The sequence below is a fragment of the Neophocaena asiaeorientalis genome, unplaced genomic scaffold (assembly GCF_003031525.2).
Source record: "Neophocaena asiaeorientalis asiaeorientalis breed wild unplaced genomic scaffold, Neophocaena_asiaeorientalis_V1.1 scaffold65, whole genome shotgun sequence".
NCBI lineage: Eukaryota > Metazoa > Chordata > Mammalia > Artiodactyla > Phocoenidae > Neophocaena > Neophocaena asiaeorientalis.
The window spans coordinates 17,400,470-17,471,331 of NW_020173215.1; the positions used below are offsets into that span (position 1 = coordinate 17,400,470).

The 70,862-nt window shown below is 52.8% G+C and overlaps 1 protein-coding gene and 1 non-coding gene across 2 annotated transcripts in view; one reads left to right on the forward strand and one right to left on the reverse strand.

The window, feature by feature from the left end:
- The window catches only part of CPZ (carboxypeptidase Z), a 22,803-nt gene extending 14,828 nt beyond the window's left edge, over positions 1-7,975 (forward strand). The window contains exons 8-11 of the mRNA XM_024745130.1: positions 1,758-1,893; positions 3,594-3,733; positions 6,805-6,904; positions 7,579-7,975. Coding sequence (XP_024600898.1) covers positions 1,758-1,893; positions 3,594-3,733; positions 6,805-6,904; positions 7,579-7,928 — 726 coding nt within the window. The 3' untranslated portion in view covers positions 7,929-7,975. The remainder of the gene's footprint in view (positions 1-1,757; positions 1,894-3,593; positions 3,734-6,804; positions 6,905-7,578) is intronic.
- A 24,069-nt stretch (positions 7,976-32,044) lies between these two features.
- TRNAG-CCC (transfer RNA glycine (anticodon CCC)) lies at positions 32,045-32,117 on the reverse strand. The gene has a single exon. It is a non-coding gene; the product is annotated as a tRNA-Gly (tRNA).
- Positions 32,118-70,862: the final 38,745 nt, after the last annotated feature.

Consider the following 70,862-nt stretch of genomic DNA (forward strand, 5'->3'; position numbering starts at 1 on the left):
CAACGTCCAGGCCGGCCAGGGCTGCCTGCCTCGTCCCCCTCTGTCCCCCTCACACCTGCCCTTTCTGCCCAAATCCTACTCCCCAGCTGGGTTCAAGCTCCGTCCTGCCGACCAAGCCCTCCCTGACGCAACCCACCCCCAGTGGGAAGTAGCTGCAGCGCATCCAGGTCCCGGGCAGGCCGGTCCTTCTCCGTGGCCCTGACCTGTGATCCTAGGCCCCTCGTCAGCCCATATCTGCCCCTCCTAGCAGCCCACCGCACCCCACCTTGTTTCATCTGGGGGGGGTCATTGTCTCTGTGTCCTTCCGCCACCGACCCACCACCCCGCCTGGACTCTGGGTGGAGATCCTACCCCCAGATCGGGCCTGTTCCCAGCCGGGCCTGGGGCTCCAGCGCCCTGGGGTTGTAGGGACTGGTGGTGACTTCCCCTGCTCTCCTGAGGGGGCTGACTGACAGGTGACAGGAGGAGGCCCCAGGGCAGGATGGAGAGAGAGACCTTCGAGAGGGGCTGGCCCAACCTACGCCCACCAGCCTAGGTCCCGCTCTGCAGACAGGCGGTGGAGGCCCGGCCACTGTTCCAGAAACAGCCCCATCACCACCTGGACGCCTGGCTGAAGATGGTTGACCACAGCCCGCGGGTGACAGGGGCTGCTGGCAGGATGGAGGTCCCTGACCGCCCACCTCGGTGACTGAAGGACGTGCGTGGGCTTGTGTTTTGGGTGCTTGGTTTGCGTCTGTGGGACCGAGTTGAAACTGCAGTCTTATCCCTGAGAAAGTGGACTCATCCTTCCCCAAACCCAAGGTCCCGGGGTCTGAGTCGCCAGGAGAGACTCTTACTCTGGCCTGGAGCGGCCCCCCATTTCTGACCCCACCTGCCCACCTCCCCTTTTCTTAAAGAGGGATGCCCAGCCCAGGACAGACCTCTCTCAGGGCCGCAGGGCCTGAACAGGCCCAGCACAGGTGGGCCCTCCTCCATCTGACCTCTACTTGGAGCCTCCGTCCTGGGTCAGACCCGTGTCCGGTCCTGGGACGTACAGGTGGCTGAGTCCAGCCTGGGGGAAGGACCTGGCGGCCCTGTGGGGTGGGGAGTGTAACGGGGGAGCTCTGGGCTGGGGGAGGTTAGTGGGGGAGGGGCTCCGCACCACCCAGGAATCAGGGTCGCACCCAGACGGGCCCTGCCCCCGAGGCTCCCCAACAGGGGGTGGCAGGCCCCCTGAGCTGCATCCCAACCGTGGTGGGCACTGCGCGTGGTTATGGCAGCGAGCCGGTGGGCGCCCGCAGGGGCTACTTGTCTCCTAGGGAAATGAAGTGACAGTCGTCATAGCCATTCGCGTGGGGGATGAAGTTAGTGAAAATGAGCCCCATGCCAGCCTCCCGCCTCTCCCGAGGCCTGCCCTCTGCACAGCGGCAGGAAACGCTTTATAAATTGCAAAGCTGACCTCCAGGTGCCCTGCCAGTGTCCCCACAGGGTGACCCCTTCTCGAGAGGAAGCCCATGCTCCCTAGCCAGGCGCGTAGGGGCTCCATGATGCGCCCACGTACCCACCACCGGCGCCCCGAGCTCTGGCCGTCCTGCCTCCGGGCCTTTGCACGTGCTGTGCCCTCTGCGTGGACCCTGGTCCCCCTCCCACCCGAGCTGCAGGCGTTCCCTACGGTGGCCCTTCCTCAGCCCACTGCCCCCAGCTCGGAGGGCGTCCTGCAGAGCGCTCACCTTCTGGTCTTGCCCTCGAGGGGACCTCTGTCTCCATCTCCTTTCCAGATGTTCCAGTTGCTGGCCAAAGCCTATGCCGATGTGCATCCCGGGATGATGGACAGGTCGGAGAACAGGTGTGGGGGGAACTTCCTGAAAAGTGGCAGCATCATCAACGGGGCAGACTGGTACAGCTTCACGGGAGGGGCGCCCTGGACCGGCGGGGGCGGGGCTGGATGGGGCGGGGGCGGGCTGGCGCCTCCTCCCAACAGCCTCTCCTGGGAACCCGATTCCGGAGCTTCCGGCACAGGGAGAGCAGCAGGGATGCCTCACGTGTGGGGAGACTCACGCTCTGGGGTGGGAAGATTAGGGCGTGGCTGACCTTAGTTCTCTCGCGGCCTTGGTGAAGTTCACGTGCTCCTGTCGTGGAAGGGCTAGACTGTGACTTCCCCATTGCCAGTTTTGTGGTTTATTTAGTGGTCACTTAACATCTCACGGTTCCACCCGTGACCAGTTCTTTTTTGCCTTTTGGGGTTTAGTAGGGTTGCCCGATGGAATATGGGATTCCCCAGTTAAATGTGAATTTCAGAGAAGTAAGGAAGAGTTTTCAGTTCTGTCTAAATACTGTGCAAGTCCCAGATATTGCATGGGATATACTTACACTAAAACCATATTCGTTGTTTCTCTGAAATGTGGGAGCAGGTGACACCCCTGTGTCATGGGGACACTGGAGGCTGGGCCCACATGCTTCCAGGTGCTGCCGGCCACCCCTCCACACCAGCATGACCCTTATTATTCATGTCACTTGGCAGATGAGGAAACTGGGCTCAGACAAGAGTAGGACCAGCTCGAGGGCCACGGCACGTGGTAGAGCTGGGACCCACCCTGCCCGTGCCCCCCCTTCTCCTGTGGAGGTGGAGAGGGAGGCCCCTCAGCTCCCGTTCCAGAGCCACTTTCACCCCCTGCTCAGCTCAGCACCCCTGCTGCCCACGATGGCACGTGTGGTCCTTCCCGGGGGTCAGGGAGGCTCCTCTCCCTCCCGGATCCAGACGGACGGGCTCCATGACCCTCGGGTGGTGGGCTCCGAGTCTCAGGCATGACCTGTTTCTGGGGTCTGCAAAGGCCCCACTGGGGGGCTGAGCCTGGGAGAGGCCAGCTGGGCTCCCCTCCCTCGGGACACGGACCCAGGGAGGGCACGGGGCTAGTGACCAGGGACAGAAGGGCCATCTGCAGGGAAGTGTGGCCTCTCTGTGGACGTGACTATTAAGTCGGGAAGGTGGCCGCTGGGTACCGGGGTTCGGAGTAGGCTCTGAAGCTCTGAAGGCTGGGGCTCCCGCTGCCCCATCAGGGCCCAGGGCTGCCACAGAGCCCAGCTGCAGCTCCTGCTGGAGAAGACCTCCCAGAGCAGACGGGGTGGAAGGCAGACACGGGGGAGAGGGACGGTCAGCCCCACTTGCTCCGACGCCTCTGCCGTCTCCCTGGCTGGCCATCGGCTTCGCTGGGCCAGGCTCACCCGGAGATGAAGGTAGTAGGACCTTCTTCCCTGGGCTGTTCTCGGGACCGTCCAGGTAAATGGACGTTATCACTGGGGGTTCAAGCCAGGGGAGGGCCAGCAGCTTGGGCCCCAGGGGCACGGATGGCCCCCACAAGCTCCCAGCTTCTCTGCGGGAAGTGGGCTTGCTCCTTACCCCCCAAGGGGCCGCAGGGATGCTGCGTGAGCCCGCGGACGTGGGCGCCAGACCACTTGGTCCGCAGTGCGGCTGCCCACTCCCTGGACCTTGGGTGGGAGCTGTGACGTTCCCGGTCTGCTCGTCTGGGAGGCGCGGGTAGGACCACAGCCCCTGCCAGCTGCCCGGCCCAGGGCCCTGCGGGGGCCGGCGTTGAGAGCCACCCGCTGTGCTGCAGGCATGTCCGACTTCAACTACCTGCACAGCAACTGCTTTGAGATCACGGTGGAGCTGGGCTGCGTGAAGTTCCCGCCCGGGGAGGCCCTCTATACCATCTGGCAACACAACAAGGAACCGCTCCTCAACTTCGTGGAGATGGTGAGCTCTGGGCGGCCCCCGGGGCCCGGCATGGGGAGGGCCAGACCCAGGCCGTGCGTCGGGGCTCAGCGCCCGTGCTGTCACACAATTACGCTGTACTTGCTTATTCGTTAACCACCTGTGTTCACGAGTGAAGGTTCACCGGCCACCCTGGGGCGGCTGGGGACACCACGGGGCGTACAACAGGGCCCCCGGTACAGGAAAGGTCTCAACAAGGGGAGCGCAGGGACCAGGGCAGCCCAGGAGAGGCGCCTGACCCAGCCTCAGAGGCCACGGGGGTCTTCCTGGAGGAGATGGCACCTGGGCTGCATCTTGAAGAAGGACGGAGATCAGGTGACAGGACAGGGACCCCTCCGGCAGGGGGGACAGCACATGTTAGAATTCAGTGGGGCGTTTAGGCCTGCAGGGGCGCCGTGGCCAGAGGAATGGGGCAGGCCCTGGTCGGGGGCGGGCCCAGAGGTGATGGCTGGGCAGCATGGTGTCTGTGCCGTCCAGGCAGGGCCTTGCGCAATCTGTCCCTGGGACTCAGAGGGGAGGTCACGGGCTGCTGGGGCAGCAGTGAGGCACCCGGACTGAGGGGTAGCCCCCCCACCAGTTATGGGGCTGAGGTCACCCAGAGGTGGGCAGGCTGTGAGCGGGGGCCTCGGAGAACGTGTCTACGATCACCTGTCACTGGACCCCGAGAGCCGGGTCTCCCAGTGGCCTGGTGGGGACCACTGGTGGGGACCACGTGCCGCAGGTCCCACTGCCTCTCCCAGCCCTGCCCCACCCCTCAGTCTCCCCAGCATGGCCTGCCACCAGGGGATGTGGTTCTGAATAGGAAAACGCTCATGAAAGGGACACAGGAATTCAAAATGGAACGACAGTGCTTTTGTATTATAGAAGCCTCTACATTTTGCTTATCCCTGAGCATTTTTAAGAATCATAAAAATGGCATGTTACTGCAACGTCCCGGTAAGAAGCAGGTCCTAAGAGGAAGACAGGATTGCCCGAGGGAGACAACGAGGGGCTGTGAGCGCACAGAGCTTTCAGTTGGTGTCCACGTGTCATCGAATCCTGACACCAGCCCTGGCCAGGGGATGGGGCTGCCCCACTTTTTAGATGGAGGAACAGGGGTGCTGGGGGAAGGATCGTGCCGGTCAGGGGTCGCTGGGCTCCCATCCTGGCTCACAGAGTCTGTGATACAGCCAGAGGAGGAGACAGAGGGTCAGAGAGTGACCGGGCGGGTCCAGTGTCACCAGCCACTGTGCAGAGCTCGAACTCAGATGTGCCTGCCCCAAACGCCAGTTCTGTTGTCGAGCCCCCTGCTTTCTAGAAAGATCAGGAACCTTTCTCCAGGCAGGAAGCAAGCCGAGCCTCCGGACCAGCAGCTGTAGCAATAGGAAGGAAGCAAGGCCGCGGATAATAACTGGGCGTTCTTAGCACTGTTCCTTCTCTGCAGCTGTGCCAGTGACCTCGCTGCGGGGCCTGGTCATCATCGATAATGGCTCGAGGCCAGGCCTCTTGGCTCGTTTCGTTTTACGGCTGTCTGGTGAAAATGAGTTTTAAGGAGTCTTAAATGGAGCTGGGATTGCTCCGTGGATATTGTATGTGAAGGCTCGGGGTATAAAGATTTAATAGCAAGCGCGATACCGTGGAAGGCTGGGCAGCACATGGCCAGGCGTGGCCGGCCTCCCAGGATGGCCCCCAGGACAGCTGCCCGGGCCTCCTGATAAGGATCCGTCTGTCGTGTCCACTGAGGCCTTTTGCACAGTGATCCTGACCAGGCCTGGGAGGGGGGCGTCTACATCCCCCTGGACAGGAGGGGAGGGGCAGGCGCACCATCTCTCCTTCTCTGCCTGAGAGCTCCACGTCCCTGGTTCTGCATGAAGGTGACTCCTCAGCCCGAGAACGAGGTCGGACCAAAATCTCGCCGGTGCGTGCTGGGATTACATGAGGCCCTACTGTGTGCTGGCCTCTGTTCTCAGGCCGCGGGGGAGGGGAAAGGGCAGATGACATCGCAGTGAGGTCAGGGCTGGGAGAGTGGAAATCAAGACTGTGGGACCCCAGAAGAGGCCCCTGATGTGGCCAGTCACGGAGGGCTTCCTTGAGGAAGAGGAGTGTGAACTGTGTCTCTAAGGGGGAGAGGAATAGGCCAGGTGAGGGAGCTGGTCAGGTGCTCTGAGCAAAGGAAGGGCCGGGATGCAGGCTGGGGGTCCGGGGGCAGCCTCCGGGGATAGGGCAGCGCCCATGCGCTGTCTCCCCTCCCCCCAGGGCGTCCCGGCCGCCTTTGATGTGAGCTTCAACCTCTGGCTGTTTGCGGCCCCGACAGAGTAAAGGGAGTTCAGCGTGTTTGTTGCTGATTGTTTCAGGAGAACTGTGCATGGGCTCAGGGCTCCAGGAGGTGATTTCTTCGGAAAGTGCGGCCTCCTAGTCTTACTGTGATGTGTGCAGGAGCTGCAGGGCGTGTGCCCGGGAAAGGCTGTGCTTAGGACCCACCAGGAGGGTGGGCCGTCCTGCCTCCAGCTCGGCTGGCTGCTGCGGATCACGTGTATTAATTCTTATTTCCTGAGGTGGGCACGGTGACCCTGTGTTACAGATGGGGAGAGTGGCCCGAGATGCCGGGTAGCTTTCCAAGGTCAAGGAGCGGGTTGGTGCCCGGCCAGGACTGACACCAGGGTCCAAACCCTCGGGCCCGTGTCCTCCCGCTGCCCCACGCAGCCTTGGGACCTCGGCTCAGAGAGAAGCTGCCACACCGGCTCTACCTGGGAAGGCAGGGGGCTCAGCGCTCATGGCCCAGGAGATGATGTCAGCCAGACCCCCGAGCTGGACTGTGGGCCGTTCACAAACCCAGGACGGGGTTGATTGCCGCAGGGGGACCCCAGAGGTGGGCTCACTGGTCACCCTCGCTTCACAGATGAGGAGACCAAGGCCCAGAGGGGGTGTGGCTTACTCAAGATGGCGAGGCGAGTGGTGCAGAGCTGGGATTAGCCAGGCCGTTTCCCTGGAGACGGGTGGGGACTGGCTGGGAGGGCTGCCGGGCGCTCAGCAGGGTACGTGCCGTACCCATGCCCTGTCCTTGGTCTCCTCAGGTGCACCGGGGCATCAAAGGCGTGGTGATGGACAAATTTGGCAAGCCGGTCAAAAACGCCCGGATCTTAGTCAAGGGCATCCGCCATGACATCACCACCGGTGAGCACTTCCTGGGGCCACGTGGTGCCGGCACCTGCAGTGCTCAGAGCATGCCCGCCGCTCCCTCTATCCTGCGCCGGCCTGGGGGGGTGAGGGTGGGGAGCCCTGGGGTCTGCGTCCACCACGAGCTGTGTCTCCCGCAGCACTGGGTCCAGCGGGGGGGTAGGGGTTGCGCTCACGTCCTGGCTGCCAGTGACCATCGATGCGGATTCCATGTTCCTCAAGAAGTGACTGCTGGGCAAACCTTCTCAAAGACTACAGGAGGGACCCTGCTGTTTCCTATCCTAGAGCTTACATCCCACTGATAAGCTGGGGTGCCCATGTGGGCTCCGGGTGCCCTCAGGGATTTCACAGCTGATTTGAAAAATACCGTACATTGTGATGTGAGTTCCTTGTGGAAACACAGTCCAGAAGAGGGAGGGATAGCTAACTGTGTGGGGGATGGAATGGTCTGTGAAGGCTTCAGAGAGGAGGTGCTGCCTAAGCAGGGTTTTGAGGGATGAATAGGAGTTTGACAGAGGGAGCAGGTGGGAAGGACATTCCAGGCCAATGCAGAGGTAGACCTTTGGGGTCTGCTGCCCTCCAGGCTGACGCCCCCCTGACCCCCATTACCCATCATCAAAAAGCTATCTGAGCCCAGGTCTGAGAGTCATTTTCATTCCATTTGTCCACAGCCCCAGATGGTGACTACTGGAGGCTGCTGCCCCCAGGGTCCCACATCGTTATCGCTCAAGCCCCTGGCTACTCCAAGGTCATCAAGAAAGTCATCATCCCTGCCCGGATGAAGAGGGCCGGCCGTGTGGACTTCATTCTCCAGCCGCTGAGGATCAGACCCAAAACGTTCCTTCTCGGGCCACGGAGAAGTGGGCCTGGAGGTGCCGGCCCACACAGGGAGCCCGAGGAGTCCAGCCAGGAGCCCCTGGGGGCCCGGAGACAGCCTGCGGCCGGCGGCAGCAAGCCCTGGTGGTGGTCCTACTTCACGTCGCTTGGCCAGCACCAGCCACGCTGGCTGCTCAAGTACTAGGCACCCCCGCCCCCCCATGCGCTCTCTTGCTCTTGAGTCCATCTTCCAAAGACATCCCACGAAGTCGTTTTTGTTTTATTAAAGTGTTTCTATTCATCTCCCGCCTTGATGAGACGCTCTGTGTGTGAGGCCCTGCAGGGGAAGACATGGTCGCTGGAGGAGAGAGGGTTGCTTGGGCAAGGGCTCCTCTGTCCCACAGGCAGCCAGTAGCGGGGTTGCCCTTCAAACCCTTCTGTGTGTGGCCCATTCCCAGAAAGTGAGGTCTTAAATCCAGAGGGGCCTCTACTTTACAGACCGGAAACCGAGGCTCAGTGGGGGCCGTGACACCCCAAGGTCACACATGGAGAGGGTGGTGCCGGGCTGGGAGCCGAGACTCTGGGTCCTACAGGTGAAGGTTGTGTGTCTGGGAATATGTGGAGGTTGGAGGCCACGGAGAAAGGTGGGGGGAACCTGGCTGGGGGAGTGGCAGGTGAGCAGCAGGTGACCCCCTCAGAGTCACAGCCTCAAGGGCAGGAGAGCTGGCAAGAAGCATCACCCAGGGCTTCCCTGGTGGCGCAGTGGTTGAGAGTCCGCCTGCCAATGCAGGGGACACGGGTTCGTGCCCCGGTCCGGGAAGATCCCAAAAGCATCACCCAATGGTCACACTCAGAGACTCCTGACTCCAGGAGGGAGGGTCTACCTCGGCCCCATCCTCATCCTATGTTGCCACCAACTCAGGTCCAGGGGTACCTGAGGCCCCAAACTCCCCACAGGACCTCCTTCTGGTCTGCTTCTGAAGTTAGGTGGGTCTGTTGTTCCTGGGATCTATCAGGCAGGGAGTGAAGTAGCCTATCAGAGAAGGCTCATAGAGAGGGTGCATTAGTCAGCTAGGGCTGCGTAACAAAGCACCGCAGACCAGGCCTCAGACCACAGACACTTGTCTCCTGGTCTTGGAGGCTGGGGATCTGAGTCAGGGTGTCAGCAGGCTGGTTCCATCTGAGGCCGTGAGGGAGGATCTGCTCTAAGCCTGTGTCCTTGGCTTCTAGATGGCTGTCTTCATCCCATCTCTTCACATCCTCTTCCCTCCATGCCTGTCTGTCTCTCTATCCAAATGCCCTCTTTTTATGTCTTATTGGATCAGGGTCCACCCTGATGGCCTCATTTTAATTTGATCACCTCTGTAAAGACTCTGTCTCCAAATACAGTCACATTCACAGGTATTGGAGCTTAGGACTTTGACATATAAATTCCGGGTGGGAGGGGGCACGCAATTCAACCCATAAGAGAAGTGGGATCCTTGCTTGCTCCTGGCTGTGTTCTTGGGGTCCTTTGCCTCCTAGTGTCCCTGGCCTGGGCAGGGTTGACCCCACACACAAGTGTGTTATCCCTCTGGAGCAGTGCCTTCACCCCAGCTGGATACCAGCCTGACCCTTACTAGCACCATCAGCATTGTGGGATTGCTTCCTGTCAGCCTGGGCCAAAGCCAACAGGAACAGGCATGCTTCCGATGGTGGGTTGTGTTGCCTTTCGGGGGGAAGGTGCAGGAGGGGGCGAGGGCATCCTCTAGTCACACAACCCGGCCCCCATACAGCGGTTCACAGTTTGCAAAGCGAGGCACGTGTGTGCATCCAGGGATGATCCGGAGCTTTGGTCAAACATCACGGCTTTCGGAGCCCCTCTACCTCACATTCCCCCACTCATGTGTCAGTGGTCCCGAAGGCCAGCAGTTATTTGGCCCTACTGTGTACTGGGCACTCTATCCCTGCTGCATGGATATGGGTACCGCCCAGAGAGCTTGTGGGATGAGCCCAGGACCTCGCAGCATGTGGGCAGCAGCTGGACCCCTCCTGCATGACCCTTGTGTGGGGCTCCTGCTCTCCCGGCATTTCTCACTTTCTCTGCTGATCACAGCCACCTCCCAGAGTCGGTGTGAGAGGCAGAGACAGCTCTGTCCGGCGCCTGGTTCATGCCAGGTGCTGAGGTCAGGGCCCCAGAAACGGGGATGAGGACGGAGAGATGGAAGACCAGGAGGCCACCCCCAGCCCCTCACTCGTGCTCACATCACCTGTCTGTGGCCAGCAGAAACACTGTGGGGGCTCCTATGTCCTTTCGATAGAAGCCAGGAGTCCTTGGCAACACCCTTGCCCTCTGATGGCGCCCTGATCCAGGGCCCTCTGGCTCCACCCTGTCTTTTCAAGTCTCCTGGTTTCTATTGTAGGAGATGACGTTTAAAAATGTAACCTGCACGCCTGGCTCCTCGTTTTCCCCCGGGGGTTGGCCATGGCTTCCAGGCCCTGCAGAGGACATGTTACTGAGTCTAAGCTCATACGGCTTGCAGCGCGACAGGCCAGTAATTGAGAGACGAGTTGTTGGGACGAGGAATAACGACCTTATTCAGAAAGCCAGCAGACAGAGAAGATGGTGGACTCATGTCCCAAAGAACCGTCTCACCTGAGTTAGAATTCAGACTCCTTTTATACTAAAAGGGGAGGGAGCTAAGTCAAACACTTCTTGGTTCCTGTGTTAATTTCTTCCCCCTGCAGTCATTCAGAGGTGGGCCGGATCAGGATGTTTCCTGTGAGCTGAACGAAGGTATTTTAGCTTAATGCTCATTACCTGGGAGTCAGGGTTCCCAGAGATGGGCAATGATGTATAATTTAAGCTTATAGACAACATCCCTTTAGTGATGAACTTGTAACAGAATACAAAGGTTCTTCCCTGTTACAGACAGCTGGAAATAGGTTTCCTTTGAAGGGGGAACATAGATGAGTTCACATTCATGGTTCCAATCCAAATTCAGAATTACTTACCCCTCCATGCTACTCTGAGAAACCCGGTTTTCAACAGTGATGGGGAAGATAGAGTGTTTGTTATAATTGCTTATTTGCTTTATCCTGAATACACACACACCAGCCTCAGGTGACACCACCACCCCACCACCCATGGTGTGATGACTGAAAACAGCTCAAGATTTTCCTTTTTTTTTTCTTTTGTCCTGGGAAACAACCCATTAAAGATACAAGGTCAAGTTATTAGATTTAACTAGTCCTGGCAGTTGAGGGCACAAAACTGAGGGGCAGCAAAAATCACAGGCACTCGGTAGCACTGGCTGCAGGAGCTGGTCCTTGCTCTCCTGCACGGGGTGGGGCACTGGGGAGGAACGGGTTCAAAAGGGAGCAGAGCTCTCAGCAGCTGGGGGTGGGGTCACTGGTTGTGGGGAGGGGTCTTGATTTCGACACAGAACTGGGAGTTTGATGTAGAAGCAGGAAAGGGAAGGTGACCCTTGGCGTAAAGAGAGAGCCCAGATGACTCACAGATGCTGATGAGGAGAAAGGGGGTGGGGGTAAATAGCAGCAAAAAGGAGGAAAAGGAAAAGATCACGCAGCGTGCACGGGCTGAATTCCCTGTGAAAAAGCAGAGACCACCAATTTGGGTTTTTAAAAAAAAGCCTATATGTATTTTACTTTATGTTTTATACTCTTTTTTTAAAAAACATTTATTGAAATATAGTTGATTTAAAATGTGCTAGTTTCAGGTGTACAGCAAAGTGGTTCAGGTGTACAACAAATGTGTTAGTTTCAGAGTACAGCAAAGTGTTTATATATACACACATATATATTTATAGTCTTTTTTTCCATTCTCTTAAAGAAGCAGCCTTCAAGGCAAGTGCTAAAGAATGCTTGAGAATAAAGGGATGTTGAAAGGATGGCGAGAAATGCAGACAAAATGAAAGCAAGGGCATCATTTTTAGTCCAGAGAAGGTGGAACTGAAAATCAAAAACATTAAATGGGAGAGAGGCATTCTGAAGGATTAAAAGGACAATTTATGAGTAAGATAAAATAATAAATCTGTATTATACACTAATCAACTTAGCAGCTAACTATATAAAACCAAGTTATTTAAAAATACGAGGAGAACGTGATAAAAGCAGAATTTCAACAGGAATTGCAATGTACCATTTTCAGAATCAGACCAATCTGGTAGATGATAAATCAATCAATCAAGTTTTAGAGAAATGGAATCACCAGCAAACTCAATTTAATAGATGTATACAAAATATTTCATACTTCAAATACAGATTACACATTCTTTCCAAGAGCCACTGACCATTTATGAAAATCGATAATGTACTTAGTCACAAAGTAAACCTTTAGAAAAAATTTAAAAGGTTGAGATTTTCTCTAGCCATTTGCTAGAAAAATTAGAAATAATAAATAAAATTTCAATCTCTCCCCCCCCAGAAAAACCCAACCCTTTACCAGTTGGAAAGTAACATGCACACTCTCTTAAATTATGCTTTATCTTAGAGAATAGATTTAGCTGCATGGCAGAGAACCAACAGAAGAGTGAATTAACACGATGGAAGTTTCAAAGTCTGGCCTGGGTTGTGGTCAGACAGCGGGATGCTGCACGAGAGCCCAGGTCCCATCATCCTACTGCTCCACCATCGCTGGGCTGCCCTCCTCTACATGGTCCCCAACTTGCCCCCGTCACTTCTGCTCACATCCCATTGGCCAGAACTCAGTCACATGGTCATGCCTAGCTTAAGGAATGCTGGGATTTGTAGTTTTTATCCTGGGTAGAACTAAGTCCAATAAAAACTGAGGGCTCTGTTACTATAGAAAAGAGGAGAATGGATTTCATAAGACAATTAGACCCTGTACTATATCCTCGGAGTAAAAGGAAATGAAAACTGAAATTTGAAATTAATCTGAGAGCAGTGACAAGGAAATCTTCTCAATGGGACACAATGAAAGCTGGTACACTGGTTAGATACATTCATCATTGAAGAAGAAAGACTAAAAATATAGGAGTTAATTTATCACCTGAAGAAAGTATTTTTTTAAACTCAGAATATAAGAAGAGGAAAATGATAAAGAAAAAAACATAGAGAGAGCAAAGAAACCAAAAGAGTAGAAAGTGTTCACAAGCCCCAGAACTGGCTCTTTAAAAAGACCAGCAAAACAGATCAGTCTCTCACAAACCTGATTAAGAAATAGAGTAAAAGAGACATGATCAAAAATGAGAAAAAAAGACAATAACTAAAAAAATTGGAAGAGATTTTAAAATATCTTTTTACAGAAAGTTTTATATAACTCAATGGCATTAAAACTGAAGACCTGGAGAAAAAGAGATGGTTTCCTGGAAAAATGTGAATTAAATATATAAAATATATTTTAAAAATAAGTATAAATTTTAAGACTTAACCTAAGAAGAAGTAGGTAACTTGAACCGATCATTTATTAGAGAGCAGATGAAAACATGGGTGCTGAGAGCTGCGGGAGGCGGGAGTGGGGAGTGCCTACTAATATAATGGGTGTGGGTTTTGGGGGGTGATGAGAATATTCTGGAATTAGGTAGTGGAGATGGTTGTACAGCTCTATGAATATACTAAAATCCACGGCACACTTTAAAGTGGTTAAAATGATGAATGTTATGTTTTATGAATTTTATCTTTTTTTAATTTTATTTATTTATTTTTCTTTTTTGCGGTATGCGGGCCTCTCACTGCTGTGGCCTCTCCCGTTGCGGAGCACAGGCTCCGGACGCGCAGGCTCAGCGGCCATGGCTCACGGGCCCAGCCGCTCCGCGGCACGTGGGATCTTCCCGGACCGGGGCACGAACCCGTGTCCCCTGCATCGGCAGGCGGACTCTCAACCACTGCGCCACCAGGGAAGCCCTATCTGCTTTTTAAAGAAGGTAGAGAGAAGGCTCGTTGGAAGGAGCACCCAGAGATGAAGAATTGAGTGACACTGAGTGACATCCAGGTGACACTGCTCGCTGATGGGATGTCAAGGACTGAGGGGACGTACCGACTGTGGGAGTGGGTCTGGGGCACATCTGTCCTCGCATGGGATGCTCATCACACACGCATCCTCCCATCCCTGGGCACTGTGAGGTCCTCGGGGGAGGGAAGGTGTCACCGCGTCCCAGGTCCTGTGAGAGGCTAGTGCACCTCTGACGTTCATTGAACAAGGAATGAATGAGTGAGAAGCAGGAGGAAAGCTGGACGCGCCTGGGGAGTGGTGAGGTAGGGCAGGGCTGAGGGTGCCCTGGGGGTGCTGGCCACGCTTTCCCGGGCCGCCTGGGAAGAAAATGGGTGTCGGCTCTCGCCAGAAGATGGAAGGGGTCAACCGAGGGTTCTCATCGTCCCAGGGTGGGGGCGATGTGGCCTGATTGTAGACCAAGCGTTTCCTGAGCCCCCTTTGCTTGCTGGTCGTTGCTTTAGGGACTGGGAGAGACAAAGGGCCGGAGCGGGGGTGGTGAGGGTTCTTGGCCGCTGCCAAGGCTGAGGTGGGGTGGCCGCAGGCATGGGAAAGGCAGGGCCTCTCTTCTCCCTGTGAAGCAGGAGAAGAAACTGTTGGGTGAGAGTGAAGGGGGGTGGGAGGGTAATGGTATGGGGAGTCACCCTGGGAAATCGGAGGGGGCCGCTGAACAAGACTCGGGGGCTGTGAGGGAGGGGCTTCACCTGCGCCAAGGGTGTGCACGTTCAAGGTCCCTTCCAGGGCACCCACAACTTAGGTTTGGGGCATTCTCTAGAACCCTAGACTCTTGATTGGACGTGACCTTGAGGGTCTTCTAGAGACATTTCTGCCCAAGCAGAGTCTCCTCTCCGACATCTCGGACAGCTAGTCTTACAATCTTTGCTTACATACCTTGAGGGGTGGGAAGATTACCCCCTTACAGGGAAGCCGTCGCTGTGTAGGTGTTTCATACTGTGAGAAATCACTTCCTTAAAGGGGGCCCGTTTCTTACGTCAGATCCTCTCTCTTCCCGTGACCGCTCTTCCACCATCCCGGCAGCTCCCGTGGACTCACCGTGCTCCCCTCTGCTAAACGTCCAGGTCCCTCCTTCCCAGGTGGACAGTCCACAGGGAGAGGAGAGAGCAATCTGGGACCAGTCTCCACGCTCCACTCTGCATTAAACCATAAACCACTCTCAAATGATTTTATGAGAGTCATTTTTTTCCCTTCCATTTTCGTATACAAATCTAATCTTTTGAGAACCTACTTTCTTCTAACTCGCATATTACGGGCTTTCATCAATAATAATATACGATCAATTACTCAAATGTAATTGATTAGTCTAGAGAACCCTATTTTCCCCTCTTAGCTTGCGTCTGATTGGACATAAAGCACAGTGATTGCCATGTGATGGTGGCCTTGCCCTTTGGCTGTGGACTATCTTTACCTTTTAGCTGAGATTAAATTTATACACAATTTTCTAATGTTAGCTTAAGAAAAATCCAAAAGGGCACTTTATATCCCAACCCTGCAGATGACACCATCCCCTGACGCGATAAGCAGCCCATGAGTGGGGTTAGCGGACCAAATTGCCTTTGGAGCTGGCTCTGAGCTTCGTTCATCTTTATTTGGCCACACAGATAATTTTTTTGTCATCGGAAAGTTGAGTTTCATAAATTCAATAGCACCCAATTCAATAAAGAGAATCGGAGTCTGTTTCAGCCAGTCTGCGTCTCTCCCAGCTGAACCGAAACCATGACGTCTTACCAAGATGGCAGCGGTGTCCAGAGGATCGGCCGCCGGTGCACAGGGACAGTCTGGGCCACCATCACCAGCCTGGGCTACACCTCTCTCCACCAGCGGAGCGGATCACTGAGAACCGTGATTCCGCTGGGCCACCGGGTTGGAGGTGATGAAGAGAACGGCGGGCGTGAAGGATGGGCTCTGGGAGGCTGGAGTTCAGCCTCCTTGGCTGTGTCGCTTACTGTGTGCCCCGATTTCCTGGGGCGGAGGATTCGTGGAGGAGGACGATGTAGACAAGGGGCCAGGAGCTCAGGAGGTGTCTGAGGCTGGCCACATTCACCACCCGGTCAGGGCTCCCAAAGAATATTCAATAGAAAAAGCGGGGTGGGGAAGCCCTTCGAAACCCTGACCCCAGTGCAGATCCTGCTTTCTCCGTGCAGGCTTCACCATCACCGTCATCCTAGCCAGAATGGCCTTGTCCTTCCCCACTGATTCCACAGAAGGCAGCCAATACCTCTTTAAATAATATGGGTCCTGGGAGGGACTGGGGCCAGGTGTGGCTTCTCGTCTAGAGCCAGGAGGGGGACCTCCTCGTCAGCTGTCTCCAGCCTCAGAAGGAAGCTTCGCGGGGGCTCCGAGGACGCGTGGAGGGGGCCCTACAGTGAAGCAACTGGAAACTACTACTATGCAGTGTCAGAGTGGAGTGGCCGGCGGGGGTTCCCAAGGTCCCACCAAACGAGAGACTCCGTGGCCAGCGGAAGAGGCCTCTGGGCCTCACATTTGAAGCATCCCAGTCCGACTCAGAGGCTGGAGTCAGACCAGCTCTGTCACCTCCCAGCCCAGCGCCCTGGGGCAAGTGACTTAAACTTAACCTTGATGAAATTATTCATCAGGAAATGGGATGATACTGACACGGTCCTCATGGGCTGTTTCGGGATCAAATGGAGAAAAGCATGGACACCCCGGTCCCCACTGCTTTCAACAACGAGTGGACTGACGGCCGCGGGGCAGCGGCCCTCTGCAGGCAGGAGCGGGGTGCTTGTGGAGGGGGACGCATCATTTCCGCTAGAACTTGGGGCAGAGCCTGCCGTCAGGTGGATGGAGTCCTCACCAGCTGGATGCCTCCAGGTGCCCTGATTCTGGAGGGAGACAGGGTTGAGCCCCTTCCCGGAGCTGGAGGCTCCCGAGGTGGAGATGGCAGGAGGACTTGAACCCTGCTTCTCCCCATCCCTCAGGCTGTAGGAGGGGAAACTGAGGCCTGGGCTTCAGTCGCACAGCCTGTTGGTGGCCAGTCGGGCATCATGCCCGATGCGTCTTCTGGGATCGACCTGTGCTATAGGCAGCCCCCACGCGTCGGGCTCCCAGCCAGGAGCTGTGCGCCAGCTGCCAGGCCTTAAGGCCCCCTGTGCAGTGATGGCAGCGGGGACAGCAGGTCTCGCTGTGAACCTGTGTGCCCGGCCTGGCTGCGAGGCCGAGGCCTGCCCCCCCGGTCACATGCTCCCTCCTGGGGAGACCAGGTGGGACGATGCCTAGGAGGCCTTGGCGTGTGCCTCGCTCCCCGGGCCTCCCTCGCCGGTGGGTCCACAGGTTGGAGGATGGTGGGTGGATCCTGCTGGGTGTTGGACTGTGTGCCCACAGAAGCTATGCTGACGTCCAAGCCCCAGGTACTCACTTGGAAATGCGATCTTTCCAGGTGTAGTCAGGTTAATACAGGGTCACGCTGGACTGGCTGGGTCCCACTCCAATGACTGGTGTCCTTCTAAGAAGAGAAGAGACACAGGCATACAGGGAGATGCCACGTGACGACAGAGGCAGAGACAGGAGTGACGCAGCCGTGAACCAAAGGATGCAAGGACTGCGGTGGCCCCCGTGCTGGGGCAGCCTGGGAGGATCTACCCTGACAGCCTCAGGTGAGCCCACACCTGGGTCTCAGGCTCTTGGCCTCCAGACTGTGAGAGAGGAATTTCTGTGGCCTTTAAAAATTTTTTTTAATATTTTCTTAAAGTCTTTATTGAATTTGTTACAGTATCGCTTCTGTTCTATGTTTTGGTTTCTTGGCTGCAAGGCATGTGGGAATCTCGCTCCCCGACCAGGGATTGAACCCGTACCCCCCGCACTGAAAGGTGAAGTTTAACCACTGGACCTCCAGGGAAGTCCCTCTGTTGTTTTAAGATGTCCAGTTTGCGGTGCTCCTTTAAGGCCTCCCCGGGAAACGATACAGACCCTTTTCAAGCGATGGCTGGCCCTCTCTTCACATCTGGTGATGGGCTCATTCAGGGGAAAAGGAATTGGGCAGTTATTCCTCAGGGGCTGGGGAGCACCACGTTTCTCCCCAGGGCGGTCACTCTGTGAGAGTGAAGGAAGCAAATCCCTCCGGAGCTGTGGCCCGCGTGCCCCAAGTGCAGCGGGATGCGCATAATCGGTTGCCTTTGCAATTCTCTCCCCTCAGTGGAGACAAATTGATTTGTACATGGACGCGGGCTGTCACTGGCAGGGGTGGCCGTCTCGTTAGAGGATGAGATTTGCTGGGTGAAGGAAGGGCCGGCTCTGGCAGGGCTGGCGGTGGCAGCAGGTAAGCCCTCTGGGGGCAGCAGGTGCGTGGGACCTGCGGCCGCATCCGCAGGCCCTGGGTCTGTGCTTCGCCAAGCACGTGCGCGCCGAGACCTGCAGGCGAGGCCCCGGGGCCGCAGGAGCACACACACGTGCTGGCCTGACCTGGGCTCTGGGCCCCTGACACACAGATACCGTTACGGGAAGTGTTACAGGAAGAGAGAGGATGCTGCCTCGGGCCAGGACCAGGCGCTGTTCACAAAGAACAGAAATGATTTAGAAACCCCCAGGGCGCCACGTCCGACAAGAGAAGACAGGACCGTGAATGGCTGCTGGAGGTCCAATCAGCGCCCTCCCCCTCCCGGCTGCCGTCAGGCTCTTCCGCGAGTCTCATCCGACCTCACCTCCACGCCAGCCGCTACGCCCGTCAAACGCGGGCTCCTCCATTTCCTAGAAGGGACACGTAAGGGGAAACTTAATGCGGTGCCTCTTCATTGGTTCTGTGGGCAGATAACAGAGTGTGACGGAGCCACGTGGAAAGCGCAGACAGAAGCTAGAAGATCCACGGCAGCATGGCCTTGGCACTTGTTTCAGAATCGTCACCGGAGGCTTGACGTTCATTTTGTGTCTCTCTGCTTCCAGCATTTTTCCAGTTTTCTATGGTGAACATGTATACTAGGTCACATCCGGAGACATGACTGCTTAGGTGAACTCAGAGTTCCTGTGCGAGATGGGACCCGAGCTGGAGACCCGCTTGGGGGTGGGGGGCTTCCCCTCTGCTGGCTCGATCGCTCCACACGTGACGCCGGGACTGGGTGGGAGGGTGGCTGTGAGCCAGACGGTGGGACAGTCTGTCTCCTGCGAGGCTGGAGACTCACGCTCGTTTCAGGCTTTCTCGGAGGCATTTATGACGCGGGAGAAGACTTCAGGCGTGGGCGAGGTCCGGTTCAAATCCCAACCCCTCCACTCGCTTTTGGGGTCACCCAGAGAAGGTGCTCGAGATCTCTGGATCTCAGCTTCTTCATCCATCGGACTGGCATCTGTCCACTAAATCAAATGAAGTCACTAAGAGTGTGACACACAGTAGACCCTCCAAACCTGTCAACTGCTGTTTGCCGGACCCCCGGGAGCATCGTGGCAAGTGTGGGGCTGAGAGAGTGGCTCCCCTCTGTTACTTTTATTTTTCCTTTACACAAGCTGATAACTGAGACCTAGTTGCCCATGGAGGATTTATCTGTGTGATTAAAAAAAGAAATTCTAGTGAGGAATAAATTAGGAGTTTGGGATTAATATATACACACTACTATGTATAAAATAGATAATCAACAAGGACCGACTGTAGAGCACAGGGAACTCTACTCCATATTCTATGATAATCGGTATGGGAAAAGAATCTGAAAAAGAAGGAATACGTGTATATGTATAACTGAATCACTTTGCTGTACACCTGAAACTAACACAACATTGTAAATCAGCTATACTCCAACATGAAATAGAAATTCAATTAAAAAGAAAAAAGAAAAAGAAGTAGAAAAAAAATTTTTTTAATTCTATTGCATGTCCCCAAACATCTGAGAGTTTATAGAAATACTATCGTAAAGGAAAGAACTAATAAATGAAGGAATCTGGACGAAGGGAAAATAGGAACAGAAAAATAAGTCAGAGGTAAGGATCACACACAAAACGCCACCAGAAGCCCCTGTGTGCTGGTGAGGAATGGTGGAAGTTCAAGCCTGGACTTCAGACCAAAGATGAGAACAGGATCATTGCATGGTCCACAGTGTCCACAAGATTTAAAATGTCAGTTATTCAGAGGAAAGACAGGGTGTTCTCAGGTCGGGGCCTGAGAGAAACAGGCAAAAGAGAAAGTGGGTGATAAATGACTGCATTAGACAAATGTTTATTGAAGACCTACTATGTGCCTGGTGTTGGAGATACAGCCATGAGCTAATGGAACACGGTCTGTGGATGGGAGGAGCCCTGTGACCCATGTGTTGTTCACATCACATCTGCCGTTCTAACCCACACGGCCATCCTACCTGGCAGGGATCACCAGTCTCACCTTACAGGTGACGTGTGACCTGCTCCAAGCCTCATGGCAGGTGGGAGAACTGGGGGTAGCTCCGTCCTGCCCATGGTTCCAACCGCTGCGTGAGGTCCCAGCCCCCATGACCCAGGCGAGAGGCTCCTCATGCAGCTTTCCGGTTCTGTCTGGTCCGACTGCATCTGACTCGAAGAGTTCAGAGGAGTTTCCTGGAGGGGCTCAGACCTGACCTGATTGAATCACTCAGCTCTGAGCCGGCACAATTCAGGGATAAAATGTGAGGACAGAGAGGATGGGCTTTGGAGGCTCTGGTCCACTGCCTCCGTGTGCAGAATCTCTTACGCAAGCTGTCAGCACAGGCGGGCCCCGAGCGGGCATCCCCCAGACACGTGATGAGTGGCGGAAAGAAGGAACAGTACTGCTGGTTCTGACCCGTCTGGCTTGGCCGGCGAGGCTCCCGTGCCGAGGGACGGTGAAAGCGCGGTGGCTGCCATCCCCCCCAGAATCGGGGGTCAGGTGGTCTCCGGGCCGAGCCCACGTGGCCAGAATAAATGCGTAAGATAAACAGACCCTAGAGGTGCTGATCGAGTTCTGCAGGCCCAGGTCAGAGGTCTGCTCTTTAGGTGTGAGAAAAGGTTTAGGGAGGACCAGGGTCGAATGTGTGCAGACAGACAGGCTGACCACGGGCAGGCTGCGGGCCTCTCCTGCACAGGCCAGCTCCCTGACTGTTCCGGGAAGCGGTGTGGTCAGACTGGACTCATTACTCAGAAAGGCCGAGAGAGTTGTCTGCAGCTGCTCTCGGCTGCCTGAGCACATCAGTGTCAGCCCCTCACCCACCGCGGTTCCTGGGAAGGGGAGGGGGACGCCAGTGGGCGGAGGGGTCAGGCGGTGGGGCAGCAGCCGTCCTCGGGGGCCGCGTCCTGACTGGTGACCCGCCTCCCGCCCCGTGACAGAGAGCTCACTACTTCACAGGGCTTTTTGGCGAATGCCGATCCCCTGTGACCCCCCTGGGTTTGACCCCCTTCCCGCTTTGAGAAAGCCCTTCCCACGTGGAGTTAGAGCCTCGGGCCTCAGCTGTCGCCAGGGGGGGCCGGGCTAGGGGGGTCTGGCCCCGTTTAATAGCTGAGGGTCTTGGGCAAGCCACTTAGCCTCGGGGTCCCGCTTGCTTGCCTGTGAACACAGGAGGGTGGCAGGAAGGGACTCCCCTCACCATTCGACCTGAAGCCCCACTGGAATTCCCAGGCCTCTCCTTTGAACCTTCAATTTGTATAAAAATTTAAATGAATCAGATTCCTCACCTTTCCGTCTCAGTTGTAGGGATCATTGATAGAATAGCCACTGTTTATAAAAATCATCACTGGATTTGCTACTCTCGCTCAGATCATTCTTGAAACGCCTCAGAGACAGAAGTCAGCACCCAGGTCTGCGCGCTGACCGAGAGATGCGGGCTAAACTAGAACAGAAATGAGCAAAACAAAGGAAGGCTTTTAAATCATAAATTCGTTCCAATAATTTCACAAAGAAATGTGCACCCATGTCTCGTGCCGAAGAAAAGCCCGTGAGCTAGAGAGCGCCTGACCGCGGTCCTTCTTGGTCACCTTGGGTGGACCTTCCATGCTGTGCACCTATTGCCTTCCTGTAATCCCCCGGCTGTGCGTCCATCACGCGCCTGCTCGCCGAACACGCACTGCGGTTTCCGACGCCACTGGATATAAGAGGCAGTTTGGGGTGAGGGGGAATATTCCAGGAGGGCTTCCCAGAGGAAGAGGCATGAGTGGATCTTCCACACAATCAGAGCTCTCAGGGAGGGGAGGTGGGCTGGCTAGTAGAGAGGGCATTGGTGGGGAAGTTGCCGAGGTATGAAGTGCCCTCGGCCCTGGCTGTGTCAGCTGGAGCCCAGGCTGGGAGGATGGGGCAGAGAAAAGGGCAGTATCTCCCGGATGTGATGGCTTGGTCAGCTTGCAGGTCTCAGTCTTCATTCCGGAGCATGTACCATGGAGGGGAAGGCCTTTGGGGTGTCCCCCAGGGCAAAGGGGTCCCTTGGCCCAATAAATTTGGGGGATTATCTTGGAAATATCCAGTGCACATTATCATGTTAAAGGCTCTGAGAAGCCCTGGGTAAGGAAACTGGTTCACTCCAGCCCGGCGGTGCCCCAACGTATTTGACCATGGGACCCCTTTTGCACATGACCCAGGAAAACCCCAGGAGATTGACACTGGGTGGGTCGCCCCCCCAGCAATGGGGTTCACGGACACACTGGTGATCGGCTTCGTGACTGTCATCCACAATTTCCACACCTCCTACTCTTCTCCTCCGAAGAAGGAGGCGTGAGCCCGGGGGTTTGAACGTTGGCTGGGGCGCTCTCCAGCTGGGCTGTCCCAGCCCTTGCTCCTCTGACCGAGTCTCATGGGGTGGAGAGAGGAAAGGAGGTGATGGATGGAACCCGGAGCCCGGAACTGAGTGCCTGGGATGCGCTGAGACCTCAGCCAGGTGCTATCAGTCTTGGGGGCCGGGAGGAGAGGGGCCAGGCCCGGGGAGGAGGGCGTTCCAAGGCCGGGAATACTGGTTTCTCTCACCCTGATGCTCCGTCTTCCCACCCACCCAGCATACATCAAAGCCATCTGCCTACCCGGCCGTGAGCGGCTAAGCATGGATGCCTCCTGACCACTGACCCAACGCATTGGCTCGCTCCAGCGCCGCCAAAATAAGAAGCAGACTTCCTCTGCACGCCCAGGTCTACAGGATGCAAACCCGAAGGGGCAACTCTTACGAAAAGAGACAACAAAACCCAGCCTCCCTAAGCAGGTGGAGGCGCCTAATTCTTTCCAGGGCACCCAGCAGGGAGGATGTTGGTCTGCCGGGAGGCCCGTGGGAGGGGCTGCTAAGCAGAGGACGTGGACCCGAGGTTCGCTTGGTTCACGGGGCTGCAGACCCCCGGAGCGTCAGCTCAGCCCGGAGCCGTGCTGGGGGTCTCAGCCCCTGCCAGCGCAGGGCAGACTTTCCCGGGAGCCAGGCATGCAGCTTAACCTTCAGGTGGTCAATGTAATCCCCACAGACAGGGGGAGCAAGGTGGAAAGGTGAGCTCACTTTCTGCAGGTCACGCGGTGGGGAAGAGACAGGATCCGGGTTTTGAATCCCACAGTGCTCTCCACAGCCTTGGAGTTTTGCAGTCAAGGAGACAGGCCTGAGTCAGGACTGGGGAGCTGGGTCCCACGGACCAGCCTTCCAGAATCATCCCACTTGCTCTGTGTCTGCCGAGGGGCACCTGCACACAGGCCAGCCCTCCCGCCCTTTCACTTCCGTCCTGTCTGCCTTCAGACCTCAAGTAACGTGAGCTGAGCCCCTGCCGGGCAGTCTTGGCCAGGACGTGGGCTAGAACCCCTGGGGTGAGCGGCCGTGCTCCCCCGCTGTCTCAGGGGTCCCCAGGCCGCCTTGAAGAGCCGGCGGGTGGTGGTTGAGAGCACGCCCTCCCCCATCAGACCGCCAGGCCCAGCTCTGGGTTGTGCCGTGTCCACTGGCTGCAGGGTCACTTACCCTCTCTGTAAAGTGGGCTGGGTGATGCAGGTATACATCAGAAAGGGATGATGTAAGGACAAGTGGTTCCAAACACGCAAAGCCCCCAGGAGGGCACCTGGCCGTGGAAGCCCCGTCGGCTGGGCTGTCTGTGTGTGCTAGTGTGCTGGGAATGTTAACGACCGGCTCTCCAGAGAGGAAAAGCCAACCAAGCAGCCCTGACTTGTAGTGTTTGCAGATTTCCACGGAGTAAACGCTGTCACGACGAGCACTGCAGTAATTTAACATGTGACCCCAAAACTTCTGGACTGGAAAGGTCAGCCCCAGCAGCTGTTGCAGCCCCTCACCCCCGGGGCACTCTTCCTTACTGCTGGAAATAGAAAATCAGGGCTGGAGCCAGGGTGCCTGGGCGGCCCCTCGGGCTGGGGCTCCGAATCCAAAGCTGCTGATAGTTTGGAAAACAAGACACACAAGTTACATTTCCTGTCCCAGGCAGACCACCACACTATAAACCACTCCGGGGGAGATGTAGACAGGCCCCACTGGAGAACGGGCTGCCCTTCAGTGGGTCTGGAGACAGAGGTGTACATAATCCACTGCAGTGCCCGGGCACTTGTACGGAAAAAGGGACTTTACAGATATGATTGAGGACCTTGAGATTTGGAGACGGTTCTAGATTATCCAGGTGAACCCTACATGTAATCACAGGGGTCCTTATAAGGGAGGGGGAGGCAGAGCGGGACTCGACTACAGAAGTACGACATATGACGATGGAAAACGAGATCAGAGGGATGCAACCAGGAGCCAGGGAATGCCGGCAGCCTCTACAAGTTGGAAGAGACAAGGAATGGTTCCTCCCCTGCAGCCTCTAGAAGGAACCAGCCCAGCTGACACTTCGATTTTAGGCCTGTAGGACCCATTTCAGACTTCTCACCTCCAGAACTCTCAGAAGAAATTTAAGCCACTAAGTTTGTGGTAGTTTGTTACAGCAGCTGGAGAGAATTAATGCAAAGTGCGATACATTTTCCTGCCATTCCTCATGTGGTTTCTTGTTCCTAGGACTCTCTTCCTCTAACAAACTCCTGTACATCCTTCAAAGCCCCACTGAAACAGCACCACCTCTGACCAGGCTTTTGGTGTGGAATTGATGGCTATTTGCTCATTGCACACACCTCGTTCAGAGCATGATTCATGGTGCTGTGGTCAGCTCTGTAAACAGGTAGCATCCTCTCCATACACGTCCACACACAGGAGAAGGTAGAGGAAGCTTCATTCCTGTGTCCTCTCGCCTCCCTGGGACAGACCAGCTGCTTAATGAACTGTGTGAGTGCTGAATGAACCCTGGCCAAAGTGATTGATCAAAGGAATGTGTCCCTCCAAGTGGAGACCCCCGAGTGGGCCTGCTCTTGGTAAGAAGCGTTATGGAGGAGAGATGTATGGGGGCTCGGGGAAGATTTACTGATGATCCAGCGACTGGCACAGACTGGAGTCCTCCATGTAAGCGCAGCGCTGGGAAACGCAGTCGTTCTCTGCGGGGGTGGGGCAGGTCTGATGTGGGAGCGGAGGTGGGGGCCACAGGAGTCGAGGGAGGTGGGAGGGGGGGAAGCGGGCTGGCAGAGGCCGTGCAGACGCACAGGGCTCCGGAGCCCCGCCCTGGTTCCAATCTGCACATGGGGAGGCTGGTCCTGAGGGTGCTGTGGGCTGTCCAACGAGGAGTGATGCTAGCGTGACGAGGAGTCCCACCTGCAGAGGCTGGGAGGGCCCCCCGGGCAGCTGCTTCTCCACCTGGGACGTCCTTGCATGTTGCAGGGAAGGCGGGCTCTGCAGGTGCTACGGCTGACTTGATTCTGTCCTGATTCAGGCTTCAAGGGGGAGACATTCCAGAATCAAATCCATCCTCAGCCCCATACAGTACCCTACACACACACACACACACACACACACACACACACACACACACACACACACACACACACATACACACACACACTGGAGCCACGGCAGGATCTCGGCAAGCCAGCCTGTCCAGGTGATGGCCCGTGAACATACCCTTCTTGCACTCCAGACGTAGCCTGGTGGCTAGAGAAAGCCCTGGGCAGGGGTCGGGGCAGGATGAGCCCAAGATGAGGGAACCCGGGCTCGGGGACCACGAGATCCGCCACGGGTCTCCCAGGGTAAGCCACAGCGCCGGGCCGCCCTCCCCCAGAGGGATCTCTCGCCACAGGGCTCCCAGCGCTTTTCCTGGCACCTGCCAAAAATAGCTGGTTTTCAGGTAGCATGGGGAGGGCTCCCACTGCATCAGGAGGATAAATGCTTCACCACCTAAATCACCTGACTGTGTCCGTGGGCCTTCCTGAGCCCTGCTCCCTCCCACCCACCACGGGGGAAACCAGAGACCATCCTGGATCTTTACCCTGAAGTTTTATATATCAGGAGACCTGGCCTAGAGGGTCCCTGGTTGGTTGGGAGGTGAGAGAAGAACAGTTTCATTACAACGGTTTACAATAGAAAGGGTCTCAAGACTCTTCGCCTTATTGCATATCAGGTGGGAGCATCTTACAGAGAGTGGGAGTCAGAATTCTTGCTCTGAGGCCACCTGAGCCCTGGAGGCGTGTGTTCTGGTGTCTGGGGGCAGGCAGAGTGGTGGCTTCAGTAAACCGCAGCTCTGGCCCTGCCTCTCACAGCACGGGTGGGAGGTAACCCCGTCTACGCCACATTCCATCTTGGGAAATGTCCTTCAGCCGCGTGTTCCCATGGGTCGCTCCACGTGGCTGCCACAGATGCCGTTCACTCTTCTAATCCCCAGTGTCCCCCTGGACCCCAGTGTGAAGTCTAGCCCCACTCAGGCAGTGCCAGGGTCGTCCTGACTGCTGCCCCCTCTCTCCAGCCTCGCCGCCCCCTCTCTCCAGCCTGCTGCCCCCTCTCTCCAGCCTCGCACATCTTGGCCAGCACCATCCCCGGCAGACAGGTCGATGTGCGGGCTCTCTCTGACTGCCCCCATCTCCCATGCTGCCCTCCCTCCTCCGGTGGGTCAGAAGGGGTGGGCCAGGGAGGGCAGAACTCACCCACTGGCTGGATGACCAGGGGCGGATGCTGAACCCCTCTGGCCTTTCTCATGCAGTCATTCATGCACCAAACCTGCAGAGTCAGTCAACAAATGTTTATCACGTGTTGGCGTGCGTCAGACACTGTGCTCCACCTGGGCCTGGGGAACAAACTGGCACAGCCCTGACCTCCTGAGCCCACGCTGGTCCATTTTCCTGGTTCTCCACTGGATAGAGCCTTTGTCCAAAAAATGTAGATTGAACTCACATATCATAAAATTCACCTATTAAAAATGTATGCAATTCAACATATGACATTTTAGAATCAGTTCATTAAGACACGCACACACGCACACACACGCAGAAATGTGGGTGGAATTGTACTGAATCTATAGACTGATTTGGGGAGAACTGACATCTTTCAATTCACGAGGATTTGTCTCCATGAATATGGTATATTTCTCCATTTATTAGGTCTCCTAAAATGTCTGTCAATAATATTTAATTACGTTCTCCACAGAGCTCTTTTCTATCCTCTTTTAGATTTATTGCTAGGTGTTCTTTAATTGATGTTACTTTTTTTTTTTTTTTTTTCGGCATATGTTACTTTTTTTTTTTTTTTTGCGGCACGCGGGCCTCTCACTGTTGTGGTCTCTCTCGTTGCGGAGCACAGGCTCCGGACGCGCAGGCTCAGCGGCCACGGCTCACGGGCCCAGCTGCTCCGCGGCACGTGGGATCTTCCCGAACCGGGGCACGATCCCGTGTCCCCTGCATCGGCGGGCGGACTCTCGACCACTGCGCCACCAGGGAAGCCCTGGCGTTACTATTTTAAAATTTTGATTTTCTACCTGTTACCTGTTGCTAACTTAAAGTAATATATTTTTTAAATGTACTGATCTAGTTTTTAGAAATCTTGCTAATCTCTTAGTAATTCTGATAATTTGTGTATAGATTATTTTGGGTTTCTGCAGAGAACCATGTCATGTGAAAATAATGACAACCTGGTTTCTTTTCCTACAATCGTTCTTTTCTAGCTTCTTCTTGCCTTGCTGAGCTGGCTGGCACCTCCTGATCGTGTTGTCTTGAGGTGGATACACTTGCCTGGTTCCTGATGTGTGAGAGAATGTTTCTAATAGTTCACCTTTAAGCAGGCTGTTTGCATAGATTTGGTGGGTATTCAATATTGGTCAAGGAAATCCTCTTCTAGTCTTAGTTTTTGCCAAGTTGGTTTTTCAACGTGAAAAGAGTACTTACAACTCGTTATGTGTATCGCCTTATTAATTTTTTCACAACAACCCGTGAACTGGGTCCTCTTCTCTTCTCTTTATAGATGAGTGGCACAGCAAGTGGGGTAACTCGCCTGACGTCAAACAGGTAACGCAGCAGCTGATTCAGTCCAGGGTCCAGGTTATCAGTCACCGCCCTACTCTGCTTTCAACAGCAAGAATAAGACAGTTAAAAACCTAAGGTAGGATAAATAGCGACAAACTCCAAAATTTGGTTCTTTGAAATATTTACCAAGACTGCCTAAGAGTAAAAGACAGGGCAAAAGTAAAGAATATGGAAAGCAGAAGAAGACACAGCTACAAGCACGGTAGGGCGCTGTAAAATCCTCAGAAACTATTATAAACAACTTTACATGAATATTGCGGCTTTTTGTTTTTTGGGTTTTTTTTTTGGCTGCGTTGGGTCTTCGTTGCTGCGCGTGGGCTTTCTCTAGTTGCGGCGAGCGAGGGCTACTCTTCGTTGCGGTGCGCGGGCTTCTCATTGCAGTGGCTTCTCTTGTTGCAGAGCACGGGCTCTAGGCACGCGGGCTTCAGTAGTTGCGGCACACGGGCCCTAGAGTGCATGGGCTTCCGTAGTTGCAGCGTGTGGGCTCAGTAGTTGCAGTGCGAGGGCTTAGTTGCTCCGAGGTATGTGAGATCTTCCTGGACCAGGGTTCGAGACCCTGTCCCCTGCACTGGCAGGCAGATTCTTAACCACTGTGCCACCAGGGAAGTCCTAAATGAATATTTTGAAAAGTTAGAAGGAGTAGACTTTTTTCCAGAAAAATGTTATCAAATTTTACTTAAGGAGAAATAGAAAACCTACAATGATGAAAATAACTGAGCAGCCCCAGGCCATTTCAAAGGTGAGTTTTAACACATCTGCAATTAGCAGACGATATCTATCTCATTCAAACTTTCAGAAAAGAAAACTAAAAGCAACTTGAAGAGGTGGTGCACCCTGGCCTTGGACCTGTCTTTAAAAGAAGAGACAAATGTGGGCCAAATCTATACACACACATATAAAACCTTAAGTGAAGAATTAGCAAGTTCAGTCCAACAGATTATTTAAAAAATCCGTCATGAAAAAGCAAGCTTTATCCTAGACGTGTAAAGTTGTTTCAGCAAAAATTAGATCCACGCCTTCCATAAAACTTCTAGCTGGATCTAAAATCTTAGTGTGGAAAACAAAACTATTAGAAGAAAATACACAAGATGAGCTCAGAATCTCAGGGCAGCAAAATTCTGAGTCAAGAAACAAAGATCATAACTCGTAAAGGAAAGAGCGATCGATTTGATTACCTCAAAATTTAAATGGTCTGTAGGAAAAAAGACAAAAACAAAGATAAACATTGAGCAACAGAAGACATCTGTGGCCTATTCATCGGAAGGAAAATTAATGCCCTGGATTATCCATCGCTGCCGTGACCCGGTGAGGAAGAGGCAGACAATCTCGTGGAAATGGACAAAAGATATAAACAGAGGGGAAATCTGCATGTCCAACGAGCATAGAAACAGACAGATGTCCAGGCGTTGGTTAGGTGGGCTCATCCAGGGACGGGAGAAGGAGTAGAGTCCAGCACTTTCCTTCCAGAAATTCACCCTCAGAGGCCATGACACACGCCCGGGAGGCACACACAGGGGCTGGTGGCAGCTTTGCTGGTCGTGGCCAAAAAGACTGGAAACGGCCTGTATGGCCATCGTGTGGAACGGTTAAATAACATGGAGGTACACTCATATGGGGAAATACTACAGCACAGTTGAAACGAAATCTGAACATTTTGCATACATTTTAAAACATGCAACGCAATGCCATCCATTGTTTCCAGACGGCCATCCATGTAGAAGAGAAGGTGAACCCCAGGAGAAACCACATTCAGAACAGTGTGGCCTTGGGAGGGCGACGGGGAGGGGGTGGGGGGAGGCAGAGCAGAATGGGCAGGAGACGTGCAAACTGCATCTGTGACTCGCGTTTCCTTTGTTCCCACAGATCTAAATAAAAACAATACGATGTGGCTATTTGTGGATTCTGGGGGCTGGGAACAAGGGTGGAACTTTTCCTCGATGCTTTTCTGTGTTTTTAGAATGTTTGGAAAGACACACCGGAGGACGAAGGACATGAGGAATGACAGCAGAGAGGGGGAGAGGAGAAGGGGCTTCCCTCACTTCCTGCAGTCATGACTCACACAAGCCGCCAGCCGGTGGCTCCGTGAGGCTCCTGGCTATTGATCGGAAATTCACTCTCTGGCCACGAGCTCCCTGGCTGGTGTCGGCGGCAGCAGTCTGGATCATGAGAATTGCCACCCCTGGGGTAAGCTGGGCAGGGTGTACAGAGAACATGGTGGAAGAGGGGTCAGGCCAGAAGCTGGAGAGCCCACTCTCAGGCCCAGCCGCCCCTCAGGCTTGCTGGGTGGCCTTGGGCAGGTCACACCCTTTCCCACCCACATTCTGACAAGGAGGGTCTGGCTGACCTCGTACAATTCTGAGGCCCCTGGGTGTCCACATCACCACATCACCGCATGCGCCATTGGGAAGCAAAGGAGGACCTGCTGAGAAGGGAGCATATGCTTGGGGTCTTGAGGAGTGAGTAGGAGTTTACAAGATGGAGGAAAGAAGGGTGCTCATGTCTGAGGGAACAGCACAGACAAAGGTACGAAGGCATGACAGGGCTTGGCAAGCCCAGGAGGCTGCAGACAAGCTGAGTTGATTTCACCTTCCCTTGAAGCGCCCACACCATCCCACCTGTGATTTTGGCACCTGTGACCTCCAGCGAGAACAGGCTTGCACCTGCCAGGAAACCTCACCCAGGGCTGTACCTTCAACCCCTGTGTGGAACCATCTCCCTGCCCCAAAAAGTTGGGGAGCCATTTGGGAGGATGCAACCTCTTCCAAACCCTGTGTGGGTTTCGCTTTGGGTTCCAACATGGGAAAATCAAAAAGTAATCCACTTAACTGAGATATATGGCTACTGCCACTGACAGCAAAACAAATGCTGTCTTTCTCCTCCATTACCATTCTGGACCAAATCAATATTGAAACAACCAAAGTCTAGACACATAAATGTCAAACTATTTAACAAGAAGCAGTTAGCACAGAAAAAACACTTAAATGGCAATTGAGGGGTCTGATGAGCCTTAAAGTAGCTTACGAGGATTTATGGGAGATAAAAACAGTTTAACTAAGCCTGGAGCCTGGACCCGAGGCCCAGCACGGGGGCCAGCAGGGCTTTGTCTTCCCTGTCAGGCTGCCAAGTGGGGCTGCCTTGTCCAAGGAGAGAGAGCCCTTTTTCTTCTGGGTCATTTCCGTCTCATTCAGCAGCACGCTGCATTTGTATTAATAATAATATAACATGATTTCCATCGTGGGATGTTGGGTCGCAGCCCTGTAACTGCAGCTTGCTTTCCAGTTACCCCAGGTCCCACTCGTGACCTGTTTCAACATAGCGTGACCGCCATATCCCAGGCACACACATTATGGCATATAGTCAAAAACCACCAGTGAGGTGGGGACTTTCGCCTTCGTGTGGACGGGGAAGAAGTAGAGGCGCAGGCTTCGCTCAAGGTCACTGCTGGGTGTGCACCTGAATCCCTCCCCTGGAGCCTGTGCTCTGCCCACCCACCATGCTGCCACACCAGCATCCACTGTGGACTCAGTACGGGTGGTCCACGCAGGTCCCCAGGGAGGAAGAAGATGACCTCCCTTGAGGACACATCTCAAGTGGCCTTCAACTGCCCATTTGCTGGTTAGTGGAATCGACGGCGGCTTCTTAATTGTTGGTAATGACTCAGGCCCATCCAATGATTGCCGCACTTAACGAGGGTCCATAAATCACCTTAAGTTTTCGGAGGGTAAACGAGAATAAGATTGCAATTTGAAAACTACTCAGATGGCCGTGGACTGCATCACCACCCCTCCTTCCATCAGCTCCTATGGCAGGTCAGTGTTTTCCTACAGGGAGACCTCACCGTAAGCAACCGCTATCATTCCCGGGATATATTGGTAAATTTCACGGTTGTGACCCAGAGTCATCTTTCCATGCGCCAAGGCGAAGGTTGGCAGTTCTTCACACAGTTCAGATAAGGGCCACCTACTGCGACAAGCTTGCTGAGTCTTTTTTTTTTTTTTTTTAGTATTTATTTATTTATTTTGATTGCACTGGGGCTTAGTTGGGGCACACGGGATCTTCGTTGCAACATGTAGACTCTTAGTTGCAGCATGCATGTGGGATCTAGTTCCCTGACCAGGGATCGAACCTGGGTCCCCTGCATTGGGAGTGCAGAGTCTTACCCACTGGACCACCAGGGAGGTCCCTAGCTGAGTCTCCTTGAGGTGGGCATAACCATGGTTCACGTCTCTCTGCTTCCATAGCCTCCAATTAAAGTGAAAGTTACAGCCTGGTTGACACTTGGCCACCCTTTTAAGTTTGTCATGACTCTGCCTGTCCCTTCACTGGAAGGGGAGCCCTCCAAGGCAGGCAGAGCATCAGCTACAGTGCCCAGGATACAGTATGTGCTCAACGATGCACATACGGGTCAAAGAATAAGTGGACTTTTCTTTCTTTGAAATTAAAGGACCCTCCTTCTGGCAATGTAGTGATCTAGATGTCTGGAGAAATCAACCCAGCTCAGAACAACTTAAAATGCTGGATGACATAAATAGGCACTATACACACATTTTATACATTTCAAGTAAAATCTTTTAAGATGCATATCTGAGCTAGTAAAAAAGAAAGGGAAACCCTCGACGGCTAGAAATGATGAGAACCATGAACCCAGGGCAACGAGCCAGCACAAAGGCGGGGTTCATTGGGACACCTCTGCCTATTTTGGGTGTCTTAGAGATAAGCCTTGAAGGGTCCCACGTAACTGGGGACGAGAAACAAAACCAGGGCCCCAGCAGGGTCGTAAGTTGGGACGGAGACCCCTACCTAAGCCAGTACTTCTGAAACTGGATGAAAAAAACACCACTTCACAGAGGGAAATGGTGAGTTCTGAGTAGAGCAGAGAAAGCTCCCGTGAGACTTCCTCCCACGAGGGCCTGGAGTCACACCGCTGTGCATCCCCTCAGCCAACAAAAGTAAGGTGGGAGTGAGGCTTAGAGTGGTCCTAGGACGCTGGAGACTCCAGGTAGCAGGCAGGAGGGAGTGCAGATCTGCCCAGGGGGTGCATTCAACCCAGGCCTCGAGACATTTTCTACAAAGTAAGTTACAATTAATATAAAATACTAGTGAAAAAATAATACCCGAGGAAAAGTCACAACATTTAAAATCTGTGGAATTAGATCCACAGAGACTGCAACAGTGGAATCATCAATGAATATATTTAGAGAATTAAAAGTTGGTGTTGAAAATTTGACCCAGGAGAAGAAATCATCAACCATTTGAAAGAAGCAAAAAAAAAAAAAATTCTAGAAGCTGAAAATGTAAAGACTGCAATTAGAAAAACCATTAACCAACAGAGTCGATACAGCTACAGAGAGAATTACTGAAAGGCAAAAGAGACATGAAGAAATCACCCAGGATGTAACCCAAAGAGACAGTGACATAGAAAATACGGAAAAGAAGTCAAGAAGAGATCTTATAAGCATTAAAGAAACAGAATCAGTAGTTTAAAAATCTTCCCAGAAACACACACACACACACACCACACACACACACACACACACGCACAATCCTAGATGTTTTACAGGTCAGTACAACCAAATATTCAAGGAACAAATAACCCCAATCACTCCAAAATTCTTTGAGAGAATAGAAAAATAGGAAACATATTCTAGTTCATTTAAAAAAAATAGACTATTTTAAAGAGCATTTTAAAGGTGCACAGCAAAATTTAGAGGAAGGTTTGTCATATAACTCCTGCCACCCCCATAGAGCCTCCCCCATTATCAACATCCCCTACGGGATGGCACATTTGTTACAATCTGCTACAGTAGATGAGCCTATACGGACACGTCATAATCACCGAAGTCCGTAGTTTACATTAGGGTTCGCTCTTAGTGTTGTACATTCTGTGTGCTCTGACAAGGGTACAGTGACATGTAGCCACTATTATAGTATCATAAAAAATAATTTCAATGCCCCCAAATCCTCTGCACTCCACCCATTCATCCCACCCTCCTTCCGCTCCCACAACCTCCAACTCCTGGCAACCACTGACCTTTTTACTGTCTCCACATTGCCTTTTCCAAAATGTCATAGAGTTGAAATCACACAGTATGTAGCCTTTTCAGATTGGCTTCTATCACTTAGTCGTATGCACTTAAGTTTCCATGTCCTTTCATGGCTTGATAGCTTGTTTCTTTTTAGCACTGAATAATATTCCACAGTCTGGATGCACCACAGTTTAAATTGCTGAAGGACATCTTGGTTGCTTCCAAGTTTTGGAGATTATGAATAAAATTACTATAAACATTTGTGTGCAGGTTTCTGTGTGGACACAAAGTTCTTTAGCCATTCTAATAGGTGTGGAGTGGTATCTCACTGTTGTTTTAATTTGCATTTCCCTGATGACGTATGTCATGGAACATCTTTTCCAGCTCATTTTTGATACAAAAATTAGATTAATTAGAAAAAGTCACGCATGAAGTTAGGTGTAAAAATCCAACAAAAAATACTACCACATCAAATTCTACAGTGCATAAAAGGTAATAAGTCATGATTAATTGGGGTTCATTCCAAGAATGCAAAATTGTTACAACGTTAGAAACATTAATATCATTCATTACATGAGCAGATAAAAGGAGAAATTATATCATAATCATTTTTCTTTTTGTTTTTCTTACATGATCATCTTAATAGATATTGAAAATATTTTACAAAATTGATCAGTAAAATCCATTTGAGTCCTTTAAGAACTTACTATATTAGCAACTAGGGTTGGACTGGAGCTTCTATAACCTGATGAAGAATATCTAAAAAACAAAAATGCGAAGAAAAGCAAAACAAAAAAATCTTACTGTAAATGTCATACTCAGTAATGAAACAAAAAAACCCCAATTCCTTTAAAGTCTAACACAAAATCCATTAATCACACTTCTATCCACCTTGTATTGGTAATAACAGGCAGTAAATACAAGAAAAAGAACTAAGCTACATAACAATTATAAAAGAAGAAATGGAACTGTCATTATTATTCTACAGTATGGTTTTTCTACATAGAAAACCCAAAATAATAACACAGAATCTATTAGAAGTAATAAGAGAATTTAGTAAAGTTTCTATTTAGAACAGGAATAAATTAAAGTCAATTGCATTTGTATGACAACAGCAGTTAGAAAATGCTAATTTTTAATAGCAGCAAGAAATGAGGCATTAAGAAATACACCTGAGAAAATATGTACAGAAGGTTAGGTAGAAAATTATAAAATATTTACTGGAAGACAACAGATAAGCCCTAATGGTGAGTTCTCTTGTGGATAAAACTCAATGGTCAGTTTCTCCCCTAGTGAATCTATAGATTCAATACAATTCCAATCAAATACCCAACAGATTTCTTGTCAATAAAACTTGGTAAACCAATTGTAAAATTTAAGCGGAACAGCAAAAAAGCCACAATTAGCCAGACACGGATGAAGAAGGTGGTGAGGCTAGGAGGAGTTCTCCTTACTAGACACCGTGAGTGTTGCAAAGTTATAGTCACAAGGGTGGTGTGATATTGGTGCATGACTAGGCTATCCAGGCAGACCTCGGAGATGCTACGGGTCAGTTACAGACCACCACAATAAAACAAGACGCTTGGCTTCCCAGCGTACGTAAAAGTTACGTTGACGCTATACTGTAGCCTATAGAATTATATCTAGAGAAACAATGTGCACACCTTAATAGAAAATACTTTATTGCTAAAAAGTGCTAACCGTCTTCTCAGCCTTCAGCAAGTAGTAACTTTTTTGTTGTTGTTTTGTTTTTTGTGTGTGTGGTACGCGGGCTTCTCACCGTTGTGACCTCTCCCGTTGCGGAGCACAGGCTCCGGACGCGCAGGCTCAGCGGCCATGGCTCACGGCCCAGCCGCTCCGCGGCACGTGGGATCTTCCCGGACCGGGGCACGAACCCGCGGACTCTCAACCACTGCGCCACCAGGGAAGCCCAGTAGTAACTTTTTGGAATAGTGACAGCAAAGATCACTGATCACAGATCCCCATCACAAATATAGTAATAACGAAAAAATTTGAAATATTGAGAGAATTATCAAAACGCGACACAGGGACATGAAGCGAGGAGATGCTTTTGGAAAAATGGCACGGTTAGATTTGTTCAACGCAGGGATGCCACCGACCTTCAATTTGTAAAACACACTGTGTCTGTGAAGTACAGTAAAGCAAAGCACAATGAAACAAGGTGTGTCTACAGGTAGTTAAATGGGATATTTAGACACAGACCTATGTGTATGTGGACACTTGACTTACGGTCCTATACTGATGGGATACAGATCGATGGGACTACTTTGTAAAGCAATTTCTAGTACAGCTGAAGACGCGCATACCCTACGTCCCAGAAATTCCACTGTTCTATAGAGATGCATTATCAGAATCAATCAGGAGGACTTAGAGATGCAAATTCTCAGCGCTAACCCGGTTTTACTGCATCAGAAATTGGGGAGGTGGTGCCCAGCAGCCCGTTTTAAGAAGCCCCACGGGTCATTCTGATGCGCGCCCAGGTTTAGCACCAGCCTTAGAGAAACACCAGCCCCTGTTCATCAGAGACATGCGTGTCCTGAGAAGCTGTGGGGAGCAGAGCTGCTGAGTGCCGGGCGTGGGCTGACTTTGGGTGGGAAGAGCACCCCCTTGCTTCCACCTACCTCCCTGCTGCTCTTCTCGGACCTCTTTGCATCTGCTTCTCCTCTATGCAGTCATCTCCAGAGGTTGGAGCACCCGAGTCTACTATGTCGTAGGTGCTGGGGATTCATCCGTGAAAAACAACACGAACAAACCTCCCTGCCTGCAACAGAGCTTACAGCTTAGTGGGGAGAGCAATTTCAATAGTGTAACAGAAGGTTTTACGTGTTTACAGTAGGGTAGAGGAGCTTGGGGGTGGGCGTGGAGCTGGGGGTTGCAATTTTGAACACCATGGCCAGGGCAGGCCTCACTGAGAAGGGCTGTTTGAACATAGACTTCAGGGAGTGTGCTGGGCAGCTGACTGGAGAAGAGTGCTCTGAATGGAAAGGGCAGACCGTGCAAAGGTCCTGGGGTGAGCTGTGTCTGGACGCTCCAGGAGCAGAGTGGCCGATCCAGAGTGAGTGACGGGGAGGTGACGGGGGCCAGATGGGGTAACCATTTAAAGCATTGGGAGGGCTTTGGCTTTTACTCTGAGTGAGATGAGGAATCGCTGGGGGCTTTGGAGCAGAGAAAAGAAGTGAGGTGAGAAAAAAGATCATGCTGGCTGCTGCTTCAAGAACAGTCTCTGGGGGGAATAGTAAAGCAGGGAGACCAGTAAAGAGACTGGAATGATGGTGGCTTAGGCAGTGAGGAGCAGAAGAGGGAGAAATGGTCTGAGTCTGGGTGTATTTTGAAGGCTGAGTCAGCAGGACTTACTGGCAGCTTGGATATGGGTGGGAGGACTGTGCAGACACCCAAGATGACTCGGGATTTATGTCCCCTCTAACTATGAGGCTGCAGGTGTAACAGGTCAGGGGCCCTAGGTTGACAATGTCTATTGGCACCAGGTGGAGAGGCCGAGTTGGCAGCTGACCTTGTGGGTCTGGAGTTCAAGGCCAGGCTGGAGCTGTGAACTTGGAGGGGGTGGGGGTGGGCTCTTAGCTATAGATGGATGAGATCACCTGGAATGTTCATGGCCAGAGACGAGAACAGAGGGCAGAACCCTGGAGCCCTCCAGAGCTTGGAAGTCAAGGGGAAAAGGCAGAGCCAGCGAGGAGACTGAGGCAGGAGGGAGGCGATTGCCATGGAGAGCATGTAAGGAAGGCGTTTCCTGGAGGAGAGATGGTCCAGCCGAATCAGTGCCAGGAGCGGCCACGTCACGCGGACACAGAGGCAGCCACTGGGCTGCAACGCGGAGGCCAGTGGTGGTCTCCTTTGGGACACGTTGGGGAGTGGCTGGTGGGGCTGTCTGGAGGGGTTTTAGCAGCAGCAGGAGGTGATGAGAGGCAGTGACTCAGGCGCCTCTCCCGATGCGCTGCCGTGAAGAGAAGCAGGGGCCAAAGAGCTGCGGGCAGAGGGGGGAGGGGCTGAGCGATGCGGGGAGTGGCAGCTGGGCTACGTGCCCTGGGAGGGTCCCATCCAGATTCAGGGAGACCTGGGGGACCTTCCGCAGTGGTACTTGGGACACCCCGATGGCCAGGCACCTTCTCACATCTGTGCCCCCGACCCACTGCAAGACACAGGACAGTTCTGCGGCCTTGAAGCCATGGTGACCCTCTCAAGGGGCATGTCCCCTCCAGCACCAGCCCCGTCCTCTCCCTCCGGGGTCTGCCCAGTGCTCTGGAGGCAAAGAGCAGTTACTAAGGGCGCCTGGGGCTACCTGTCCAGACTCCCGGCCTCTCCCTCTCAGGCCCACCAGTCACACGGGCCTGATTCCTCCAGCTCACGCCTGCCTCCTGGCCTTTGCACGTGCTGTTCCCTCTGCCTGGACTGCCCTTCTCTCTGCGCTTCACCGGTTCATTCCCGCTCATTCTTCAGACCCCTGCTAGCCCTTCCCAGGAACTGTGGACTGGCTGTAGCAGATAAGATTTCATGTTCTTTACACCTGAAACTAACACAACATTGTAAATCAACTATATTTCAATAAAATAAAATTTCAAAAAAGAGTTCACGTTCTGTGGGGCTGTTTCTGTGATTATCTGAATACCCCCTGAGGGCAGGACCTCCTTGGTCTTCTCTCTTGCTGACCCACACAGCTCACTATTTGTTGGATGGGTGGGTGGATTTGTATTCAATATTATATCAGTTCCCTGGAAGCAGAGCCTGAGTCAGGGATTCTATGCAAGTGGCTTATTGGGGGCACACTCTCAGGAGAAACTGCAGGATGGCAGCATGTCTCTGGGCCCCTCGAGGCTGTAGGGCTGGGCGTTTGTCTCAGCATCAGACAGGCAATGGCCACAGGCCACCTGGTGAGGAAGGGTGGGCTCAGCCCTGGCATCGCCAGGCCAGGTGGCTCAGGCTGGCTGGGGGCTGTTCCCCAGAGAGGAGGGGGTCTGGGAGCCATTAGCACCAACATCCCCAGAAGCTGGGGGGCCAGTGGGGGAAGAAGGGAGGTGCACCACCAGGTTAAGGGGCTTGGAATGGGGGGTCCCTGGAGCTGCAGCATCAGGATCCCTGACACTTGCTGGAGAGGCCAATTCTCGAGCCCCAGACCTGTGGAATCAGATGTTCCGGGGCCGGGCTGTCTGTGTTTCATGAGCTGATTCTCCTCAGGCTTGAGAACTCAACGTTGCGGGGCTGCACAGGACTCCCTTACATCTCCACCTCTGTCATTTCATGGGCGAGTGACAGAGGCCCAGGGGTCTCCTCCCTGTGGGAGCACAGAACCTGCTGGCTTGACCCACTCCGGTCCCAGGGGGTGAGACTCCTAGCGTCCCTGTAAGAAACTACCACAAACTTGGGCCTTGAAACTACAGATACTGATTCTCTCACGGCTCTGGAGGCCAGCAATCTAAATCAAGATGTCGGCAGGACCAGGCTCCCTCGAGGCTTCTAGCAGGGGATGCTTCCTGCCTCTTCCTCTTGCTGAAGGCCCAGGCATCCCTGGGCGTGTGGCCTCATCCCTCCAGTCTCTGTTCCATCTTCACGTGGCCTCCCCTCTGTGTGTTTTCTCCTCTTCCTATAAGGATACTTGTCCTTGGATTTAAGGCCCAGCCTAATCCAGGATGACCTCCTGCAAAACACCCCACCTCCAAATATAGCCACACCCTGAGGTTCCAGGTGGACCTGGATTTGGAGGGTGTTATTCACCCCGCCACACAGCTTCTTTCTTGGGTATCGATCTTGTTAACATTCGTCAGTACCAAGCTTTCCCTCTGTTCCGTGGGCCCTTGAGGCAGGGGCTGTTTCTGACTTGTCTCCACATCTCCGACACCATCCCGGGGCCTGTTACCTGCTATGAGCTGACTAAAGAGCTCGGGAGGAGTCTGGGGAAAGGAAGATTTTTGGAGTCAAACAGGCCTGGGTTTGGTTCCTGCTCTGCCCTGTCCCCTGTGACCGGGCACGTTGGTGACCTCTCTGAGCCGCAGCTGGCTTGTCTGTCAGATGGCAGTAATGACATCTACTCTCAGGGTTTGTTGTGAGTTTGAAAATAAAGTAAATCACCAGGCACGGGCTGCATACCTCTAATGACAGCTGTCCTTTAAATCATACACGTTTCTGAATTGACCCCCCACACACACCAGGGAGGTGGAGAAACTTGGGATACTGGACACCTGAGCAGGAAAGGACATCACACATCAACCGGCGCATGTCCCAGTGTGGACAGATGGGCCTCCAGGGGTCCCCGAATCCCACATCTGCGGCCTTCCCACCAAATTCTCAGCAAGAAGGGGACACTTCCTGTGTGGGAAGGGGCAGAGACCTGCATCCTGCCTGTGGCCGACACTCTCAGAGGAAAGGGAGGTGGCGACCTCGTTTTAAAAAGCACGGTTCCAGAAATAATTTGTCAGAGATTGATCTGAGGAGGACGCTGGGAAACTGCTCCCGTTTGGGTCCTACCTGGGCCACTCCCGCCCCACTCTGAGCTATTCTGGTTCCCAGCAGTGCCTTTCTCATCCGAGGAAAAGACGTTTGCCTAAATTTAGAAGCTTTTCTGGAAGAGAGGGCACAGCTTGACAGTCAGGAGACCAGGAAAGGAACACAGCTCAGGCCACAGCCTCATCTGCCCACCGACACTCAGACGGGGTCCCGCCACTGCGGGGAGGGCAAGGGGGGCAGGGGCTGCTTTCTTTGCCGGGTCCTCTGCGCAGCGTGGGACCCGTGAGCGTGAAGCACGAGACCACCAGCTCGTGTCTCCCTCGTGGGTGTGACTGTGCCCGTTTGTAATTGAATAACCCCGAGGTCTCAGAGCTGGTGAGAGGCTGGGCCTGATCCCACCCACCTCCTTGCTCAAGCCCGTTTTAGGCTTCCTTTCTCTCCACCAAGACAGAAGGTTTATTTCCCCCGGCGACCGTCTCAGAGTCGAGGGTCAAAGCCTCGGTCTGCCTCTAGAGGTGGGTGGTCGGAAGGGAGAGACAAGTCCCCTACACCACAGCTCAAGAGGGTGCGGGAGTGCCCACCTCCAGACCCACCAGTGAAACTTTGGTTCTGCAGACGTGATGTGACTTCGTAAGGTCCGGTCCGAGATCAAACCTCCTGCCCCCAGACCAGTGTTCTTCTCATGATGGAGGAGCCCCTGCCTGGAGCAGGGTCTGGCCCCGCAGTCCTCAGTTACCAGGTGAGTAAAACGTAAAACCCTCACCGGCCCCTCTGCACTGCCCTTCTTAGCCATTAAGCGTCTCCTGTTCCATTTCCCCACCCAACCAGCCAGAATTCACCAGCTGAATCCACATCCTCCGAGGAAAGGGTGTGCCACTGTCTGATGCGTCCTGGGACCCCAGGAGACGCGACACAGGGAACCAACCGCAGGAGGGGCCTTCCCCATCCGAGCCCTCAGGCCCAGGGTATCCACACAGAGATGGGGATGATGGGAGAGCCCTGGGCGGTGGTGCTGGGAGCTGTCCCTGGTGCTGACCGCAGGCGTGGGCTCCTCCCCCTCTCCAAAAGTCAGCCCAGTCTCTGTCCTAGCCCCGTCCTTTCGGCCTTTCCAGGCCCCTTGACTCACCCAAATCCCGTTTATAACTGTCCACTCACCAACACTCAGTGTTGCCAGGTATATCGTTATATATTTGGAGAATAAACAGATTAGATTTATCGCCACCTTCACGGAGCTTAGGGTCACATGGGCGAGACAAGCAGGTGTGTAAACAGATGTCCTATAAGGCATAAGGGGATACAGAGGAAGTGACATATCCAGTACCCTGACCCTCGTCATTCTTCTACTCAAAAATATCGCCAGGCACCTTCTGCACACAGGCTAGTTCCACTCACAGAGGCTGCGGAAGAAAGGATAAACAAAGTGTGATCTTTTCATACAACAAAATAATATTCCACCTTAAAAAATGAAGGAGATTCAGACACATGCTACAGCATAGGTGAACCTTGAGGACACCATGCTAAGCGAAACAAGGCAGTCACAAAAAGACATATATTATATAATTCCATTTATATGAGGTATCTAGAGGAGTCAAATTTATAGGGAAAGTAGAATGATGGGTGCAGGGGCTGGGGGAGAAGGGAAGGAGGAATTCGTGTTTTACAAAGATAGAGTTTCTATTTGGAAAAGATGATGGAAATTTTCTGTGGATGGATAGTGGTGAGATGGTGGTACAACAGTGTGAATGTACTTAATGTCACTGAACTGTGGTTAAAATCCAACAAGGACCTCCTCAGAGAACCATACTCTATGTTTTATAATAACCCATAAGTCTGAACAACTTTGCTGTACACCTGAAACTAACACAACATTGTAAATCAACTAAACTTCAATAAAAAGGATTAAAATGGTACATTTTATATTGTGTATATTTCACCACATTCTTAAAAAAAGACCTTCTTAAAAAACGACTCATAAGTCAAAGAGATGAGGCCACCACTGGCCAAACCTGCAAAATTTGAACTTCACTAAGAAGAATGCAGATATTAACTGCAGTGCTCTAAGATGCATTAAATACGTTTAAATTCATGAGTTCATAAGGATTAAAAAACATAACCCCCCCAATTGGCCCCCAGTGGAGGACACTGCTCTGAACATTTGTGTACAGGTCTTTGTGTGAACATGTGATTTTATTACTCATGTGTAAATAAACAGGAGCGGAATTGCTGGGTCACATGGTAAATATCTGTTTGACTTTATAAGAAATTGCCAACCTGGCTCCAAAGAGGTGACACGACTTGTAATCCTCCCATTCCAGCAGGATAAGAGCTTCATTTGTTCCATGTCTTCGCCAACACTTGGTGTGGTTGGTCTTTACTTTTAGCCATGCTTGGGGAGTGTAATGGCATTTCATTGTGTTTTAATTTGCATCTTCCTAAAGATTAGTGATGTTGGGCTTCTTTTCCCATGCTTATTGAACATTAATATCTCTTCTTTTTTGTTTGTTTTTGGTTTGTTTAGTTTGTGAGCTTTTTAAAAATTGAAGTGTCCTTGACCTACAACACTATGTTAGTTCCTGGGGCACGGTATAGTGATTTGATATTTCTATACATCACAAAACAATCACCAGGATAAGTCTAGCCACCACCTGTCACCATATAAAGTTATTACATAGTTATTGACTATATTCCCCACACTGTACATTATATACGAACGACTCATTTATTTTGCAGCTGGAAGTGTGTCCCTCTTAATCTCCTTCACCTATTTCACTCATCCCCTCAGGAAACCACCTGTTTGTTCTCTGTATCTATGAGCCTGTTTCTGTTTTGTTATGTTTGTTTGTTGGTTTGTGTATTTGTTTTTAGATTCCACATATAAGTGAAATCATGCGGTGTTTGTCTTCTTTGTCTGACATTTCACTTAGCATAATACCCTCTAGGTTCATCCACATTGTCACAAAAAAAACCCCAAACCATTCTTTTTTATGGCTGAGTAGTATTCCATTGTGTGTGTGTGTGTGTGTGTGTGTGTGTGTGTGTAAAGTATCTTCTTTATCCATTCACCTATTGATGGACACTTAAGTTGCTTCATATCTTGGTTATTGGAAATAGTGCTGCAATGAACATACAGGTGTGTATGTCTTTTTGAATTAGTGTATTTTTTTCTTCAGAAAAATACTCAGACTTGGAATTGCTTAGAATCATATAGTAGCTCTATTTTTAATTTTTTGAGGAACCTCATACTGTCTTCCATAGCAGATACACCAATTTACATTGCTACCAACAGTGCGCAAGTGTTCCCTTTTCTCCACATGCTTGCCAGCACTCATTATTTGTTGTCTTTTTGATAACAGCAATTCTGAAAGATGTGAGGTGGTATCTCATTGTGGTTTTGATTTTCATTTCCCTGTTGGTGATGTTTAGCATCTTTTCTTGTACTTGGCCATCTGTATGTCTTCCTTGGACATACAATGTCTATTCAGGTCCTCTGCCCATTTCTTAATCGGGTTGTTTGTTTTTATTTTTTCTTGATGTTGAGTTGTATGTACTTGATCATGATGTATAATCCTTTTAATGTGCTGTTGAATTCATATTGCTGCTGCTAAAATTTTGTTGAGGATTTTTGCATCCATGTTCATCAGTGATATTGGCCTGCAATTTTCTTTTCTCCCTTTCTTTCTTTCTTTCTTTTTTTTTTTTATTCTTTTAGATGTTTCTGTCTGGTTATGGTATCAGGGTATTCTGGCTTTGTAGAATGAGTTTGGGAGTGTTCCATCCTCTTTAATTTTATGGAATAGTTTGAGAAGAATAGATGTTAACTTTTTAAATGTTTGGTAGAATTCACCTGTGAAGCTGTCTGGCCCTGGCCTTTTATTTGTTGGGAGTTTCTAAATTACTGATTCAACTTCATTACTGGTAATTGGTCTGCTCGTATTTTCTATTTCTTCCTGATTCAGTCTTTGGAGATTGTACGTTTCTAGGAATTTGTCCATTTCTTCTAGGGTGTCTGTTTTATTGATGTATATTTGTTCATAGTAATCTCTTATGGTCCTTTTTGTTTCTGGGGTCTCAGTTGTAATGTATTCCCTTTCGTTTCTAATTTTATTTATTTGGGTCCTCTCTTTTCTTGATGAGTCTAGCTAAAGGTTTTTCAATTTTGTTTATCTTTTCAAAACATCAACTATTGGGCTTCCCTTGTGGCACAGTGGTTGAGAGTCCATCTGCCAGTACAGGGGACACGCGTTTGTGCCCCAGTCCGGGAAGATCCCACGTGCCGCGGAGCGGCTGGGCCCGTGAGCCATGGCTGCTGAGCCTGCGCGTCCAGAGCCTGTGCGCCGCAACAGGAGAGGCCACGACAGTGAGAAGCCCGTGTAACGCAAAGAAAAACAACAACAACTCTTAGCTTCATTGATCTTTTCTTTCTTTTTTTTTTTAGTCTCTATTTTATTTATTTTATGCTGGGATCATTATTGTTTCTTTCCTTTTACCAACTTTGGGTTTTGATTATTCTTCTTTTTCTAGTTCCTTTAGGTGTAAGGTTAGGTTGTTTATTTGAGATTTTTCTTGTTTCCTGAGGTAGGATTGTATAGCTATAAACATTCCTCTTAGAACTGCTTTTGCTGTGTCCAGTAGGTTTTGGATCATTGTGTTTCCACTTTTATTTGTCTCGAGGTATTTTTAAATTTCCTCCTTGATTTCTTCAGTGACCCATTGGTTGTTTAGTAGTATATTGTTTAGCCTCCACGCGTTTCTTGCAGTTTTTTTTTTCTTGTAGTTAATTTCTAGGCTCATACCGTTGTGGTTGGAAAAGATGCTGGATATGATTTCCATCTTCTTAAATTTACCGAGACTTGCTTTGTGGCCCAGCATGTGATCTATCCTGGAGAATGTTCCATGTGCACTTGAGAAGAATGTATATTCTGCTGCTTTTGGATGGAATGTTCTCTGTATATCTATGAAGTCCATCTGTTCTAATGTGTCATTTAGGGGCAGTATTTCCTCATTGATTTTCTGCCTGGACAATCTGTCCATTGATGTAAGTGGGGTGCTACAGTCTCCTACTGTTATTACGTTACTGTCGATTTCTCCTTTTTGTCTGAGACTTGTTTCATATATTTAGGTGCTCCTATGCTGGATGCATACATATTTAAAATTGTTATACCTTCTTGTTGGATTTAGCCCTTTATCAGTATGTAATGTCTTTCTTTGTATCTTGTTACAGTCTTTGTTTTAAAGTCTATTTTTTCTGATACTTTGTCTAGTATTGCTACACCAGCTTTCTTTTCATTCCCATTTGCATGCAGTACCTTTTTCCGTACTCTCACTTTCAGTCTGTGTGTGTCTTAAGATCTGAAATGAGTCTCTTGAGGCAGCATATATTTGGGTCTTGTATTCATTCAGCCACTCTGTCTTTTGATTGGAGCATTTAGTCCATTTACTTTTAAAGCAGTTATTGATAGGTATGTACTTAATCGCCGTTTTGTTCATTTTCTTGTTGTTTTTGTAGTTCTTTTTTGTTCCTTTCTTCTTCTTTCACTCTCTTCCCTTGTGACATAATGACTATCTTTAGTGTTATGTTTTGATTCTTTTCTCTTTTTTGTATGTGCATATTTATTATAGATTTGTGTTTAGTGGTTACTAGGAGGGATATACATATATACACCATTATTTGAGGTTGATAATCGGTTCATTTTGAGTGCATTCCAAGAACCCTGCCGTTTTGCTCCCCCTCCACCATGTTTAATGTTTTTGACATCATATTTTACATCTTTTGTTTTGTGTATCCCCTATTTATTGTGGATATAGATGAGTTTACTACTTTTGTCTTTTACCCTTCCTACTATAGCTTGGAAAGTGAATGATCTACTACCTTTACTGTATTTGCCTTTACCAGTGAGATTTTTCTTTTTTTAATTTTCATATTTTTAGTATAGTCTTTTCTTTTTCACTTGAGAAGTCTTTTAACCTTTCTTGTAAAGCCAGTTTACTGGTGTTGCCATTCTTTTAGCTTTTGCTTGTCTGTAAAAATCTTTATTTCTCCTTCACGTCTTTTTTTTTTTAACATCTTTATTGGGGTATAATTGCTTTACAATGGTGTGTTAGTTTATTCTCCTTCACTTCTGAATCAGCCTTGCTAGGTAGAATATTCTTGATTGTAGGTTTTTTTCCCTTCATCACTTTAAATATGTCAAGTCACTCCATTCTGGCCTACAAAGTTTCTGGTGAAAAGTCAGCAGATAGCCTATGGGAGTTCCCTTGTACATAACTAGCTGCTTTTCCCTTGCTGCTTTTAAGATTCTCCCTCTATCTTTAATTTTTGCCATTTAACGACGATGTGTGCTGGTGTGGACCTCTTTGGGTTGATCTTGTTTGGGACTCTCTGTACTTCCTGGATCTGTTTGGGGAAGTTTTCAGCTATTATTTCTTCAAATAAGTTCTCTGCCCCTTTCTCTCTATCTTCTTCTAGGATCCCTGAGTTAGTACACTTGATGTTGCCCCAGAGGTCTCTTAAACTATCTTCATTTTTAAAAATTCTTTTTTCTTTTGTGTGTTCAGCTTCGTGATTTTTACTACTCCATCTTCTAGTGTGCTGATTCATTCCTCTGCATAATCTAATCTACTGTCGATTCCTTGTGGTTTCCTTTTTATTTCAGTTGTTTTATCCTTCAACTCTGTTTTGTTCTTCTTTATATTTTCTAACTCTTTGTTAAACTTCTCGCTACGTTCATCCGTTCTTCTCCTGAGTTTGCTGAGCACCATTATGGTCATTACCTTGACCTGTTTACTGGGTAGATTGATTTTCTCCACTTTGCTTAGTTCTTCTTCTGGGTTTTATCTTGTTCCCTTGTTTGGAACATATTCCTCCATTGCCTCATTTTGCCTAATTCTCTGTTTTTATTTCTATGATTTGTTAGGTTGTTTACATTTTCTGATCTTGGAGAAGTGGCCTTATGTAGGCTACACCCTGTGGGTCCCAGCAGCACAGTCCCCTCCAGTCACCAGAGCTGTATGCTCTAGGGGTGCCCCCTATGTGGATCGCATGGGCCCTTCTGTTGTGGCAGGACTGACTACTGTGGCTGCACTGGTAGGTGGTACTGGTCCCCAGCCTGGTTGGCTGCCAGGCCCTGCCTTGTCTAGAGGTTATTGGCCAACTGGAGAGTGGGGCCAGAGCCCAGTGCATCTGGCTGTGTGGCCCAGGGAGTCCTGGAATATATATTCTTTAGTTACATACTGTTCAAATCTCTTGTGCACTTTTAAGTTTAGTTACCTTATTGATTTGTGTGTGTGTGTGTGTGTGTGTGTGTGTATAATGGATAGAAATTCTTTACCATATATATATTTTGTAACTCTTTTCTCCCGGTCTGCGATTCATCTTTTTCATTATCTTTAAAAGTTTCTTTTGTAAAACAAAAGTTTTATCAAGCCCAATGTGTCAATTTTTTCTTTTATAGTTAGTGTTTTTGTGTTCTATTAAGAATTTGCCTATCCCAAGTTTATTTATAAGTTTTATAGTTTTAGCTCTTACATTTAGTTCTATGGTCCATTGCGAGCTAAGTGAGTGGGAAGCATGGGGGTAGGCGGATGCCGAGGTTGGGGCCATGTAGGGGTGCCAGACTGAGAAGGGGCTGTGTGTCTTCTGTGAGCTTATAGTGGCACTTGGGGAGGTTGGGAGGAGTCAGAATCCCAGGTTGGTCAGTGATAGTCATGAATAATGGCACTGATAATTTTCACAAGCAGGATTTAATCATCTACAAATCATTTCCTCAATTGACCTGCACAGTATCCTGGCACAGAAAGAAGGCTAGACAGCACTTCTCTGCTCTGTTCTGCAGGTAAAGAGGCTGAAGCACAGAGAAGTTCACACACCTGCCCAAGGTCACACAGCTGGTAGGGCAGAACTAGGTTTTGCACTCTGGTCTATTTTTCTTCCTCTGTTTCCTATCATGGCTCCCTCGCCTGCTCAGTATTTACCCTTCATCTCGGTCAAGCCTTCTCCCTTCACCTGCTGGGCCATAACCTGCCAAAGCTTGGAAATTGCCTCATCCATGTATTCCTTTGTTCCCTGAACAAACACTGAGGCCCAACTATTGGCTGTTGCAGGGATTGAAGCAGATGTTGGGTGCAGTGCACCTGGATGAATGAAGTTCACAGCGGGTCCCCACCAGGCTTGCTGAGTCTGTGTGACAGGTGTGCTCCATCTCCAGCAGGGCAGCAGCTGAGCCAGGGCCCCAGTGCTGGCCACTCTAGAGCTCTCTGCTCATCCCCCCTAACACAGCTTTATCTAGGGAGGTGTATGTGTCATCAAGGGACCACCAGATGGCAGGACCGCTAGAGGGGCTTCGTTACAAAGGCGTGGGCATAGCGGGCCGTGAGGGAGCATTTAGTGCAAGGGTTAGTAGCAGCCGAGTTGTTACCACCTCTAGTCCTGACGGGACAAGAGAAAGGAGCAGTTATGATGGCACAAGAGAGAGGGAGGGGGCGAGGGACGAAGAGGGGAGAGGAAAGAGATGGAGGGAGGGAAAGAGCGAGAGAAAGGGGAAGAGACCTTCTGTTCCAGGTGCTGCAGTTCTAGCGACCTCATGGGGAAGCCCCGGGCCCTGAGGACTCTGCCCTTTCTCTCCTCCCTCCCTCTGACCTCCGCTGGAGCTCCCTATTGGCCAGGTCCAGTTGGAAGGCACAGGGCACGGAAGTCCAGGGGATGTGACCCTCCAGGTCAACCTCCCGCGGCAGGGAGAGGATGAGGAGACACAGATGAGCCCTCTCTGACACAACAGCAAGAGTGCAAGTGCAGGACTCCAGGTACCCTGGAGACCAAGTGACCTGAATGTCCCTCTGTGATGACTAGACTGTAAACACACAGATGAGCCTGCCCTGGGGGGAATGCAAGGCTCCTGCAGGCCGGAAGCCGCCTGTGCTTGGAGGTGCAAAAAGACCCCTGGGGGTTAGGAGAGGCTGGAAGGCGCTAAGCCCTGGACAGGGGCCCCTGCGGGACATGCCCGGCTGTGGATCCTGGGCAGGGACGTCATTGTGTGGAGCCCCCCCTTTCTAGCCTACGTTACAGGAATAACGTGCCTGATGCCTCTTAAGCAACAAAGTCGATCTCTGTGCTTCTCAAACAGAGCTGGAAAGAGGGGGCTCTGTGGAAGGCATGTGGCCGGAGCAGCTCAGGATCTGAGAAACGAACCCCTGTCAGCCTCGGTGGGGAAGAGTTCTTCTGCAAACATGCTTGAAAGTTTGGGGGCCTGGACACTTGAAAAACATTTCAAGACATCTAAAGAGCTGCAGAGACACGTGGGTTTGCTTAGGCCCCGACTGAGCCGTCTTTCTTGTGGGATTAGGTCCGTTCTCTCTTGGAGCCCAAGGAGCCAGGAGGGGAAAATGAAAAACAAAGTTTTAAAGAATTATCGCAGCTTCTTTCCTTCCTCGCCGCCTCTCCTTCCCTTTCAAGTTGACAGAAAAGAGCTTTGTCCCCTCCCAGATTTTTTGCAAATGTGAAATGGAGCATTCTCGCCGTCTCGGGCACCACATTTGATTCTGATTTGCGCCCGCAGTGTGATGACAAGCGCCCCTGGCCGATAATGGACGAGGCCGCGTTCAGGAAGGTGAGGCTCCAGGCCCCGCATCCCTCTCTCCGCCGCAGCTGTCACTCAGCCGGTCAGCGGGTGTCTGCTGAGCCCCCAGCCCCGCGGGTGGGAGACAGTGAAGCCACAGTGGCAAACAGCGCAGCTATGCAGAGTCAGGGGTCACTGCTGGGGTCAGAGACCCCTCGGGCTTGGACACCCATGTAGGTGAACATGATAGGCATCTAGATGAACTGACCAGATGACGGTAAGGGGATGGCTGGGGCGCCTCTGGTGGTCACTGGAGTCTGGCGGTGGCTGAGATGGCTGTGTCCACCCTGGGGACAAAGCCAGCTCTAGCATGGGGTCGATTCTGGGGTCAAGTCTGCTCTTTCTCCGAGGCCTTTGCCGTGTAACTCGGTCGTGCTTTCCCTCACCAACAGAATGAGGTAGAAGTGACGTTGTGCCCGTTCAGAGCCTCGGCCTCTAGAAGACTTGCGTGTTTCCACCTCCCTCTGGGTGCTCTGCCACGAGAATGTGCTGGGCTAGCCTGTTGAGGACGAGAGACACGTGGGGCAGAGCGGGGCTCCCTGTCATCTCCCCCGGTTGTCAGAGCTCCCCAGTCTGCCCCCAGTCAACCACAGCCACATGAGCCGCACGCTTACTCTCGTTTGCACAGTGCCTGCAGTGGTCGGTTACACAGCGCAAGCTGGCTGATGAAGGGACCCGAGGGACCCACAGTGGGCATGTGCACCTGTTGTCCTGCCTTCTCCTCCTTTACTCCCTTTCCCCCTTCTGGTCAGACTATGGGCTGCCTTGAGTTCCATTCCAGACAGGGATCCTTCCCCCACAGGAACACCCAGACTCACAGCACCTGACTCTAATCCACCCTGACCACAGGAGGGCAGAAAGCCATGTGCACAAGCAGTACCAGCCCCCTGAAGGGTGCTGGCTTTGGAGGTCTGTGTCCCAACTGTGCCATGCATCAGCCACAGGGCTGTGGGCACTGACAGTTTCCGGATGGGTGAAGTGTGGATGCCAAGGAACACCAGCTTGCCAGATTGCAGCACAGATGGCACTAGCTGGATACAAAGTGCTGTGTATACAGATGACACTCAAAGAACAAGGTCCCCACAGCAGCACCTTGCAGGAGGCAGTAGGCCATCAGCTGGGGCATCACTCTAGCCCCTCTGTGCAGGGGGCGTCAGCTGGGCGTGGGTGGGTCATCCCTCCCTCCAGGAGAGGGAGCAGAGACATTGCCAAGTGCAAATTTGATAACCAGACACCGTGCTGAGGTTGGTGGACAGCCCAGGCTGCTTTGATCCCAGGCTGTCTGGGCCAGACACTCTCTAGCTGCCCAGGGTCTGTTTTCCATTTTGAGTTTGGCTGGGCTCCCCTTTATGGAAGATCAGTTTCAGGGCCCCATAGGCAGAGCAATGGGTGGGAAAGAAAGGCAGGCCTCCCCTCCTCTGGAGTGGTACCCCCGTTCACTTGGCCCCCAGAGAAAGAGGGGTCCTTGGAGTCCCCTGAAAGTTGGAAAAGTTGCTGTGGGATGGAGACAAAGGTGCCACCAGATGGAAGGTTCCCGGGTGGCTCTGCAGGCTCTCAGTATGGTTACTATGGCCACTGGCAGCATCACGTCATGTGGGAGGCCCTGAGGCCCAGTCTCCTTTGGGCCTCTGAGAGGCTTAGCAGAGCAGCAAATGGAGATTTGAGAGTGGGCACTGACTTGATGAAAGAGGGAGAGGGTCTTGGCCTTGGGTGTTGTTCAAGGTATCTTTGTTGAATAAATGCATGGATGGATGGGTGGATGGGTAATTGGATGGATAAATGGATGTTGGGTGGGTGGATGGATGAATAGGTAGATGGATGGATGGGTGAATGCGTAGGTGGATGATGGATGGTTGGGTGGGTGGATGGATAGATGAATGGGTGGATGGGTAGATGGATTGGTGGATGGATGGGTGGATGGGTGGATGGATGGGTGGAGGATTGGTAGATGGATGGAGGGGTGGGTAGATGGATGGATGAGTAGGTGGGTAGACAGATGAATTCCCCCTTGCTTTGGCTTTAATGAAGGGGGCTAAGATGTCCTCATCTGCATAAAGAAATAATAAGCCTTGCCCCGCTCCTCTCCCAAGGTCAAACAAAGGTGATCTGAGAGTCATGTGGGTTAACAATGTGGTGTCATGAGAAGAAACAGAAGCTTGGAATCAGATTTGGAATCTTGGCCAAACTGTGTTCTCTCTGTAGGTCGTCACCAGGATGTCAGCTCCATGGATGAGGGCCCTTGTATCCCTTGCTCGCCACTGTCTCCCTGCATCTCTGCTAAGGACTGAATGTTTGTGTCCCTCTAAACTCCATATGTTGAAGCCCTAACCCTTTTATGGTGATATTTTGGCTTGGGGCCTTTGGTAGGTGATCAGGTTTAGATGAGGTCATGAGGGTGGGGCGCCATGATGGCATTAGTGCCCTTGTGAGAAGGAGAGACAACAGAGCTCTCTTTCTGCTGTGTGAGCACACAACGAGAAGGTGGCCATCTGCAAGCCAGGAAGCAGGCTTTCACCAGAAACTGAAGCAACCAGCACCTTGATCTTGGACTTCCAGCATCCAAAACTGGGAGGAATAAATTCCTCCATCTATGGTATTTTATTATGGCAGCCTGACCTGACTAATACAATCACCCACAGCATCTAGCACTCAGTAACGTTCAAAAAACACATTCACTGACCGACACAGTCACTCTGAGCCTCAGTTTGTTCAACTACAAAATGGGGGTAACAGCGGCCTCTCGGCCTGGAGAGCTTTCGTGAAGTTGGCCACCGTGAGTGAGGGAGCCGGCTCTGCTGATGACACATAATCGTGCTCTTTTAGCAGGTTATTCCCTGTTATTGTCATTTTAAATAAAGGACCTTAAGCAACAAGAGCAGGACAACACACCCACCTAATAGTGTGTAGTAAACTACAGGACACGTCTTTTTCCCGCACGGGACTTCTGCAGGTTACCCAGGTGGACGGTCTCAGGGTGGGCTAGTCCGTTCCATGTTGTCATAGGGATCCAGTCCTTCTGATCTTTCTCTTCTGCCATCCAGGTGCATCAATTATACCCCTCCTCATGGACACAGGATGGCTGCCCTTGCTCCACCCATCTCCTCGACATGCCTCAGAACAAGGCAGGCTACTCTGTATGAGCCACTTCCCCTTTTTTGCCTCAGTTTTCCTACTTGTCAGATGAGGCCAACAATACCCCTTGCCTTACAGGGTCATTGTGAAAATCAAGCAAAAATGTCCATGAGGAGCTCAGCTCTGGTGTGTACGTAGCCGTGATGGGTGTTGACTGTTACAGTACAGAGATCAGGAGGAAGCCTCCTGCCTCTCACACCCACCCTGCTGCACTTGATCACACCACAGCCGTGGCCATGCACACAACAGGCCCCATACTCAATTTACCCAGTATCTCTCTGGACTCAGCAGCTTTTTGTGAAAGGGTGAATTCATTTCCTGGGGCTGTGTAACAAAATGCCACAAGTCGGGGGCTTTGATACAACAGAAACTTACTCTCTCACAGCTCTGGAGGCCAGAAATCCAAGATCAAGGTGCCCCAGGGCCATGCTCCCTCTGGAGGCTCCAGGGGAGGGTCCTTCCTGCCTCTTCCAGCTCCTGTGGCTCCAGGCATGCCTGGGCTTGCGATTACATTGCTCCCATCTCTGCCTCCACCTTCAGTTATTGCCTTCTCTGTATGTGTGGTCAAATCTCCCCCTGCTTCCTTCTGACAAGGACACCCATCCTTGGATTTAGGGCCACCTGGACAATCCGGGATGCTCTTCCCAAGGCAAGATCCTTAAGTCAATCCCGTCTGCAAAGACTGTTTTTCCATATTAGGTCACATTACAGGTTCTGGGGATTAGGATGTAGACATACGTGTGGGGGCATTACGCGGGCCACCTCAAGGAGCCAGCGCTCTGGTGGCTGCAGAGCTGTGATGCTGGGACCCTGGCTCATGGTCCTCAGCTGCCCGCCTTCCAGACGGGGGAGTGGAAGTGAAGGTGCTTGTGCCTAGGAGCACCGTGGACCCCCCACATGAGGCTGGGGACCTCTTGGCCAGGCTGTCCCATGCTGGGCCCCCAGGAGTCGAGGCAGGTGGAGAGAGAGGTGGCAACACACATCCAGAGAATCACAGCACAGAGCCATCGATGCCAGGAGGACAGGGCTGCCAAGTGCTGTGACAGCTCTGCCGGGGCAGGGACGGGGACGGGGTCCGGAGGGCGTTGGATTCTCAGATAACAGGGAGAAGAGTGAGGAGATGAGATGCTGATGGCTAGAAGGGGGTGCATTTCAGTGCTGAAATGGCTCATCAGGGGGAGAGAGGATTTAGAACTCGGGGATGGAGGGTGGGGTCTGAGGGGGAGGCAGGAGGGAAGCAGGGCAGCCAGGGGTCCCAGCGTAAGAAGGCTGGTAGGCAGGTGGAGAGACTGACCACAGAGGTGATCAAGAAGGACGGGCTCCACCCGGCCCCCTCCTTCCACAAGTCCTGTCCCTCTTGGAGCCACAGTTCCCTGCCTCCATATGTGGGATAAAGTTACCCACTCGGGGGCTGCTGGGAGGATTAACAGAGGAGGGCACGGAAGGCCCAGGGACTTCCCCAGTCCTGGGCGGATGTGGGCTTGCGGCTCTGTGTATATTTCACCGTGTGGGGTTCTAGCTGTGGTGATTCCAGATGGAGCCTGAGGCCCTACTGTGTGCTTGGCTCCTGTGGTTCAAAGGAGGGTACCTGGTTGTGGATTTGCTCTGCAGGGAGTTTCCGGGAGAGCTTAGCACTTGGAGGGGTTCCGGTCCTGCCCCTTGAAGTCTGGGAGCCAGGGTGATTCTTCAGCAAGAGAGGCTTCTGCTCTCTGAGGACAGGAGAAAGCCTCGCTGCAGGGCGGGTGTGGGGCGGGCCTGGGCTTTGGGGATGGAGGCCCGGGTCTGGGTCTTCGCCCCCTCCTACCAACCCCGTGACACGGACAAGGGACCCACTGCCCCTGAGGCATGCGGGGAGCCCACGGATGGCTCCCAGGCTTTCCCGCCATGGGAGCAAGTTGAAGGCCGGCCCTCACACAGCTCCATCTAGTTTATCGAGCTCTTTGCATTAGTGATTCTGAATTTAATGAATTCCTGTAATTAGAATTATTAACAACAACAAAGGCAGGATTTCACACACAGAGATGAGCTGAGAGAAGAGAACGTTACTTTGCTAATACAATTTCTGTTACGGAGCTGGACCACAAAATGGGAATCATCTTTGATGCAACAGTTCATATGGTAGCGATGACTCCTCCCTGAGTCCAATAATGAGACAATCGACCATACATGTTGTTGGCAAGGGTCGGGGTCTGGGTGAGGGCTCAGCCTGGCCTGGCCTGGGTGAACTTGGTCAAGTCGCCGTCGCATCCGAGCCAGTGTCTCCCACCGTCAGCTGAAGTGTGGACGCGATGGGTGCAGGTTCCCAGCGTCAGCATTCCCAGACGCCTCCTCCACCACTGGTCCTACAAGATGCTCCAGGCATAACGGCGGGGCTGCAGGGAACCGGCCAGCCTCTTGCTGAGCCAATCTTCAATGGGCATGAATGGGCCAAGGGTAGTACAGGATGATGGAGAAGGGGCCCTGGAGTAGGTGGGGACTTGAGGTGTGGAGGGACTTGGCTTGGGGGTACGTGGGCAGAGACCCTGAGACACCCACACGGAACACCCGTAGTCAGTGATGTGAGGGCATCTGGAGTCCTGGAGCCACCCACATGGGGTGTCAGCTGAGTCACAGGTGAGGATGGATCCCCAGGCCAGGGCACAGAGAACAGAGAACAGAGCCTAGAGGAGTAGCAGCTGCAGTGGGCAGACGGTGACGACCTTGCAGGAGAAACAGAGAAGGCGAGATGATGGAAAAGGAGGTGATATCAGGAGGTGATGGGGAAGGAAAGATGGCGATGGGGAGAGAACTGGATGTCAAGAGAGAGAGGAAGGTGTATTAGAAATGGGAGCAGTTTCCAAAGCTCCATCCACAGGAAGGTCCAGTGGAACATGGACTGGAGGTCTGCGTCACCGACCACACTGGGTGACCCTCGTGGTCACTTTTCCGGAGCGGCCACGCTCAGACCTCCACACTCTGCTGGGCACCGCCCAGGTGCTGCTTTGTCTGCTTCTCATGAAAATCCTGCGCGGGAGGCCCTTGTGCCCATTTCACTGGGGAGGACGCAGAGGCGCAGAGGCGCTGCGGGGAGCCCCGGGCCACACGGCGGCTTGGGGTGGAGCCAGACCTGAACGGGGTGGGGAAATAGTCTATCCTCTTCCCACTGTGCGCAAGTTTCCGGGATGTGTGAGGGCGAAGGAGCATTGGCTCGAGTGGAAAGGCCGGGGGCGAGCTGCACCCAAGATCCCCTCCCCCCATCGCCCTCGACCTCCCCTCCCCCCCTCTGTCTCTGTCTCCGCATCCCCTCCCCATCCCTTGCTGTATCTGCGTGTCTCTGTCTCCGCGTCCCCTCCCCATCCCTTGCTGTATCTGTGTGTCTCTCTCTACAACACACACACAGAGGAGGAGGGAATTAAAGAGAAGAAAGTCTGGGAATTCCGTGGGAGGGTCGTCTTTGTATTTTTCTATATTTTCAGTGTCCTCCGCCGGGACACCTGCTACCTTGCGGACCTTGGTTCTTTCCCGCGCCTCCGGCCTGCACCCCCTCGTGTGACCACTACGTGGCGCACTTTCCGCCCAGCGGATCTCGTCTGTTAACCGTTTCCTCTCCGCTTTGTAAGGGGAGGTTTTAAAGCTTATCCACAGTCATCTTCCTGTCTTAGACTAGCTTCTCAGGCTTTGCTTTCAACATAGTCTATAATCTTCTCACCGATGCACATTAACAACGAAACATTCCCTTAATTAAGAGATCACAGGCATTTTCCTATTCCAATAAGGACTTAAATTTTCCGAAGTGCGGATGTCAGTGGTATTTATCAGTTTCCAGCTGGCCTCCATCTGACCTGCTGTGAGGCCCTGGACCAGCCCCTCCCCCCATCCCGCCCATGTGCTTGGAGGGCTGGGTCTCCTCCGAGCCCCCATCACAGCTCTGCCCTCCCATTCTCTGTGAAATGACTCCCCCCAAATGCAAGAGGGAAAGTATTCTTGGAGGCATCCTAAGATTTGAGGCTCCTGTCTCTCACCCAGAACGATGACAAAGTCAATTCAACAAACCTGGCTGATTTCACTGAAAAATGAATGCCATTCATTCATGCTTTTAGAAAGGACATGTTTATAACCAAATATCAGGCTTACCGTGCGTGTGTACACGTATGCATGATCACACAGGTGCTGAGAACAGGTAAGAAGTGGATGGCACATGAGCTATGGAAAGGCATCACATTTTGGAAGACTCGGTCATTTCACAGGCGTTCGCTAGGACCTATTATCAGCCGGGCCAGGGGTGGTGCTGGGGGCCAGGTGTGGCTGAACAGGGTCCGTCCCCAAGGAGCATGCCGTCAAGTGCAGGGGACAGACAGGCAGATGGATCCGGGCTGCGTCTCTGCTGTCCAGTCCCAGGGCAGTGGAAAGCACAGTGGGACATGCGAGGTTCCTGGCCCATCATTGGGGTCAGCTTCCTGAACGTGTGATCTGAGTCTCAAAGGATGGTCAGGGGTTAAGAATCAGGCAGACAAGGAAGCGAGGAAGGGCACCCGTGAAGGCCGGCCACCCAGACGAAGGGTGGAACCCCAGGGATACTGGGCAATCAAGTCCCCTCTTGGAATGGGCCACCGCGTCCAACTCTGCAAAATGACATTGCTGAACGAGACGGTCTCTGCCATCCTGTATCATTCTAGATGTCACCACGTGTGATGGATGCTGAGTGACAGATGGAGGGATATTGAGAGAGAGAAGGAGCCTGGACGTCAACACTCTCTTACCTCCGATTATTACAAAAGTGAAGGGGAAGCAGGAAGGCTTCTGGGTCAGTTCTTGCTGTGGGTGGTAACTGCACCCAGGTGTCTGGGGCTCTGAGTTCCCAGTGGTCTTCACGGGCTCACCTTCAGCCTGTGCACAGGCATTTATGGAGCCCCTGCTGGATGCTGAGCCTGGTCTAGCTTGCAGGGGCATCAGAGAACAAGGGCTTGGGGCCCAGCCGCGTGGGGCACGGGTGCCCGATGGAACTACAGACACTGCAGAGAGCGTGGCCGAGGGAGGAGCTGCAGTGGGGGCACATCAGGAAGAGTCACGGAGCCAAGCTGCAGTGCAGAAGTGGGTGGCCAGGGCAACAGCCAAGACGTGGAAGCTGCCTAAGCGTCCGTCAACAGAGGAGCAGATAAAGAAGATGTGGTGTATATGTACAATGGAATACTACTTGGCCGTAAAAAAGAACGCAGTAATGCCGCTTGCAGCGACGTGGATGGACCTGGAGATGGTTGTACTAAGTGAAGCAAAGCAGACAGGAAAAGACAGATATCCTATGTGTTCATTCTTCTTAGGGCTCTGAGTGCTTCTTGCGTCTGTGGTTGGCATTTTTCTTCCATGTTTCATGTCTCCCTCTTGACCCCTCAAGGACGCCCAGTACACTTGCTTTGGCCTTTTCATCCTGCCCATATGGCTCTTTTCTCTGGTCAGTAACGTCCATCCTCTGGCCCCTTGTGTCCTCCTGGAGAGTCTCCTCTTCCCCAACTTGCAATTTATTTGCCTGTCTTTCTGCTCTGCCCTCTGTGCCCGTGAGCCATGAGCTGGGCTCTTCATTTCAGCGTTTAGACTTTTTAGTTCTTCAAGTTCCATTGACTACTCTTTACAGATTCCTTTTCTCTGCTGAAAATCCTCTGTCTTGTCATCAGTTTTCTTGAACATATTAGTCAGGTTTTTTTTGTTTTGTTTTGTTTTGTTTTTTCGGTACACGGGCCTCTCACTGCTGTGGCCTCTCCCGTTGCGGAGCACAGGCTCCGGACGCGCAGGCTCAGCGGCCATGGCTCACGGGCCCAGCCGCTCCGCGGCATGTGGGATCCTCCCGGACCGGGGCACGAACCCGTGTCCCCTGCATCGGCAGGCGGACTCTCAACCGCTGCGCCACCAGGGAAGCCCCACAGTTATTTTTTATAGGGATCCTATTACGTAACGTTCAGGTCATCTGTCAGTCTGTTTCTATAGCCTATTTTCTCCCTTGACCCTGCTTCTCATTTTGCTTGGTAGCTTTGAATTAAATGGGAGGCACTGTGAATAACGGGCTGTAGAGGTTCTTGATGGTGTTATATTCCTCCGAGAGGGGTTTACTTCGTCCTCTGAGAGGTGAGTGCAGTGGGGGGCACATGACTAACTTGATCAGGGAATGAACCGACTGGAGGCTGGGGTACAGTCTCTGCCAGCCTTGCTTTTCCTTCAGGTTCACCCCGCTTCCAGGCCGTATCCCTCCAGGGGTCCCCACTGAGAACGTAAGGTGGTGTCTGGGACTCCTGCTCTTTGGTGGACCACGAATATCCAATTTTCTCTCCTTCAGACAGTGGTGCTGAGACCCCACCCTGATCTTCTTGGTTTCTTTTCCCTTGAGCAGCTTAAGTGTTTGACAAATGCCTCAACGGGAAAACTGCCGAGTGCTGGGCTCACTTCTCTGAGCCCGTCTGTCTGAGCTCTTGCGTCTCAGGTCCCAGTGGCCTGGGGGACACTCTGATACCTCCAAATATATTGTTTTAAATTGTTTTTTTCTAGTTGTTGGGAGAGTGGTGATCTGCTACAAACTTCTCCACTGTAGCCAAATGCCTGGAGAATGGATTACAGGGGGCCCGATGGAAGCAGGAAGAGCAGGGAGGGCTGCTGCTGTGTGCAGGGGTGGACGGGACGCGGACCCCAAGATGGCACCGAGAGCTGTCAAAGAGGGGGCAGGCCACAGGACTCGCTGCTGATTAGATGGACGTGGCAGGTGTGCAGGGTTAGGGTGCGGAAGGGGACGAGGTGTCTGGTGATGCCATCTTGAGGCTCAGGGCAGCGGCAGGTCTGGAGGGCTTGGGAGGAGGGGTGCGGGTTCTGTTTCATCCTTGGTGAATGTGCAGGGCCAACGGGGCGTCCAAGTAGAAGAGCCCAGCAGACAGCTGGAGCTCACAGAGCTGGCTAGACGGGAGGTGGGGTCTTGAGAGGGACGAGACCATCCCAGGTGAGTGGGGAGATGAGTGGGGAGGGGCCTGGATACAGCCTCCGGCATCCTGCCGGCACCAGAGGTTGGCGATGGACAGGAGGCAGGGCAGGAACAGCTGAGATACGGGAGGAGAACCAAGACCAGGCGGGTTTTGCAGACGGAGGGTGAGGGGGCGTCCAGGTGGAGAGAGGGTCCCCAGAGCAAGCTGCCGCAGAGGGCTTTTCTAAGACGAGGGCTGACCCATCTCACCGGTAACCTGGTGCAGGCCAGGTGGGGACTGGGCCCAGGAGCCAGGTTGGCGAGGTGATGGAGGGGGCATTTGAGAGGGGAGCGTCAGTGGTGGGCCCGTGCCGAGCTCTCCTGGACCAGACCCAGGAATGCTGCTGGTGATTCATGGAGCACATGCCACTGGCTCTGCTGATCCTGGCCTTGAGGGGCCCCACTGGCTTGTGGGCCCAGGAATCTCCCCCCAGAGATGCAGCTGTTTCCTTGAAGACAGAAGCAACCAGTATAGTGCGAAGACTCTGGAAGGGAGACGCAGCGAGACGTGGGTCCAGCCTCATCAGATTTCAAGGGCCAACTTCAGAGGGACCTCGGAGCCTGGTGGATGGCAGCCCAGGAACGCTGCCGGTGGGGTGGAGCGAAGGGAAAGTTCCCACACCTGAGTGAGTGAGGTTGGGGGGCAGCCCAAGCATCTGTGGTCTGGCGGCTCCTGGCCCCGGGACACCTGCTGCTGGGAGACATCAGGAGGGTGATGTGCCCTCTCTGGGCCCAGCTTTCTTCTCTGTGAAATTGGTGAGGGGAAATAACATCGACCCAGCCTGCCAGGGAGGACGGCGGAGGCTCTCGTGAGATGCCAGATGTGGGCATCCAGCCTCTGCCCAGAGCACGCACGTGGGGTGCTGTTGCCACCTGCGTACAACAGCATGCAAGGGTCTCTACGAAACCAAGGATGAGGTTCCCAGGGAGGAGGGAAGGGGTCCAAGTGCCCAGGAGCTTTCGCTCCATCTCACACTCACGCACGCACATGCTTATACATATATGTGCACGCGTGAGAGCACATGTACACACACGTACACAACACACACACACTCACTCATGCAGACTCTTGTGTGTGCACGCAGGTACACAGCTCACACACGTGCACGGATACACACACACACACATACACTTACATTGGCACACACACGCCTACATACGCGCGTCCACACGCACACACCCATGTGGAGGTGGCTCCATTACTCACAGAAACAGCAGCCCGTGCAGATCCACGCCCCACCCTCCATGCCCCTCCACTCCCCGCCGGTCCTCCGCATTGGCAATGCAAACGCTTTCTAAATGAAGGAAGGGAAGCAGTTTTTTCTAAACTCTTTAAAATCCAATTAAAAAAAAAAAATCAATGGCAACTTAAAATGGCCACAGCCCTGGGTGGAGGGAGGGCGTAGAGGAGCACTTGTGTGCTGTCCTCCCAGGCCAGAGGCCACACACTCCGGTTGGAGTTCGACACCTCCCTCTAAGGGCCAAGGGCCGGAAGTGGCTACACACAGATGGCCAGCTCGAGAGACGTTGGGACAAATGATGCGCTTCCTAGGGTCACAGTCTTCTCCCTGTTTTCTCTTTCTAGGGGAGGTGAATTGGACTGTCCCCCCGATCTGCTTCCCCAGGGAGCACAGCTCAAGTGCCTCCTCTTCCAGGAAGTCTTCTGGGACTGCTGTGGCCGAGTTCCCCTCTCTCGCAGCCCCGACGAGTGCCCCTTTCATTCCCCAGATGACTGTACACCCCAGTTTTCTCAGCACAGTCCTGGTGTCCGAATTTGTCCCAGCAGAATCAGTGACAGCATCCCTTCTCCTGTCTACAGCAGCCCAGTTAGATGGGGAGCTGTGGGGAGGCCTGGCCGTCCCCCATGTTCACTTGTTTGTCCACTTTTCCAGGATGTGTTGATCATCGGCGCCGGGCCCAGCTCGCTGGGGGAGTCTGGGCTGTGGAGAAGGTCAGAACCACAGTTCTGGGAAGACCCTGAAGCTGGGGCGGGGGCCCAGTGCAGGCGGGCCTGCGGGCGGGGCAGGAGGCAGCCCGGCAGGGCTCTCACCCCTCACTCCAGGCCCCCCTGCCCCCCCTCCCAGCTCCCTGATCTCCCCACCGCCCCGGCCTAGGAACTTGTTCCCCAACCAGCTCCATGTCCCTCCCACTGGGGAGTGACCCCAACTCCTCTCCCACCAGGCTCGTGGCTTGAAGAAGTCACCACCACCTGTCTGCGCCTCCACTTACCGAGCTGGGAAATGGAGCTGAAGACAATGTCCTTTTTAAAGTCACAGTCAGGGGTGTGCAGTAGACATAAACATGTGCGACTCAGTTTCAGAAGTTCTTATCCCCACGAGAGGAGACTCCCGCCCGTTAGCTCTCACCTCCCGTATCCCCCCAACCCCAGCCCAGCCACCACTGACCCACGCTCTGTCTCTGGAGGTTTTCTGGTTCTGGACGTTTCGTAGGCACGAATCACATATATGTGGCCTTTTGTGACCGGCTTCTTCATCCACATCGTAGCGAACATCCGGACCCCACTCCTTTTCGTGGCCGTGTAGCAGTCCCCGTGTAGACGTGCCTCCCTCTGCGGATCTGTCCATCCGTGGATGGGCATTTGGACGATTTCTGCTTTGGGGCTGGGGTGAATGATTCTCTTCTAATCACTTGTGAACAAGTGTCTGGGTGGATGTATGTCTTATTTCTCTGGAGTCTGCTAGGTCATGTGGTAACTCTGTTTTCCAAAGCGGCTGCATTTATCCTTTTGTTTAGGGAGTTTGGGGTCAGTAGATGCAACCTAGTATACATAGGATGGATAAACAACCAGGTCCTACTGTAGAGCACAGGGAACTATATTCAATATCCTGGGATAAACCCTGATGGAAAAGAATATGACAAAGAATGTATATATATGTATAACTGAGTCACTTTGCTGTAGAGCAGAAATGAACACAACAGTGTAAATCAACTCGACTTCAATAAAAAATAAACAAGCAGTCCCCGAGGCACTTAGCATGGCTCCGGCTTGTCTCAGGAGTTCATAGCTGGTTTGGATCCTCCATGCGTCCTTGGGGGCCTCACCTCCAGGGCCCCATGGTCATCCATCCCTGCCCACCAAGCAGGAACGGGGTGTCCCTCACACCACCTCTCCGTTCTCAGGCCCACGCACTTTCACAGTGTCTCTGTCCCACAGCTGGAGGGTCTCAGAGATTCTCCTGCCGCTGCCCTGGGGACCCGGGAGGAGGAATGACTTGTCCAGGGTCATGTCAGCGATGGGGCTGAGACCCGGGGCTACATCCTCAGCTTCCGGACCTTCCCTGGGTCTGTCCGTCCCAGTGGCCTCTCGCACCCTACCAGTTCCCTCCTCTGGGAGCCTCCATTCCAGGGGGGGTGGAAGCTGTGTTTTCTGCTCGTGTCTCGCCTTGGTGTTCAGCACATAGCAGGTGCTCATTTAATGCTCGCCGACTTTCTAGAAGCTGCAACAAGCCTGCAGAAGGTCCCTCTGCCCCTGGCATGTAGAAACCTTGCTTGGAACACAGGGGCATCCGCCTTGGTGCTCCTCAGATGTTTGTCCCCAAGGAGCATCTCCAGAGGCCCCTCCCTGTCCCCACCTTTCTTGGCATTGGGCCTGATGCAGAGCAGGGTGTGGCCTAGGAGAAGCTGGAGGGGATCAGGAAGGTGCTGGCCTGATGTGTATCCATGTCAGGGCTGCGTCCCGTCCTGCCGTGTCCTCTCAGGCACATTGGAGTGGGATTTCACGGGCACATGTACACACACACACACACAGACACACACACACACACGGTATGTGAGGACAGAAAAGCCCAGTGCCGAACAATGCTTAGAGGACACCATGGGGGTGGATTTATGCAGATGTGTTTGCAGGGTCTGGACACACTGGACACAGGCCCAGGGGGAGGCAACACTGTCCTGCAGGCTGGCCTGAGGGCACCGGGTCCAGCTGGTGCAGGGCAGGGGGACAGCACATTTGCTCTTCCCCGCTGCCCTTTGGAATTCTGCACCATGTACCTGTGTTACCTTTGCAAAAACAAACTTTAATTTAAAATGTCCACAATTGTCCCCCTCCCCACCTCCTTAAGCCCGTGAGGGTCTGCTGTTGTCCTGAGGACAGAGTCCAGTTGCCCCCTGCCCCCTAGGAGGCCCTGAAGGAGGCGACCTTGCTGGCCTTGCCCCCTCACCTGCCCCACGAGGGTCTGATTTCAGTGCTGATCTGAGCTTACCCCAGGACCTTTGCACAAGCCCCTCTTCTGCCCGGAGCACCACCCTTCTTCCTGCTCTGCCATCCATGCTGTCCAGACAGGCTTGGCTCAAAGCTCCTTGCCCTTGGGAGTCTTTCATAGCCCCACCCCTGGATTAGGCCCTATAACCACCCTTTCCCCAAGGATCCTCAGCTCTGCCCCCTTCCCGCTGTCCCCCAATGAGGTCTGTCCATCCGCCCTACCGTAAGGTCCACGAGGCCAGGCACTAGGTCTGTCCTATTCCCCTGGTGTGGAGCACAGAGCCGTCACTCAGAAGTGGTTGTTGAATGGGTGAAAATGAAAAAAGACGGGGAGGAGAAGAATGGTGTAGATACAGGTGACTTGGAAAGTGGAGAGAGCTGCCCCAGGGGAGCATGTGTTTGCCGGGCTGGAAGCAAAGGTGAAGGAGCCCCATTGGCAGGGGAGTCCAGGCCTCAAGAGGCCCTACATAGCCCAGGACCAGGGGACTGACCCTGGAAAGCCAGTGGACACTTCTCAGGCCGGGAAGGCCAGGGAAGGGCGCTCCCAGTGGAAGGAACGGCGTGAACAAAGGCCCGGAGGCAGTGGTGTGCAGAGCTGGCTCAGGTCAGCAAGAGCTGGACATGCCCATCTGTGCCTGTCCCAGTGATGTCAACCCCGTGACCTTGTGTTAGTGGCCTACCGTTGGCCTTAGAGGGGTATTTACACCACAGGCACCGGCAGATGCGGCAAATCAAGGTTCGCTCTTTTTGTTTTAAGAGTGGTTTTGCTGACACGCCACTGCCCACAGACAGAAGAAGAGGTAAGGTGACCACAGAGAAAGACGGCTGGAAATGATGCGAGCTCCGGGGTGTGTGAACCTGCCCCCAAGGTTCTCCTGCTACGCGCCTGTTCTTTTATCAAACGGGATGGGGGAGGTTTAAGGCTTTCCTCAGATTCTCAAAGGCATCCTGGCCCCGAGAAGGTCAAGGCCATTGCCCGCTGCCCGCTGCCCTGGTGGCGCCCAGAGAGCAGCGCCGACCTGCAGGCCAGCGACTGAGCGGCTGCCTGCACCGCTGCGTTTTCTTGGTTGTTGCCCCCCTGCGTTTCTGCCCTGAGAACTTTCCAGCTGAACTTTGCTAGGGCTGAACTCAAAGTCACTTCAAGGCAGTTTCGATTAAAAAAAAGAAAGAAGGGGAAGAAAGAAAGAAAGAAAGAAAGGGTGTGGGGGCCAGCCTGAGCAGGCCTTCTGCAATTACCCTTTGAAATTAGAATATTCAAGCAGATGTTTCTATTTTCACCCTGTCCTGCTCTCTTTCCAATCCAGCGAAATTAGTTCCAAAGTCATCATTCACCCAATCACACTAATAGTTTAACATCCGATCTGCCGTCTGTCCAGACGGGAGGGTGAGCCCCCCAAAGCTCTATTTTAGCACTTCCTTCCCACTGATCCCTTAATTAAGTGGCATCTGTTCTAATACAAGTTAAATATTGCAGTTGACTTTATTTTCTTTCTCCTGGTCCTCGGGGTCCCGGGATGGGGAGAGATAAAGTGAAACACATTTGCTTCCCGGGCAGGAGGAAGGGACACGGAGCTGCCTTTCTGGAAACGCGGCCCATCAATCATAAACTGATTACAAATTCGTCACCTTGAATCAATTTCTGTTCACAAGTTCAAAAGGCACTCTGAGCTCGGGGCTATCTGGAATATTCTACATGTGGAGAGGATTAACATTTGATCAAATTCCTCCTTCTGAGGAGGACGCTGGCTTGGCTGCACTTGGGGTGGGGGAGGCGTGTTTGAGACGCGTCTGCATTAACCTTTAAAAGCTGGCGCTCGTCGTTCCCAGGGCAGCGGATTCCCAGGGCGTCCGCAGCTCCTGGACGACGTGGACCCGACCTGGGGGCGGGGGAAGGGAGACGCTAATGGGGTCTTGTCTGATTTAGTCAAATCACACCGCGCCATCATTTCTCACATACGGAGTTTGCTTTAAAATAATTGTCTTGAAAGAAGCAATGGTGTGTGTGTGTGTGTGTGTGTGTGTGCGTGTGTGTGTGCGTGCGTGTGTGTGTGTGAAAGAGAGAGAGAGACGGTCTCCATATGGGAAGTTAAGGATGGGTTCTTTCTCTGAAGACCCCATAGCTTGCCCCAAAGTCCCTGAGATCCCCTCCGGCTTCCGCCCCCTCATTCTAGAACCTCAAGAAGGGGGAGTTTTGTCCGGCATGTCCTGAGCTCGGCCAGAGGAATTACTTATCAACAAGCCGGGCCTCTGAACTGCCTTCTCCTAAATCAAGGGGATGGGTGGCGTTTTTGTGGTCGTGGCAAGGGGGGAGAGACAGGAAGTTCCACTTTAGAGGGTCCCTCCGTTGACTCCAGGTCAGACAGGACTTCGAAGGTCATCGTCTCCTGGCCGCTGGAAAAGAGAGAGGGAGATGGAGGGTGGGGGAAGGCAGGAAGGAAAACAAGCGGCGCTTGTGGCGTTACAGCTCGCGTACTCCTCCCTCTCTCCCCACCCTGAGTGGGGTCCCGGGCACGGGAGAGCCCCCAGCGCCTGCCCCCTCTGCCTTTCCTTCTGGGCACAGGGACCCTGCTCCACAGATGGCTCCGTTCAGGCTGGGGCCGCAGCCCCAGGTCCGGGAAGGTGAAGGTGACGGAGCCCAGTGGCACAGGCTTCAGTGTGGGGAGCCTCCGGGCACAGACCCCAGCTCCCCACTTCCTGCCGGTGCAGCCCTGGGCAAGCCCCTCAGGTGCTCTCAGCTCTTTACCGGAGGCAAGAGTAACTCTCCGTAAATTGGAGCCCTCGTGCACTGTGGGTGAGAATGCAAAAGGGCGCAGCCACTGTAGAGCACAGTTATGGAGGTTCTTTAAGGAATGAGAAATAGAGCTACCATGTGACCCAGCTATCCCACTGCTGGGTGTAAACCAAAAGAACTGAAAGCAGGGTCTCAAAGAGACAGCTGCGTATCCACGTTCATGGCACCATTATTCACAATAGTCAAGACACGGAAACAACCCAACAACGACAAATGAAGGGAGAAAGAAAATGTGCTGCAGACATATGATGGACTATTATTCCGCCTTGAGAAGGGAGGAGATATCCTTTGCAACCATGTGGATGGACCTGGAGGACATTACGCTGAGTGACATAAACCTGTCGCGGAAGGACACAGCCTGCACGGTTCCACCGACGAGAGGGATCTAGGGACAGTCAGACTCAGAGAAGCAGACAACAGTGTGGCGTTACAGCTGGGGGCTGGGGAGGGCGTAGGGGAGGGGTCAGTCCAGGCTGTAGAGCTCAGGTCCCAGATGAGTGAGCTCCAGGGCGCCTCTAGTTACTAACATGGTGTTACGCACGTCATCATTTGTTACGAGAGTGGGTCTCGGGTTAACTGTTCTTATAGCAAAAAAAAAAAAACACCCCAAAACCAGCAGCAAAGGGACACGAGGGACACGTGTTGGGGGTGACGGATGTTCACCACCTTGACTGTGGCAATGCTGACTCCAGTGCATACAGGTGTCTAACTCACCAGAACGTTTGCTTCACTTGTGGGCAGATTTGTATACCAACTGCACCTCAGTCGAGCTGGAAGAAAAGACTATAGCATCCCCGGGAGGAGGCTGAGGGCTTACAGACACCAGGGCAAAGAACCACTGCTAGGGTCAGAGGTCACTGTGCCAGACTCAGTGGCAGCCCTGGGACACTGCCCAGCAGCTCGACCCTGGGAGAGGCTGTCTCGGGAGGTGGGGCTCACCAGTTGCTGATCCAGGAGGAGCCGTTGACTCTGGGGTTTTGGTTCATTTGTTCTGTCACCTTCTGGGTGAGCGTGAAGAAAAAATTCCTGGGGTAAAAGCTTCCCAGGACGGAACCGTGAAATCTTACACGTTAGTCCATTTTAAGTGCATGCTTCAATATCTGGATCCCACTCAGGGGGCGCTTAGTAGGTGCTCACCAAGCTCCGCCCTGGAATACAGCCAGGAAGGAAACGGCTGCTTGCCCTCTGCTCCTCGTGGCCACTGGGGGTCCGGCTCAAGCACGAGGGTGACAGTCTGGGGCTGACGCTACGTGGCAGAAGGTGGGCATGGCGGGGAGTTGGGATCAAGGGCTGTGTGTCCTTGGAGGAGAGGGGCTCCCTCTAGCTGGGAGGACCAGGGGTGCCTTCCTGGAGGAAGGGGCATTTGGAGCTGTGGACAGAGCAGCCACTGTTACTCTTGGCAGAGTCTAAGTGAGAAGTTGCTCTGGGGGACTGGCGGGTTCTTGGGGTGTAGGATGGCCTCATCGTGGGGGGTGAGGGACAGTGCTTCTTCGAGGGGCTCCTAAGTAGATGATCTGGCAGTGCTGGTCACCAGGGCAGGCGGGGAAACGTCTGTTGCTCCCTGGACCGGATAATGTCCATCATCTCAGCTGAGTTTTCTTCTGCTGGGAGCGGGATGTCGTGGGGGACCGGAGCCGGGGAATCGGCAGGAGGGGGTGAGATGCTGGCAGGTGGACTGCAGTAAGACAGGCTCCAGTCACCTCCCACCAACTCCAAAATCCCAGTATGCAGAGACGCCCCCCCCAGCCCCGTTCCCCCAGGTGGGGTCGGGTGTCCTGAACCGCCCCCAACAAGCCCAGCAAGGGGGAAGGAGTTAGAAGGTTCAGACTCCCCTCGTCTCTTCCTGTCTCAGCATTTCATCTCCTCTGGGTTCATTTGTTGTTGTCCCCTAAATGCTCAAGTTAATATCTTTACAAAATGACAGTAACAGACTATCCCGAGCATGGTCTCGGGAGGCGGCTGGGCCAGGACATCGCTCCTTCGATTACCAGCTGGGGGCTTAGACCTAGTTATTGTGTGGCCTCAGTTCCCTCATCTGTATAATGGGACTGATGTTCCCGACCAAGTGTCGTCCTGAGGACTATATGGGGGTAAACTCAGATGCCGTCATGGCCCATCTCAGGGGGAGCTCAAGTGCTGGCTGGGAGAAGCAGGAGCCAGGCCTGTCCGTGGGAGCCTCCCAGGGAAGCTTGGGTCCGGCTGACACAGGAGGGGATCCACTGGCCTTTGCCTCCTGGAGGTGTGACCTCAGACCAGGAGTGCCATGCGTGTGACCAAAGGACATCTGGTGGCACCGGTGACATGCCTCTCCCACCATCTCCCCAAACGTGCTCCCTTCACCATGAACTACCATGCTCTGCCACGTGGGCACCGCCCCCCGACCAGGGCAGGCGACCCTCTGACCACGGCGGAGAGAAGCACGCTGATTCCTGCCGGGCGCTCTGCTCCTTGGCTCAGCTGAGCTGGCTGACGTGCCCCAGGCTCAGGGAGTCACCTGCTCTTCCGAGCACCGAGGGGTCTCCTCCTCCTCGATGCGGGTCTCTTTCTGTGCCCTCACCCGCGGTTTAGGTGTCAGGGTCAAGAAAGGCTGAGCAGCTCCCGCACTTGGCTGTGGGTTTTTTCTTGTGGCTCCATTGCCTCGGCTGCTGGGGACCTCACAGCCATCTTTCGGACCCCTTCTGGTAGGGATCCGTGGCCACACGGAGCTCCGTCGGCCGTGAGTCCCCCCGCCCCGTCCTATTTTCCTATCATCCCCATTCTCGCCACTGTCCTTTACCTTAACCTATCGTGTGTGGCTTTGTTTGCTTCCTTCCTTGTTCTTTCTAGAACGAGACAAAGACACGCGTTCATTGACAGATGCAGCAGCAGAGACAGACATACAGATAGACAGACAGACTGCAGAAGTAGCAGCACGGCCACGGAGATCCCGTGCCCTCCCATCATGCCTGGCAAGTGGGAGAACTGGGGGAAGTGGACTCCATACAGGGCTTGGCCTGGGATCGGGCAGCGAGAGGCCACGAGGACCGAAATGTGGGCCCCCCCAGGGGTCACAGTCTACAGGGGGCAGGAGGAGGGGCCTGCAGGCTCCTATGAGGCCATGTGGGGTTGGGGTCCCACATCTTAAAAGAGTGGGGTGGCCTGAGTCGCCCCCTTTCTTGGGGTCCACCGTCTTCTGATCCGTCCAGCCCCCTCCCTAGCAGTGAGCTCAGGACCATCGGAGGCCCCCACGCAGGACCTTCCTCCCTGACGTCCTCCCCAGACGCCATCCGATGACCTCAGGCTCTGTCCTGGTGAAGTAGGTACTCATCTGATCCTCTTGTCATTTCCTGAAGGACAGAGTCCTGGTCCTCCAGGCACAGGGCTGAGCCGTGTGCACCAGGAGCCATGGAAGCAGCATGGCCTGTATGAGCGCACGCAGGGCACGGGGTGGAGACCTGGCCCGGGGCTCAGGCCCATCCCAGTGTGCCCCAGGAGAGAGCCCGCACTGGAGGAGTGAGGTCCCATCCCCAGCAGCTCACCCTGACCTGGTCTCCAACACAGCCGGGCTTCGCAGAATCACCAGCAGTCAGGCTGCCAGGGACCCCACGGGATACTTAGTCCAAACGACCTGTTCCAGGGCTCTCCTGAGAGCAGATGGGGACCCTGATTGAGTGTCTCCAGCGACAGGGAGCTCAGCACTCTCCAAGGG